Source organism: Sorex fumeus, unplaced genomic scaffold (assembly GCF_029834395.1).
Source record: "Sorex fumeus unplaced genomic scaffold, SorFum_2.1 ptg000003l, whole genome shotgun sequence".
NCBI classification, from domain to species: Eukaryota; Metazoa; Chordata; class Mammalia; order Eulipotyphla; family Soricidae; genus Sorex; species Sorex fumeus.
In genome coordinates this window covers 61,453,355-61,523,668 of record NW_026606060.1, presented here as the reverse complement: position 1 = coordinate 61,523,668, position 70,314 = coordinate 61,453,355, and the positions used below count along the sequence as shown (strand labels likewise).

The following is a 70,314-nucleotide window of genomic DNA, read 5'->3' as shown; positions in this document are numbered from 1 at the left end:
ATTGTAAAACACAAAACTTTAAAATGTGCCCATGCCAGGCTGGAGGGTGGGAGGGAATCTGGAACATTGGTAGGTGGGAATTCACACGGGTGCTGGATTGGTTTTGGAGCATTTTACGCCTGCAACTCAACTATAAAGAAGGATGTAAATCGTGGTACCTTGATTTTTTTTTAATTTTTAATAAAATTACGGTTTTTTTTAATTTTTAATAAAATTACGGTTTTCAAAGTAAAGGGAGAAAGATGTGGTTTTTATACACAAAAGGACACTACTCAGTTCTGAGAACAGATGAAGCGTTGCATTCTGTGGCAATATGGATGGTGCTGGTGGGAGTCAGGCTAAGTAAAACGGGCCATCGGAAATGTCACTCATACACGGAAGAGAGAGCGAGCAAAGGAGCAGGAAAACCTAACCAAACTGTCTTTGGACTCTGCCTGCAGAACTGGGTTACCAGGGAGGAGCAGAGGGAGGTAGACAGCAAAGGGGTCGAGTGGGAAAGGATGGCGGACGCAGTGTGCTGACATCCTGGAGGGAAGAGGCGGAGGCTACACTCCCAAACAGTGCTAAAAGCCAGTGCCCCCTCGAGTCCAGAAATAAGCTGTGAGGACTAAAGATACAACTCGGTATCAGAGCCCATGCTTTGCTTGTGTAAGGCCCTGAGTTTGATCCCTAGTACCGACCAGAGGCTCCAGGAATCACACATCCTTTCCCCCACTCACGACAGCTCTGGGGGCTGGAGAGAGAGCACAGCGGGTAGGGTGTTTGCCTTGCATGCGGCCGACCCGGGTCCGATTCCCAGCATCCCATATGGTATCCTGAGCACCGCCAGGAGTAACCCCTGTGCATCGCCGGGCGTGACCCAAAAATAAATAAATAAATAAATAAATAAATAAATAAATAAGAGAGCTCTGGTTCGGGTCTCAATTCCTGGTCAGAGGAAGAGCCAACACGGCCCCTCCACCTCAGATGACTCATGCCATTTCAAAACAGTTCCAAGCATGTAATTTCTGACTCTGCATCCGTCCGATCTTTGGAGACAGCCATCCTATAAATGATTTGTAACCACACGGTGGCCCCTGGTATCTGCTGTGCCATCGTTTCCACGGGGCCACTGAGCAGCTCCCAGCCCACGCGGGCTCCAGACCCTGCAGAGCGGGAAGGCGTGGGGGCGGCTGGCTCAGTGGCCGGGGCCGCAAAGCTCTGCTGGACTTGAAATCAGCTGGCTTGTGGCAGACGGGTGGGGAGGAGGAAGGGACTGAGCTCCCTGAACAGGGTGTTCTTCATGGCCCAGGGAACTGGGGGAAAGAATCCAAGTCCAAAATGGGAAGGGAAGGGCGGCTGGAACACGGAGGACAGTGGGGGAACCCAGTGTCCCTTTGTTCTGGGCGGGCAGAGATGCATAGCTGTCCTCATAGACTGGCTTGGTCGTCTTCTGCTGTGTGCTTTTTCTTTTTTTCTTTTTCTTTTTTTTTTTTTTAAGAAAATACAGCTCACTGGGGCTGGAGCAATAGCACAGCGGGTAGGGAGAGTTTGCCTTACATGCAGCCAACCCGGGTTCGAGCCCCAGCATCCCATATGGTCCCCCGAGCCCCGCCAGGAGTAATTCCTGAGTGCATGAGCCAGGAGTAACCCCTGTGTATCGCTGGTATGAGCCAAAAAGAGAAAAAGAAAAAAAGAAAAGAAAAGAAAATACAGCTCAAGCCTAGGGATAGCATAGTCGCTCTAACTCCAGTTTATAGTAAGGGGAAAAATTCCAAAGAAAAGGGGTAGTGGAAAGGAAAGGCTTGAGATTTGGGAGAAATCTGCCCTAGAGGAAGGTGAGATTAGCAGCTCTCACCAGACAGGCAAGACCGCTCTTTCCCTTCACTCCTCTGAGGCTCTGGTCACTGCAGGTTGGTCTAACTCTAACCCCCAGGCCCTGCGGTGAGAGCCGAGAGCTCCGGCTGGGAGCTGCCTCTCCCCACCTCAAATCTAGGAACCCCAAGCCTGCCTTTCCAACCATGTGCACTCCAGGATCACCCAGGGGAGGAGGTGGAAACTGTGTGGGAGGTTTAGCCAAGACTCAAGGGACAACCCATAGGACAGGGATGGGGTAGTGGGCGGGGGGGGGGGGGAGCACAGAAAGAAAACAAGGTCTGAAGGGGGTCTCTGTGGGAAAGGTTGACAAGCACGTGTCTGAGTGACCTCCCCTCACTGACCTGGAGTCCCCGAGTGTCCTCACACATCCTCATGAAACACCAGGGCAGATGTCTCCGAGGCCTGTTCTAACCCATACACTCCAGAGTCTGTGATAAGGAACCGCAGAGAGGGGTGGGGAGGGGGGGGCGGAGGATGCTGGGACTGTGGAGGCAAACACAGAATCCTATGCACAAAAAGGTGGGGAAGCTGAACCCCGGAAATCTAGCTGCACCCCGGAAAGTCTAGCATGCTGTGAGCTGAAGCAAAGTCAGTGAAAACAAACCTTATGTTCTATAGGAGCTTGCCTGAAAACCACTTCCTGCAGGAAAACGGATGGAGTCGAGAAGGACCGAAGGGGACTTGTCCAGGGGCTCTGAGCATTTGTCAAAAGCAACTGGACTTAAGAGATTACCCGAGCCTCCTCCAGGGTTCCAGGGCCCCCTGCCCCCTGCCCTCTGCCCTTGTCCTCTGCCTAATATTGTGGTTACTAGTGAGAGGGACGAGCAGGACTTCAAATGGGCCTTCCTCTTCAGGAAATCTTGGGAAAATGGGGTCATGAGTGTAACGGTGACAGGCTCTGTTTCTGCAGTCGATCTGCAGAGGCCCAGAGAGGAGACGGCTGTGGCATCCAGCCACTGGTCCTCTCTGGGCACAAAGCCACCTGAAGACCCAGGCCCCCGGAAGGGTGATGTCATAATGGCTCCTGTGAGGTCTGGAGCCAGTTGAACAGGCTCTGGGGCGCACCTGGCTTTTATGTGTGTCTCATGAGGTGCTTTGGTCACCTCTGGGGGTGCAGAAGGGTAAACAAACTGATAGCATCACCCCCTGATCAAAATAAGAAAACAGGTTCAATCCCCTCATGCTCTTGGGGCCCGGGAAGGAGTCAGGGGACAGGCTCAGGGGCCAAGTCAGTGAACGGCAGGACAGGTGACCCCAAGTGCTGCCCATGTGAAAAGCCCAGATCCCCCTAGAGGCAGGTTTGTTTCCAATAAATGCAGAGAAGTCCGCACCCAGCCCTGCACATTCACTGGCTCAACCATCCAAAGGAGGCTGGACCTGAGATGTGGGATGTTGGGGGCACTTGTGGTTCCTGAAGCCCATCCTCTGTTTGCCCTAAGAGGGAACTGTTACCTCCTTGCTGGAGAAGCAGCTTTTGGATTTGCCACAGGGTAAGGGTCCCAGGGAGAACGGGGCACCGGCCCACAGCAGAGGCTCCGGATCCAGTCAAACTAGGGGCCTCTCCCTGCCAGCTCGCCACCCTCCACCCAACCTCACAATCACTAGGTGGAAAAAGTTAATAACAATCCCCGCTGCCGCCCAGCCCCAATTAGTATTTAATAGACTCGACACCCACGCCGGCCTCCCCGGGCCCTTTTGGGACTTGATGGCCATAGCAAAAATGGCTCTTTATTCTCCAGGAATTTCCAGGCTTGAGAGGAAGTCAAAGGTGCCTGGCCAGAAGCTTGTGGCACAAAATGCTTCACTAAATCCCAGCATGGAGAAGGGAGTAGCGACCCCTATAGAAGACAGGGGACTAGATCTCCCGCAGAGAAGAATCATGAGGGTCTGGTCATACGCCCACGTGGACAGCTAAATTGCTTGAGCAAGTATATTGGCCACATTCGTGTCCATTAGCCAATTAAAATTCATTTGCATGTTTTCAAAGGCAAACTTGGGTTTTGGAGTTGGCCAGCCTTGCATGGACTCCTACACAAGGAACGGGCCGCACGAGGCCTTTGCAGTTATTAATAGTAGCAAGCATGAACTGTGTGCCCTGTGCTTCGACTTATTACATGAGTTCCCAAGGCTGTCTCTTTTCATTCCCTCTAATACCTAACTTATGCAGACGGTCTTACTGTCTCCACTCTTCAGTTATGGAAACACACTTAGATTGAACGAACCTGCTCAGAGGCACGGAGTTTGTCCAAGAGCGTCGGACAGTGGGGGTGGGGGGGAAGTGGTGTTGAAGCAAGCTCTGTCTGAACCCAAAGCTCTGAAGAGATTTATATTTCCTCAATTTAGTTTTATGACATATTCATGGAATAAGCAGGAGATGTTTTTATTAACTCCATTTGCAGGCGATGAGAGTCATCCAGAGTCTCAGGGACTTACCTAAGAATTTTGGCACAAACCCTTCAACTCCAATCCCCTTACAACCATCCCATTATCTTCCTATAGTACCCACAGCTCCGCACACACGGGCAGGAAACCGGACAAGTACAATTAACCTTTCAGTCTAATGTATGAACAAGAAAACAACACATGCCTTATAAAGTTGTTCTCTGTGTTATAAGCAGTATCACTTACAAATGCTCTTTTAAAAAGATGGAAATTACCAGTGCTGGAGAAAACTCCCACCCTTGACTTCTCAAAGCCAGGCGATGCCAGAATTCGCTGGAATAGGCACCTCTTACCAACAGTTGTGTTGGAATCACTCACTCTGCCAACTCCAAACTCCACTGAACTCATGTCTGTCAACTCTCATTCGTCCCCACAGAGAATCACCTTCTCTTAAATGCTGCCACACATACTAGATTAAGTCAACTGGACAAAATGTATGTCCAGACCATAGAACAGCTGTCTCAAGTGCCCTGCAAACACCTCACAGCTGACACTTACCCAACTGTCACACGTGGCCCCTGTAAAGTCATATGTTAATCCTATTTGACTAACTCGGGTCCTTCATCAGTCAAATAATATCCATAAGCCTATTTGTTTTGGGGGTGGAGAGATGAACAGAAACTTCCTCAAAGAAGACATGCAGATGGCCAAAAGATATGAAAAGTGCTCTACATCACTTATCAGGTAAATGCAAATCAAAACAACAATGAGATATCATCACACACCTGTGAGGCTGGGACACATCACAAAGAACAAAAACAAGCAATATGGGCATGGATGTGGTGGAAAGGGACCCTCATTCACTGCTGGTGGGAATGTCAAGTGGTTCCACCTTTTTGGAAAACGATATGGACACTTCTCAAAAAACTAAGATTCGAACTCCTATATAGACAGCCCAGCAATTCAACTTTTTGGCATCGACCCCAAATGCTCAAAATTCTATTTAGGAGAGACATTAGTACTCCTACACACATTACAGCACTGTTCAAAATAGTCCAAATCTGAAAACAACCCCAAAGTCCGAGAACAGACGACTGGATAAAGAAACCGTGGTACATCCACAGTATCATGTAGGATACAATGGACTACTACTTGGCTGTAAGAAAAGATGATCTCATTCAATTTGCTGCTACATGGAACGAATTTGGAGAGTATCATGCCGAGTGCAGTGAGTCAGAAGGAGAGGGAAAGACACAGAATGATCTCTCATGCTGGATAAAAAGAAGCATAGTAGGAGAATAACAAATGCCCAAAGGCAACAGAAACTGAAAACTGGTCTTCAGTAGGAAGCTTAGGTGGGGGAAGAAGGAGAGAGGCTAGCTAGCTGGTGGGGTCACCGGCACAATGATGAAGGGACGCAGACCATCTAATCTGGTGGAGGGTGTGGTGTTGGAATGATCTGTGCAAGAAACGTACTATTAACAGTGTTGTAGACCATGATGCCAAACTGTCACTGTCACTGTCACTGTCCTCCTTTTGTTCATCCATTTGCTCGAGCGGGCCCAGTAACATTGTGAGGCTTGTTACTGTGTTTGGCATATCGAATACGTCATGGGTAGCTTGCCAGGCTTTGCCATGCGGCCAAAAATCAAATTAAATTAAAAAAATAAACAAATAATCTTTTAAAAAAAAAACCTATGTGTCTGCACCATGGGGCTAAAATGTAGTGACCATAACTAAATTCACTAAATATGCTAAATGTAAATAGCCCTACTGGCACAAGCAGTAGGGATGGTGGCTGTTATTTTAATTCTGTAATTAAAAAATTAATCCTTCCTCAGCCTAAACAACTCAAAAAGAAAAAGACTCAGGTAGACTGTTCACAAAGACCATTGGGATCACGTTGTGCCTACAATGTCTTTGAAAGGCTCAGGGATGCAGGTAGGGTTGGAGGCACCTACCTTTCCGGAGGCCAGCGAGGAAAGTTTGTCCAGCTGGCCCTTATTTCTGATATTGGCTCCTTGTCCACTTGCTTCTCCCACTTTCTTCTGGGTGATTCTGGGTCATTTCCCCCAAGCTTTTGGCTGCCAGAATCTTTTGGCAGCAAACACTCTGCTGTAAAACCAACTGCCGTAAGGCAATTTTGCTGTAAAAGATAAAAACACTGGTGATGATTGGATTTCCTGTTGTGTTTTTTTTTGGGGGGGGGGCTTTTGGGGTCACACCCGGCGATGCACAGGGTCTACTCCCAGCTTTATACTCAGGAATCACTCCTGGCGGTGCTCAGGGGACCACATGGGATGCTGGGAACTGAACCTGGGTCGGCCACGTGCAAGGCAAACGCCCTACCCACTGTGCTGTCACTCCAGCCCCTCCTGTTGGTTTTAATGCAACAGTCCTCCCATTTCTATGCTCTATAAATTGTAGCCCTCTGATGGCCTGACAGTGGTGTAGCCATCTTAAAAGGGCAGGTGGCAACCATATATATCAACTTGATAGAAAACACAGCTATCAAACACACTGGAGTGTGAAGAGAGTAAAGTCAGGTGGCACACAGCACTCGAAAGTGAAAATGTATCGAATGCAAATCTTTCAGCCATTTCTCTCACACGCACATTTACCAAATTAAGGCCAATACAAAGAGGGCTGATTATTCACAAGCAAGGGCAACTGGTAGGGCGGTGCCAGGGATCTACACAATTCTGAAATGTATTCACATCTTCTGCATTTTACTTCTGGGCACAATCAAGTCTTTGTATGAACAAGGATACGTACTTACAGAGCCACGGGGCACCTCACTGGCTCTCATGAAACTCATGCTGACATACTTTTCTCTAACAAACCATTGCATCTCCCTTCTGCTCACGGAAATCAATAAAATCCTTTATTTGGGGGGATTTCTTTTAGTCAAGAATTGCAATAAGTTGTCATATGTCTTTAATATCCTTCATTTGGATTTTTTTCCCTGTCTTTCTTTGCCTTTTGGATATTGACATTGTTTAAAAAAAAAATAGTCCCACTTTTTTTTTTAACAGACTATTAGTTTGGACTTGTCTTATCGCTTCCCGTGTTTAGATTCAAGTTGCACAGTCTTCCCTAATACTCTCTCAGCCACAACACGTTCTTCCTAGGGTTCTACACTGAACAAATGGAATATCTACAAGCCCGCTGGGTCATGTCAACTCTAGTCCCCTGGCTGAATTTCTCTACTGCATACTTTTCCCTTGCAATTAATAAGCAATCTTTGAGAAGACACTCAAAAATCATGCATATAGACTGCACCCTATAAAAATTTTCTGTGCTTACATCCACTGACCATTAAACCTAAATCCTTCTTCACATATCTGCAAAATGATGCTTTTTCCTACTCTAGCAGGCACTCTGTACATACCATTTATATTGTAGAGAGAACATTGCTTTATACTGTATTTAAGCCAGAGTCTTGTCTTCTTAGTTTATTTGTTAATGTGCTTGCTTCTTTACTACCTATAAATATAAGCACGGACCCATTAATTCCTATTTCCCCCCCACACACACATGCACACAAGTTTTCAATCAGTGCTGATCTTCTTTTGATGTTTAAATTGTAGCAGATTTCCTGTATGAAGGCTCCTATGTTCTTGAAACTGGACCCAAATTTTCCTCCTTTTCTTTACTTTCTGGAAAAATGTTCCTAGTCTTTTCTGTACCTTTGTTGTCCCAGCTCTGGAACTAGACATTTCAATGAAAAATTCTTGGTGTGAGAAACCAAGCGTTGAGCTCAAGGTGTTTGTTTGCTACTTGGGAGACTGATTCTAGGCCCTTTTTGCAGACAAAGCTAGAAAAATAGACATTTAGCACAGTGGGTCAGGCGTTTGCCTTACACGAAGCCAACATGGCGGACCCGAGTTCGATTCCTCCGCCCCTCTCGGAGAGCCCAGCAAGCTACCAAGAGTATCTCGCCCGCACGGCAAAGCCTGGCAAGCTCCCCGTGACGTATACAATATGCCATACACAGTAACAAGTCTCACAATGTTACTGGGCCCGCTCGAGCAAATCGATGAACAACTGGAGGACCGTGACCATGAACACAGGTATATACAAATGTAATATGCATTTAGACATTACTCAGAGATAAAGTAAGTAAAGTAAAGTAAAGGCCCTCCCGTTGATCGTCGATTTGCTCGAGCGGACCCAGTAACGTCTCCATTGGAGACTTTGTTGTTACTGTGTCTGGCATATCGAATACTCTCGGTAGCTTGCCGGGCTCTCCGAGAGGGGCGGAGGAATCGAACTCGGGTCAGCCATGTTGGCTGCGTGCAAGGCGAACGCCCTACCCACTGTGCTATCGCTCATAAAGATATATATACACATATAAGACACACTAAAAAGTATACATATGCACAGAAATATGTTTCTATGCACATTTTATGTGTGTATATGTAATCATAAGTTCATCTTCATATCTCTAATTCCAAGCCACCGCCATAGGGTCCTTTTTTATCTTCCCCCACTTCAGACTTTGGGTCAGGGAGTTGAGCCACACCTGGGGGCTACCCCCATCTCCTTGCTCTGGAGTTGCTCCCTACAGTGCTGGCAGTACCATGAGGTGCCAGGGATCAAACCAGGGTTTGTCACATGCAAGGGAAGTGCGTTAACCCCTGTAGTGTCTTTCTGCCCTTCATCCCGTATTGTAAAGCCCTTTTGGATTCCAACTGCCAACAGCATTAACGTTTTCTCATTTTCCCAAAGCCACATACAGCTAAAATCCTTTCAAAGGAGTTTGACATGACTACCACAAGGTTGAAAGAGGCGTAAACACAAACAAGAGATCGGGGGCTGGCTGCAACTTTCTCTCCTCCGACTTTACTCCAGAAGGAAGTGAGAGAGCTGTGTCTGCGGGCTAGATGGAGCTGCTCTTCGTTTCCTCTTGCTTTCCTGCCCTTCAGTGTGCTCATTATATGGATGCAAAATACAGTTGAATTCCTTCCTTTCTGTTTATTTTCAGTCTTTGGCTTCCTCCGACTTCCCATCTTGCTTTAATTTCATTTTGAATGTGCAGAACATTAGCATTCTTCCAAAGACCAAATGAAACAAAAATATTATTCTCAGAAAAATGTCACTCCCTTCTGAGAGAATTCCCTCCAGTGAGTAATCAGCTTCATTGTTTTCTCGTTTATCTTTCCTGTGTTTCTTCTGGTATCAAAGGGCACAAATGTGTATGTTTCACTTCCGATTCTTACACAAAAGACAGAATTACTAGCTATCCTCTTTTGAACTTTCTATTTTGTCAGTTGCATTTCCTAGAAATCACTTCATATCGGTTCGTAGAAATTGGGGGGAAAAGGGGGCTTGTATTTTGTTTTTGTCTTTTCTAATTCAGCTACACAGTACTCTTGTGTGCACGCACCACATTTTATTGAATCAATTTCTTATGCTTGAAGCTTTAGGGTGTTTCCAATATTTTATCATTATGAATAATGCTGCTATAGGTAACTTTATGAACATATACTTTTACATTGTTGGAGACACATTTGCAGGACAAATTCCTAGAAACAGGATTTCTGCGGTCAAGAGATAAAGGTGAATGTAGTTTTGTTCAACCTTGCCAACTTCTTCTTTATATGGGCGGTACCATTCTGGATTGCCTCCAGTTCTTTGCTTCAAGTCTAATCCACAGAATATATTCTCAATTTTTAAAATGTTGCCAATGGATAGATGAGAAATGATACCTCATCATAGTTTTAAATGTTCTTAATCTAACATTTTTTCAGGTTTTTTTTTTTGCCATTTAAATCACTTTGGTAAACTGTTCGTGCCTCAATTTTACCTACTTTTCTATAAGAATTCTTAGTTTTTTTACCTTTAATTTTTAAAAGTCTTCATCTTTGGACAAAGAGACAGTACCGGAGTTAATATGCTTGTCTTGCAGGCAAAGGACCTGGATTTACTTCCTGGTCCCACAACTGGTGATCCCTGAGCAAAGAGCCAGCAGGAAGCCTTGAGCATCTCTGTGTGGGGCTCTTACACCCCCAAAACAGTCTTAGTCTCTGATCTGTCATGTGCATTACAAACATCTTCTCCCTGCTCGTGATTTTGTGTGAGTGTGATCGTTTTTACCATGCAGAATTATTTTTTTTTCTTTTTGGGTCACATCATCAATGCACAGGGGTTATTCCTGGCTCATGCACTCAGGAATTACTCCTGGTGGTGCTCAGGGGACCATGTGGGATGCTGGGAATTGAACCCGGGTCGGCCAAGTGCAAGGCAAACACCCTACCCACTGTGCCATCGCTCCAGCCCCATGCAGAACTAGTTTAATACTCAGATTATTCATCTTTCCTTACCCAATGTCCAGAGTTTTTCATAGTTAAGCGCTTTTATTTTATGTCCAGGTGGTAGAGAAATTTACCCATTTCTTCTATTACATAATTTTAATTTTTATATTTAGTTAGAGTCCATTGGAGTTCATTTTATAGTTGGTTCGGAAAGTGGATAGATTTTCCACTTTTCAGCTTAAACAGCTATCCAATTTGTCCCAAAACCATTAGTTATTAAAAGTCGTCTGTGCCTCCAGGACAAAGAGGCATGGATTTTATCATTTATAAAATGTCTGCATGCTTCTGTGTTTATTTCTAGACATTCTCCTCTATTTCATTGGTCAGTTTGTCTGGCCCCCAAACGGCTGTTTTAATTACAGGAAATTTGTAATTCCCCTTAATATCCCGTAGGGCTAGTCCCCTCCAAGCTCTTTCTTTCCAGTGCTTTCCTAGCTAATCTTAAGTCTTTATTTTCCCACATGAACTTTATCAGCATTTTGCCCATTAAAAATGTCCTTTAGTTTTTCATAACAAACAATACAAAATGTATTACTTCGGTACTGCTTTGGGATAGGGATTGGGGTTCAGGATGGAATCATCTGAAGTATGGTGGTGGGAAGGTGTAATGGTGGTGGGATTGGTGTTTGAATATTAAGTGCAATCAAATATTGTGAACTACTTTATAAAATTTTTAAAAAATTTAAAAATGCCCCTTAGTGGGGCCGGAGCAATAGGACAATGTGTTAGGGCATCTGCCTTGCCTATGGCCAACCTGGGTTGAATCCCTGGCACCATATATGATCCCCTGAGCCTGCTAGGAGAGATTTCTGAGCTCAGAGCTAGAAGTGAGTCCTAACCACCACCAGGCCTGTCCCCCAAACAGACAAATGCTCTTTAGTACTTGCATCAAGGTTACGTTACATTTACCACTCAGAGAAAGGGAGAGAACAGCAGTCCGTCCAGGTGACATGTGTAAGAACAAGCTGAGCTATTCCTTTCATTCGAGTTGTTTATCCTTTCAGATTTGATGTTCGCTTACACAGTTAGCTCCTTAAGTAAACTAACAAGGATTTATCCAGAAACAGGGATGCTCACAGTGCTATATTAGGCAGAATGGAAGGAAAGAAGTGGATTCTGCTCTCCAGCTCAGCATGGCCCTGGGCTGCTGGATACACTTCAGTCCCTGTGGCATTCAAAACCCAAGCAAGCAGCACCTTTGACACGCCGAGACCTGACATTCTCGGCAAGCCCCGAGGGAAGGGAGCGCTGTGGGGACCAGAACAACAAGATTCTGCCGAACTGAGACCAGGAGTCCATGCCCGGAAGGTGCAATGGGCTGCAGGTGGGTGGCAAGGGAAAGGAAGGAATTCTACTGAGAGCTCCCAGGTGAAACCTCAGAGGAGAGCTGCCACCTGCTCACAGCGCAGAGTCTGCAGCCAGATCCTGGAGAATGTGGGGGGAACTACCACCCCTCTCTTGACGGAAGCCGCAGAGCCTTGGGCCCCTCCACAGCTCCCCAATCCTCAGAGTCCTCACTCAAATGACATCCATCAGCCTCTCCTAGGTCTCCAGCCACTTTTCAAAATGATCACTTCCGTTTACCATTGCCTCTTCAAGGAATGTTCTAGAGCTGTGCTCTCTGGGTACAACCCATCTCTTCTAGCTTCCCGGGGTTACTGGACCCTTCAAGTGCAGTGAGTACATCTAGAAAAGCAAAATTCTGATTTTCTTTCATTTTAAACTTGATTTTCAAATCTGAAACTCTTCCAAACTCTTTCCATTGAACCCAACTTTGTGGCTTGAGGAGGACTCTTTTATTGCTTTGAGCTATGGGGCGAGAGGACACACCATCTGTTCTCAGGGATCACTGTTGGCCGTGCTCAGGGATGCTGTGCTGTGGATAGAAACCGGGTCAGCTGTGTGCAAGGCAGGAGGCCTCTCCCGTGTAGGAAGTCCTGGGTCCTTTGTAGGGACACACTTTTAACCACAGCTAGCACTGCATTAACATTCCCATTGGCGGAGGGAAGCGCATGGTGTTGGAACACTCTAACACTACAGGCCTGAAGCAACTCTTGTGAACAACTTTGTAAATAAGTGTTTTAATCAAAATTAATTTTTTAAAAAATTGTGGCCCCACAGGGCAAGTGTCCCTTTTCTTTACCAGTGGTTACTAGAACATTTCAAATTATGTCAGTGTCTCATATTAAATTTCTCTTTGTCAGTCCTGGGTTATATCCAGTCTCAAGTCTAGAGTCCATTTCCCGACACACACACACACACACACACACACACACACACACACTCCACACTCTGCAGGGTCCCCAAGATGCCCCGCTGATCCCTGGGCAAAGGAGCCTCAGGGTAATTCAGCAGACATCAGGCCTCTGGTTGTGCTCTAGGGTGATCCCTGTCCAAGTAGGGGTGCAGTGAGGGGCCCTGGGGAGGTCTCTGCCTCCACTGTGATGTCACAGAGCAAAGCCCCCATGTCACCCAACCCCGCCCGGCCAGTGGCCTTGGTAACAGGATATAGTGTGCAGACTCTCCAGCCCTCTGCCATACCACCTTAGCCCTCTGCTGGCAAGAGGGACACTGATTTCATCTTCTCCCCAGATCTTCGTTCCACGCAACCAATTAAGACAGCAGAAGAGCAACATCTTTGCCTGGGAAGTGAATGAGCAAAACCTCTCAACTGCCTCAAGATGTTTATCTCACCCCGAAGGTAAGATGCCAGGGTTTCTGAAATCCCCTGAGTATCTCACTCAGGAGAGAGGCCCCTTCGGCCCCTCCTTGGGGGTTTGTAACACCTGTGTCAGGGAAACGCACAGATTTAATCTCTCTTACATACCCATGGGTAGTGGAAGTAGGTAGGAAGCCTGAGAAAGCTCTGAGCTAATCCCCCAGAGTGTTTATAGGAAGGGATGGATTTACTGACATCCATTAGACGTGATTATAGGGAATGGAAAGACAACTCATTCCTTCCGCTAAGTCAGGGTTTGCTTGTTTTTGATAAACCAGGCAAATCCATTACCTGGGTCTCTTTTTCCGTTTTTCTACTAACCTCCATTTCATCATCCTTTTGGGTTTTCATCGTGTTTTTCCACTCTACTCTGTACCTAGAGTAGTTTTAGGACACTGTAGCTCTATTATTTTTCTTCGTCTGGAGGATTCTAGTCGCCAAAATCTAGCTCCTGGTAAAAGTTCCAGTGCTGGTGGGAAGTGATAGAAACGTGTATTAGTCTAGAGATGAGAAAAGCAGACAATCAGTCAGAATGGTGACCCCCACACCCACTCCACCGCCAGCTCTAATCCTGAACCTACTAGAACGAAAATGAGCAAGACTTGAGACTCTTCCTGCCTCAAGAAGATCTGGGAGAACCTGAACAGATCTTTCCAGGGCCCCAAAAGACCCGAACAGGCTGTAAAACTGATTCCACTTGTCTAGGATAACACGCATACCTTGGGTGATTTGTGTCCCATTCGAGAAAGTTGGGAACTGCCAACTTCCAGTTATATGAGTCACTGAAAAAGCAAACATGGCTCATTCCTCTGTATTTAAAAAAAAAAATTGAAAGTTACAATTAGCCAGAGAAATAACACACACACACACACACACACACACACACACACACACACACACACTCACTCCGTGGCTGGTTCGCTGGGAAGGGAGAGATCTCAGAAGGGAAGCCTGGGTCTGTGGTCACAAAGGAGGGCGAGTGACCAAGAGCCTCCACTATCTCCCCAACCCAGAAGCCCAAAGAGACTCATTAGGCTCCACAGAGGCCAATTCCACCTGGATCCCCAAAGTCACCCAGTGCTTAAATTGTATCTTTGCTACTGGTTTTTTAAAAAAACCCATAGATCTCTTAATATAGAGCTGTGATGTTTAAAATACGTTGGCTCAATTGTCTCCATCTTAGTCCTCAGGTCAGCCATGTACTTTTATAAGAAATTGGGGGGGGGGGGGGCAGTCCTAGGAGATTTGTTGGTTTGGGGATTGGGGTGCTGCGGGGGCATCAAACGCCCAGCAATGCTCAAGGATCACTCGGCTATGCTGTCACTACGACCCCAGTGCCAAGAGTTCTGAGCACAGACACCATTAACTTCTGGCCTGGAGCAAGTCACCTCTGGGTCAGACACCCACCACCCCTCTCTCCTCCAGGCTGGTTCTACGGTTTCAAAGGGACAAAGTCCAGCAAGGCTTGGGGGCCACTGGCCAGCTTCTCTCCTTCCCCTTTCCCCTGCCCTCCCGGGTTTTCACAACACAACTCCTACAATCCTTGTTTTTGTCCGGAGGCCACTGTGTGCAGGGAGATTATGTGACTTCTCTGAACAGACCATCAGTTGCAGCCATGGGAGGGCGGGAAGTGACCAGATCTCAGTCTTTTTCTTTCTTTTTTTTTTTCCTTGCTTTTTTGGGTCACACCCCGGGATACACAAGGATTACTCCTGGCTCCGCACTCAGGAGTTACTCCTGACGGTGCTCAGGGGACCATATGGGATGCTGGGAACCCGGTCGGCTGCGTGCAAGGCAAACGCCCTACCCGCTGTGCTATCTCTCCAACCCCTAGATCTCAGTATTTCGAGGACTCAGCAGCCCCCAATTTCGAACTAAGACCCCTCCCCCCAAAAGAGATGAAGCTAGAGCCGGGTGCCTTACTCCGGGGAACCGAAGCCCAGAACTAATCCCCGGCGGCGGCGGGGGGGGCAAGGGAGCGCGGAGATGCCGGGCTCTGGGGTCGGTCCCACCGCCACCTCGCCCCTCTCGGCCCTCTGGCCGCCCCTCCGGCCCCTCGTCACAGGGAGGGTCTCGGATTGTGGGTTCTGGGCGCCGGCAGGAAGGCTGGGGCGCCCCGCCCGCTGGGGAAGGCGGCGCCGCGGGCCGGGTCCCGGGAACAATGCGGCCCACGCCCGGCGCGTCGCCCTGGCAACGCGCGCCCGTTGCTAGGCGACCGCGCCGCGCGCCGTAAAGCCCAGGGCGGCCGCGTGACTCACCGGGAGAGGGGCGCGCGGGCGGAGGGAGGGGGCCACCGCGCCACGCCCCACGGCCCCCCAACCCCCCAGCCCCAAAAGCTCTGTCACCCGCGCGTGAGCGATTGCCCCACAGGATGTGCTGATGTGGCTGCCCCCTGATTCACTCCAGCTGGAGAAAGGCCGCTTCCTCTGCTGCCAAGGACTGCCAAAGCCCTGGTTCCATCCCCAAGCGGAAAGGGAAAGGCGCCCCCCAGGGAGCACCCCCTCCCAACATGTTCTGCTTAACAAAAGTGTTGCTAAAACTACCCTCCCAACGCATGTTAGGGAGAGTCATTCTGATACTGAGCATGGGGGCTGGGGGCCCGAGTTAAACATATTTCTGTTGGAGGTGGTGACCCAGAGCCACGCGCAGGGGCGACCTGGAGCGCCTTGGATGGACCTTGGAGGTGGTCCCCAACCCTGCAGGTTGGGAAACCCTGGTCCGGAGGGCGGCACACAGATGGCTCAAGCTTCCCGGCTCCAATCGGGTTGACCACGGTGCTGATGGGAGCCATCTGTGTGCCGCCCACCCTCTGGGAGATGAGCTAAGGGCCAAGACTCGTTCATGAGTTCTGAATTTGCTCATCAAAAAGCAGGACTGTTTCCACAGGTGGGAGTAAATGGAACTGGCAGGGGATGGTTTGATGACCCCATGGACAAGTCGCGGGGAGGCTCGGGCCACTGTTTGTTAGCATCTCTCTACTGAGGCTCCCGGGAGGCTTCCCCTCCCCATTTTTGCTCACAGGGTTGCCCAAAAGCCTTCAGAGCCACCTTTACCCCATAGCTCTGGTTCACCCCTACCAGGATGTCACACAGTGCTGGGCTCTGAGCATCCAGGATGACTCAAAACACGGTTGCTTCCTGTAACAGCTGCTATATCCAGCAGCTTCCAGTGAGCATGACCACAAGGCATGTGAGGAGTTTCAGGAGAGGCACAGAGAAAATACCAGAACAGAGAACAGGGCCCTCTGGGCCAGAGCCAGGGGCAGCTGAAACCTTTACACTCCTGCCTGAGTCACCGAAAGGAGGCTCAGTCCACGGGCTGTGTCTCAGAAATGTGGCTTCTGGAATATTCTGGCAGGGAGGGCAAATGAACCCTTCTTGGGAAAAGACAACCCAGCCATACTGGGGGCCTTGAGATCACTTAGTCCCACACTTTGGCCCTAAGGCCGTGTTTTGTCTGACTCAAACTTCTGGGCCATTGTTTTAATTGCCTGCAATCTCAGTGGACTCATAAAACAATAAATCGAAATCCTGTTCACAAAGTATGCGTAGGTGTCCAAGATCATTGCTTCCCTTTGTAACACCCAGTGGCAGTGCAGGGAAGAGTGACCAGGAAGAGTGACCAGCACACAGAGGCAGCTCCCAACACTGGGCATTGTGATGTCATAAATGCTGAATTGCACGGGGGAAGCGGGGAGAATCATCTTGCACGGTGACACTCCAATTGACCAAAGTTAAGTCCTCGTTCGAAATGTGGCCTCCTCTTGTGGACTCCTGAGCTTCTGTGCCTCAGAAGCTCAACGAGACTGGGGCTGCCGTGACTAGCAATTGCTTTATTCTCTCCTAGGAGAGGAAAGAGGGGGGTGGAAATATGAACAAGTCCAAAGCACAATCAAAGGAAGTGAGTGCGGTGCTGTGCCCTGATTTTTGAGGCCAGGCCAAAAACTTAAAAAAAAAAAAAAAAAGAAAGAAAGAAACAAAAAATAAAAGAAAAGAAATTTCAATGTCGGGGCTCCAGAAAGGGGCTGAGTCCGAACACTGGCCACAGTTAGCAAGCAACTCACAAAATCCAGAGCCAGAAGGGATCTATTTAGGCTTTGGGAAGGTTCTAAAAGGGTCTTTTCCACTGTAACAACAACAACAACAACAACAAAATCATATAAAATGCCAAATGCAAATTCAAGCATGGGCTCTTGGAAAGGGCCCCGGTAAATGGGGGAATTGAAGTTTCCTTCCCTTGGCTCTCAGTCGGCCCCTAGGACTCCCTCCTAACCCCCTGGCCAGGAATCTGCACATTTTCCAAAGTTTCAAGGCTAAGGAGGAGACCAGGCTAGAGGGAGGTGCGGTTTTATGAGTAGAAGCAATAAAAACCCAAGAGCGCGCGGCCACGCCAAAGGGTGACTCAAGCGGGATGTGAGAAGCACGCGGAGAGGGTGGACGCGGCGAGGAGAAAAGAATTGTTCACTGCTGGGGTGGAAAGGAGGCCACGGAGGGCACCATTGAGTGGAGAAAAATGCAGCAAAGGCATCCGGAAACGCCGGCTAACTGGCTTTTCCGATACCGGGGGAGCGGTAACTTCCGAAGTCGTGGACGGGCTCCTGAGTCACGGCAAAGGAACCCGCGGCAGAAAGGCAGGAACACAAAACGATGCTCGAGGAAACTGCACTGCCCGCTGTCCCCGGGGGCGCGGCTGCGTAGCCCCAGAGTGCACTCAGAGCCCCGAATTCCAGGACGGTGACATGCAGGGTTGGGAGCGAACAACCTACGAGGCGAGGGCCCAGGGCTGGGGGAAAAAAAAAGAAAAAAGAGAGAGAGAGAGAACCACCGGGAAAGGGAGGAACCGCCACCTCCACCCTCTGCAGCCGGGCCTGGGAAGCACGTGACCCCGAGGGACCCGTGAGCAGCGGGCGCCCCCCAGCGGCGAGGTGGAGAATAGCGAGAAAGGGCGCCAGCCCCCTCTCTGACTCTATTCGTCCTTTTGTTTTTTGTTTTGTTTTGTGCTCTTTGGGTCACACCCAGCGATGCACAGGGGTTACTCCTGGCTCTGCACTCAGGAATCGCCCCTGGCAGTGCTCAGGGACCATATGGGATGCTGAGAATCGAACCTGGGTTGGCCGCGTGCAAGGCAAACGCCCTACCCGCTGTGCTATTGATCCAGCCCCCTCTATTCGTCCTTTTGAAGGGAGATGCATCCATTAAAGGGGGTGACCCTGCAGAGACGCACGGCACGGGGCAGCAAGCTGGCTGCTCACCTCCAACGGGGATGGGTGGAGAGCTGCGGAGAGCAAGCCACGACTCAGGGGAGCTTGCCTTGGGATTAGCCACAATTGGCTGCACCCCTCGAAATGGGGAGAACGGGGGAGGTGGGGGGAGCATTGGGTGAGGCATCAAGGGGTTCCTGCTGCAATGAGCTAGGTGGACCGCAAAAGGGTCCCTCAGTTCCCTGCGTTGGTACCTTTCCGTCCGTTCAGCCTTCTCCTTCGCTTCCAAGCTCCTCAGTCCTAGAAACCCAAGCCCTCCCCTGAATATAGAGCTTTCTAAAATTAGTCCTGGGCCTCACCCCAGAGTCTCAGGGTGGTGCCCAGGAATCTGCACATTTTCCAAAGTTTCAAGGATAAGGAGGAGACCGGGCTAGAATTGAACACGGCCAGGGCACAAACAAGAGGACGTGTGAAGAACCGCTTGTACTTGGCAGCGATGGGCAACAAGATGGACAATCAGCCCCGGGTATTGATTGGTCAGGTGACTTTCTACAGTTTTTGAAACTCTTCTCAAAATTTTAATTAAAAAAAAACCACTTTTTAAAAAAGAGCACTATTACCTGACTCTGTGATATTCAGACCAGAGGGTTTGTGAAAGGGTAGAAGACCTCAAGGGAGTAGAGATTTTTGTAATAGTGGTGACTCTTGACATTTTGCCTTGCATGTGGCCAACCTGGCCGACTGGAGTTCGATTCCTCCGCTCCTCTCGGAGAGCCCGGCAAGCTACCAAGAGTATCTTGCTGGCACAGCAAAGCCTGGCAAGCTACCCGTGACATATTCGATATGCCAAACACAGTAACAAAAAGTCTCACAATGTTACTGGGCCCACTCGAGTAAATCGATGAACAACAGGAAGACAGTGACAGTGACAGTGGCAGATGGAGAATCAAATCCGGCGCATTCTGCACCAACTATCCAGAGGAAGGTATCAGAGGGCATAGGAATGCCCAACCACTCACTCACTAGGGAATGCCTTCCTAAGAATTCAGGTCCTGGCAAACTCCTGTGTCACCTAATGGAACCAGCCTGCCTCCACTGAACTGCAATGAGAATGCTCAAGGCAGCATTTAATGGGGAAAGAGCAAAGGCGGGGGGGGGGGGGGGGGGGTAGTTAATCTTGCCTGCAATATTAAACCAAAGGAATTTGGATCCCAGGGGCCGTGTTTCTTGAGATAAGCTGCAATATGCCACATGGCTGAGCTAAACAGCGGCCGGCCCATTTTCTTGTCAAGATAACCCATTCCATAGCTTTTTTGCACGCAGTTCTTTTAAGAGAGGTACCTATCTTCTCAATATCCTCATTGAGTAGGTTTTCTCTGAGTTTTCTGTTCATAACTTGATAGAAGCATTTGTGACATCTGGGCAACTGTGCCCATGCTAACTGTCTGGCTCCTGAGTATCAGGAAGCCTTTTTTTGTTCCTTTTCAATGAATAAGGTTGGCTTGGCATGGGCTTGTCACTAAAGGCAAACATACCACTGTTTTTGTGGCGACCACTTCTTCAATGATCACTAAGGCAACCATGGAAAAAATTGAGTTGATTCTTACAATTCAAGAGAGATCTATATGAGGAGAGAAAAAAAATGTGATGAAAAGGGTGTGATAAGGGCCTGGAACAATAGGGCAGGTAGGGAATTGGCCTTGCTTGTGACCAACCTGGGTTTTATCTCCAGTATCCCATATGGTGCCCCGAGCACTGCCAGGAGTAATTCCTGAGTGCAGAGTCAGGAGTAATCCCTGAGCAATGCCGGTGTGACCCAATAAAGCCAAAAAGAATTAAAGGGCCACAATAAGTGTGGAAGGTACTTATTATTTTGATATTTTCGTACTTGAATGTGGCCCTTGGGACCAGTCCCTGAGGGAGGCTCATGGATTCAGTCTGAGCTTCATTCCAAATTCTTTTTCACCCTTTCTTAAATCTCCTCTTCCTTAAATTAATTGACAACTTGGTGCCACAAATATTTTATACTAATGGTACTGGGTTTCTTGCCTTATCTAAATAACACATGTACACTACATAATTTGAAAATTATGAGCTGAAGATAGAGTTCAAATCTTAAGTGATATAGACAGATTTCCAAGTCCAACAGAGCATGAAATAAAATTGAGCTAAGCAGATTCAGACCCAGTTTAGAACTGCCTAAATTTTAGTTGTTTTTGCTTGTTAAGACTGATTGGAATATAGTATTATTAATGGAGATGATTTAGTTGAAATTCTAATTTCTATTCAAGCAATGTATTAAAAATAGAAAAGATAACTCACAGTAACAGAACAGTGACAAATATCAATAGGGTATTCATAGTTGAAAACGATGAAAACATTCTTTGTGGGAGACAGAGACAATATAGAAGCTCCTTAGCTGGCCAGCTAAGATTTTTCCTCCTTCCAGATGCTATGACTTTCAATCCTTACCAAGTCACACTCATAGGGACCCACATGTCTTAAATAATAGTTTTAGTCTACCTAGGATTCACCTGGGGAGGGGATGAATACATTCCACCTGGTTGGCCCTGATGTAGTCCCTAGAAATTCTAAACAAATTGTTATTTAAAATTTATAATGCTAAGATAAAGTTCTCTGTTAAGTGTAGAAAATGTAAGCTGGACAAGAGGGGCAGATTTATGGCCTGTTCCATTTCACATGGGCTAATTTTCTTATATTTCTCTGAGCTAAGCAGATTCAGACCCAGTACGCTCTGCTGTGTACATTCGCCCGGGAGGCGGTGGATGGTCCCACCCTAAGACACACAGCTCAGGGCCTCTGGCCCATTCTGTGGGTATTAAACATCACAGGGCCAACAGCTCCACCACACTGAGGCCCAGACCCCACAGGTTATTCTTCCTAAAACACATTGAACGGGGCTCCTGGGCACCACTGCTAAATTGAAAACATCTGAACAGTTGTCACTTCCACTTTTCCTCTTGGGCTAGAAATGACACAGAGCAGGGGACCACACCCCTCCAGCCCTCTGTGAGCCAGGCGTGGTCATAGGCTCTTATTGTCCTCCAGGGAGTGTGCCTTGGCCACCTCACAGAGATCAGGGGTGGTCGAGGCAAGCAGGGACGCATCACCCCCTCTCTCACACCGTGCTCTATCTCAGATATCCTCTTTTGCTCAAGGCCCCAGAGACTATTATCCGCTTGGCCTTGAGGAGACCCAGCTTAACCTTCAGGTAGTAAGAGGGATCCCCAATACAGAGAGGGACAAGGGCCTACCCCACTCCAAACTGACACTGCCACTTAACCAAGACTCCAGCAAGCCACTGCTCCTGGCCTTCTAGGAGGCAGAGCCAGAAACGATGCCCGGGTGCAGCACTTTGTGCTGGCCTCCACGGTTCGCTCTGCACCACTGTGCTCACCCTCAACCAACCACCCGCTGCTTGCACAAGCTTTTAGGGTTGCTTTTAGGGCACCTCCAGAGAGAGACTGGCTCCCCTCCCTCCCCGCAAATGGTTGTCCTGCAAGGAGGAAAGAACACAACCCAAGGGAGGCCCACTCTTGGGGAAGTGCAGAGAACAGAAACTTAGCCCAGAAGCTACCCAGGTGGGAGACCTTCTGCCCCACTTCCGGTGGGCGGGCCTTCCCAGCCACTTCCGGTGGGCGGGGCCGCTCGCGCCCTCCCTCAAAGCCTCTGGAGCAGGGATGCTGAGGATGTGCTCAGCCACACCCAGCTGCATCCCGAGTAACGGGCGAACCCCGCCCCTCCCCGCTTGTGTCTGTTACAGATGGAGCTCCCGAAGGCCCTCTCTGGCCGGCGAACATTCCTATCTGCCATCGTCCACCTGCTATCACGCCTCCCCGCAGCACCCCTGCTCCGCCAGCTCGGGCTTGTGGGCGCACCGCAGGTGCCCCAGCCCCTGTGCCGGGAAGGTGTGGCAGCCCAGCGCCATGGCCTGCAGATGCCCCTGGATGGCCGCCGCTGCTGCACATCATCCCAGGCGCTGGTGCAACGCAGGGAGGCTGGGGATGCCCAGCTCGCCCAGCACGCCCACCGGAGTTTCCTGCGGCTATCCAGTGAGGAAATCCTGGAAGAACCAGGTTGCCGCCTCACCCCCGCTGCCTGGTTCCCCCCTCCCTCCCCAAAGGGATCATATGCGGGTAAAGAGCTAACAGCTAGCTGGAACTGTATGCTCCCTTTGCCCACCCCACAACCACCCCAATAGCCCCCTCTCCCTGGGAGAGACTAGTACAAAGCCCTGAGACTTTTTCCTGGGCTTCCCAGCAGATTGGCTGATTTGGCTGTAAATGTTCTTAAAGGGCTGAGTTAGGTCCACAGCCCTGTGAGCTGTAGGAGCCAGTTGGGGCCCCTTGGAACTGCAGAAACACGAGAAGCCACTGTTTATTTCCAAAGCACTATCTGTACCGCTCTCACCTTCCATCACTTGCCTTCTCCTCCAGCGGCCCTGGTATGGCCTTTTGTGAGATCGAAGGATCAGACCATCTCTCATGAAGCCCTTTTCTAGGGCCTCTTGTGCAAAACAAGGGCATTTGAATTTAAGCATCAGGGTTAATGATGTAAAAGAAGGGGGGAGGAAGGTGTAAAAAATGGGGGAGGGCCGGGGAGATGGTGCACAGTGCTGGAGCCCCCGTGTGACATGCTCCGGTCCCTGAGTCTGGTGTGGCCCTGGTGGTTCCCACACAGCAATGGGGTGACCCTGGTGTAGCCTGGAGGTTCCCAGGCACTTTCAAGAGTGCTCTCGTGGGGTTCCCAAGCACAAGGGACAACAAGCCCTCAATAACACGACATCAATTGGCCCAACACTGAGTATCAGGCCCACACCCGGGTCCAAGCAATCCCCAGCACGGGCTCCCAGCCCCCTGCCCCCTGCACACAGCTGAGGACGTGGAAGTTCCCTGGGCAGAGCAGCCCTTACCAATCTCCCACCAACAAAACAACCATGTGCGGTGCAGTGGTCAGCATGTTTTGTGGTACACCCACCCAGCACCCCAGGACAAAGGAGAGAGACCCCCTTCCTGCTTGGAGTGCTGGTGCCCTAGGGAGACCCACCTGTACAAACAGGTGCTGAAGCCCAGGATAATGTATCATGTGCCATCCTGCGCTGGGCGGAGTTAGAAAGGAGATGGAAGGGAAAGATAAACATGTGTTTACATTTTACAATAAGTGGTTATGGTGCCACTTAGCAAGGCCCCAAGCCCAGGCAGGAAACCACTTACCAGACTGACGAACTGGGCAGTGCTGGCCTCTGCCAAGCTGCCATCCACATGTTCAGAGAGACACTGACTGGGAAGATGGCCCCTGGGGCTGAAGCACAGGCCTTGCATAAAGGAGCATCAGATTTGCTCCCTGGCAACCACCTGGTCCCCTGAGTACTGCCCGGAGTGGCAATAATACTAATACAAATAATAAGATTCATAATGGGAGTTGGTAAGTGCCTGTGGACAGGCCCTGGAGCAAGAAACTTGACAGTGAAAAGTTCTTAACTCCAACGGTAGACAAGAACAGAGCGACCTGGCCCCTTGTGTGCGTTTCAGGGCAGAGGTACCGACGTTCCAATGAACTCACACCACCAGCCAAGAGAGATGAGAAAGGACTACTGGAATTTGCCACGCTGCAAGGCCCACGTCACCCCACTCTCCGATTTGGAGGGCAGCGGTTAATGGAGAGAGCTTTCCTCCCCCACCCTCCCTCAGGACTCGTGGCAAGTATGTGGCAACTAACTCTATGCCATTGAGTTGGGTCTCTGGGTTCTAGGTTGCTGTGATCTGTCTCTTTCCTCCAACCCACCCCCACCCTCACCCCACCCAAGGATGGCCAATTCTTTCCAGGGTATCCTTGTCCCAAGGCAGAAAGTAAAGACAGCAGGAACTGGTAGAGTTCACCAATGGGAACACACACACACACACACACACACACACACACACCAGTTCAGATGAGAAGCCCTCTTGCTGTCCAGTTTTCCAGGGCTCTACGGGAAAAGCTTCAGTTTTTCCTCCATTTTTCTGTGTCAGAAGGAAGGGGAAGGAGGGTGGAGGAAGCGCAGCATCAGTGATCACTGCAAAGGTCAATGAAAGGCTTGTCCCGCCATGGGAGTTTGTGAAAATTCCCTGATTTCTTCGTAGATGATGCAGTGAACAGAGGACATGGGAAGAGCAGCCCCCCCCCCAACACACACACACACTTAGACCTCAGGTTCCCTGCCGGTTCCAGTGACAACCCCTCTCTGCTGCTCTGCCACCTCAGGCTTTCACCTCTAGCGGGGTCTGTGTGGGGTCTTCAGGGTCACTGACCTCTTGGGTTGAGGGTCCCTGCTCCTCCGATTTCTCCTCCTCAGACATCCTCTGCTTATCCCTGGGAGCCATCGGACTGGAATTCATCAGTTTCCTCATATTACTAATGGACATTCAGCTCACGGGGCGCCCAGGCTGCGGGCTCCAGCTGGGCACGCTAGTAACCGTCTCCTCCATCCAGTCGGGTGAGCCTGCAGGCGGCTGTGGAAGGCTGGGCAGGTGGGCAACGCGGGGCCCCGAGGTGCCAGGTGGTGGAGAAATGGCCACTGCAACTGGGACATCTGATGGGAGCTTTTGCAAATTGTCTCCTAGTATTTTGCATGATTTTGCAGATGCAAAGTCACTTGGGTTTCCTTTGCCCTGATGACACATGCACAGTCCAAAAGTGTGTTGGATGAGGTCACAAATGCACAGAGAGGACAAAGAGGGGTGGCCCAGGTACAGCGTGACATACCTCCCACCTACCCTCCCACCCCATCCTCCCCTCGCCCTAAACCCGGAGAGCAGATGAGCCTGCAAGGGCCTACGCAGAGCAGCTGCCCTGAGAATGAGCTGCCCAGACAGGAGGCCCCACGGGCACAGCGCCTGCCCGGCCACCTCCACTGGACCTCCCGCTCTCCCGCTCCCAGCCCCAAGTCCTGCCCCTTCTCCCCGTCCACTGGCTGCAGAGCCAAACTTTGGTCCCCGTGTGATCCGGTCCTGTTGCTCCTGCCACCGACCCGGCTGTGTACATGGTGCTGGGAACGGGATGGATGTCGGAGAGCTTATGGCACTTCCATCTCATCCATAGCTCAGGACTCAAATACGAAAGGGCAGAGACATGGAGAAGTACCCTCAAAACGTGGACTGCGACCCATTCCCTGGGCATTTTTTCATCCAACTAGAGTGGCCATCAAACTCCCCCTAGCCCCAACCCCCAAACTCCCCGAGCCATGAAGACCAAAAGCGGTTGGCGACCTAATGGGTCAGTCTTTCCCAGAAGAGAAGACCTGGCACCAGGCTCTGCTCCTGATCCAAATGAGGATGCAGCACGGAGCTGGGTCCTAGTCTACACCCCCCTACTCATAAGACGTGCCGTTTGACACCCTCTTTTTCCGTGCCCACATCACCTACTGGCTCGCTTTGGCAATCCATTGTCTTCCCCCTTTTGTGTGTCTCCAAGCAGGCACTGGCCTCCCCCGTGTCGCGTGCCCACCCCAGCCTGAGTGAGGCCGCGCTCAGGAACACACAGGACCAGCACTGGGTCTCAAGAGCATCCAACTAACCTCCCCCAACTTCCTGTTTCCGGGGCCTCCCAGAACACAGATGTAGGGCTCGCCAATTTGGGGGATGCCTTTTTGATGGGGTTCCCCTCAGTCCTTGTCACTTGATTGTATCCAGCTGGAACCCCTGCCTTCTGTGCCTGAGGACCACACTGAGATGCCTGGGGGGGGGGGGGGGGGGACTGAGAGGCCTCTGGACTTGTGGTCAGTGTTCCCAGAACGCTGCACCAAAGAGGCACAGGGGAACCCTGGAGAGGGCCGAGTACTCACAGGAAGATGAAGAGGATGGAGGGATAATACGGCTTGCCGGGTCCCAGCCAAGAAGCACTTCCATCTTGAAGGGGGCAGAAGGTTAAGAGGAGGCGCAGTCTTGGGGGGCGGGGGAGGGCCCTGGGCACTGAATCCTGCGGAGCTGGAGTGAGTCTAGGGAATTGGGCAGGGCTGACTCTGCGGCCGGAAACGCGGCACACGTCACTGCACTCCTGGTCTTTCTCTTACCCATTGACCTCCCCAACTCAAGCCCAGAGTCCCCAGCAGACCGGCCACCTGCCATCCCCAGCAGACAGCCCACCTGCTATGCCAGCACTTTCTGGCCCGCCCGGACCTCCCAGCACATTCTGACTGCCGTCTCTGGTCTGTCCATAGCTCGGCCCGGGCTGCCTTCACTCCCCGCGTGGCGGCGGCTCCCGCCACCTTCCATCCGTCCACCAAGATCAAGTGCCAGCTCAGTGAGCATTTTCAAGAAGCCCCCGGCTGCCCACCACACCAGCAGCATCAGCGTGTCTTCACAGCGCCGGCACGCGTAGCCGTCACCAGGCCTGCCATGGGCCGATGTGTCCACCGGAACTGACGGGGCCGTCCGGATGCTGAGCAGGGCAACGGCCGGGCTGCCTGGATGCCAGGGGGTGTTAGGAGTAAGAGGGTTTGGAGATTTGGCTGAGCCCGAATGTACCATGCCGTTAGCAACATGCTCATGCCAAACACGGCTGTCTCCGAGTGATTTTTCCGAGGCTGGGGGTGGGGTGTGGCGGGTGGCCCCGTTTCAGCTGCTGCCATTCCATCCCATGTCCCCCCAAATCACGCCTTCCCCTTGCCCATTTCTACCCATTCTGGTCATAAGCCGGTTCTGGAACTCACAGTGGAGACGGTCAAACCCAGTTCCTGCTTTGGGCGGGGGACCATATCCAGTGGCCTTGTCTCTGGAACTTGGGGGCAGAGGGACGGTTCCCTGCCTACTGAGGGGAGCTGGGGCTGCCCCAGGAGCCAGGCGTGGGGGGCACTGAGGGGATGAGGCGTGCAGGTGAGACTGAGCCCACCCGGCGGGAACTCAGGGGCCCTGGGTCAAGGCAGCACCCGGAGTGCCCGGGACTGGTCCACTTCCCGAAACCGTCCCCAGGGTCCCTTCAGATGGCGTTCGTCGGGGCACCTCTCCTCTGGGCAGCCCCCCATCCCACGCCGCATCAGATGGAGAAGAGCAGGAGCGAGCACTTGCAGGGCTCCTTTTCGGAGTCTTTTATTTGTTCTGGAACAATTCACATTTCCAATGGTGCTCTCCGCCCACACCCCAGCAGCAGGCTGGTCTTCCAAAGGGCCAGCGTTCACATTCATACCAGGGGTGGGGCACGGGGGCGGGGGGGGGGGGGACAGTCACCGCTGTTTCAGGGGGCCGGGGCTGGCGTGCAGCTTGGCTGGACCCACAGTGGGGCTGGGAGGGAGAGGTGGCGCTCCCAGCCGAGACGCAGGGTGATCCCCCTGCTCAGGGGTGTGCACGTCACACACGGAACCCCAGTGATTGCCGTCCTGGCCGCGCAAGGGGATGACAGAGCCCAAACTGGCTTGGGCGTCGTGAGGACAGAACACCAGGAAGGTGGGTTTGTGTGCACCGTGAGCTGTAAGGGGTCACGACACTTCCCTTCACATCTCTTTCAGACTTCTGGGACTCGTCCAGCACAAAAGTTTTCTGCCCCAAAACAGCTCTCCGAAACCCGGCCCTCACAAACCACCTTGCATGTAGCTCCAGCCAAGAGAGGCCAAAAGAGGCCGAGAGTGGGCAACAGTGGCCGACAGTGGATGCCTTCCTGGGGCACGGCTGGAGACCAGGTCTCAGCCCACCCTCCTCCCCAGGGCCCTGCGTCCCCCTGCCCTGTGGCATGGCCACAGACACGGGAGGGCCCAGTGTGCACCCACATTGCAGGGTTAGACACAAATCAGTCCCTGGAACTCTCTACCAGACCACGTTGGACCTGAGGCTTCTTAGCTACCCCATAAGGGAGCCTGACCTCAGCCCACCCTGGGGCCCCTCTAAAGTTACCACCGAAGCGGAACCCACCAAAGCCTCCAAAAGGCTGGAAATGAAGACAGGGGCAAGGGGGCAGCCCTGACAAGGTCAGACCTACAGGTCAGGCCTCGGGCCTCTCATGGTACCTCCTGCAGCCATTTCCTGTTACAGGTGACTGCTTGAGGGCACACACTCCCTTTCTATCTGGGACCCTTAGCTTTCTGGAATCTCTAGACTTCTCCAGAATCCCTTTATTAATGCAGAGAGAGAGAGAGAGAGAGAGAGAGAGAGAGAGAGAGAGAAAGAGAGACAGAGAGAGAAGAGGGGGGAAGAGGGGGGAGAGGGTGGGGAGAGAGGGAGAGAGGGAGGGAGGGAGAGAGGAGAGAGGGAGAGAGAGGGAGAGAGAGGAGAGGGAGAGAGAGGGAGAGAGAGGGAGAGAGAGGGAGAGAGACCCTGAGTGGCAGCGGGGATGACCTACAAACGAGAACAAAGCTGCCCTCCGCCGCGAGCCTTGGCTTCTGGCCACGTGAGCGCTGACCTAGAAGCGAAGCCGAGAACTCAGTCGAACATGGGTGCAGAAAGGGGAGGAGGAACCCCCGGGGGTGCTCAAGAACTTAACCCATTACAAAAGGGACAGTATTTACAGAGGAAGTTTTTTTTTAAAAAAAAATGCTTCGGAGGAAGGGTGGGGAGGGGATGTGGGGGCTCAGGAGGAGCCCGGACCCCACACCAGCACTCGGGCAGCAAAGCACAGGCCCCTCACGACACACACACAGCAGAGAGAAGGTGGCAGGGGTCCTCGGGGGGATGGCGCGGACTCAGGCCCGTCTGCACTGAGTGACCCAGGCAACGGGACCCCTGGGAGCAGGGGCTGGTCAAAGGTGGGCCATTGATGCCTGTCCCTTGTCCTTGTCCGTAGGGTCCTCCAGGACGAGGGGGGCACGTGGGACGTGGGGCTGGCGACACTCCAGCTCCCCATCTGCTCCCTGCTGCAAGGGTGGGAGGGAGGACCCTGCCCCAGGCTGGCGTCCCTTAGGAGGGCAGCATCCGGGGACCCCACTTCTGGGCCGTCCTCTCCAAAGCGGCTCACCCCACTGCGGCAAGACACTCGTCACTTCCCGGCGGCTTCCCAGAGAGCAGAGGGGAAGGGAGAATCCACCTCTGCAAACTCCCCCTGAAGGCCGAAGGGGTGGGCGCAGGGGTTGGGGGGAAGGTGCTGTCCACCCGGGAACGCTCGGGGTCACGCAGAGGAAGAAGCGAGGCCCCAGCTGCCACCATTGCTGGCGTGCCTCGGGGCAGACTGCACGACAGCAGGAGATACCGCAGCTCTGTCTTGTCACCGGATTAGACCTAGGGGGACAGGGCAGTGGTCAGAGATGGTTCAGGAAAGGCAGGAACTGAGAGGGAGGGCCCAGAAGCACAGGGACCGTCCCTGTCCACACACTGACCGGAGCGAGACCACACCGTGGACATCATCTTCCGGCAGTGCTGACACCCTCTCTCCCCGGTACCTTGTGGAAGCCCCTGCACCCCCGCCCCCCGGCACCCCACATTGGCAGAAGTTCCGGCCAGAGCTGTACCGGTTCCCGGAAATATCCCCTGCCTGGGGCCAGGGCGAGCCTGCCCACCTGGTAGGGAGAGTCCACGAACTTGATCCTGGACAGGAACCGCCGCAGCTCGCCCCGGCCCACCCTGGACCCGGCCTCCCGCAAGGCCACCGCCTGGGCCTCCATCAGCGCCCACCGCAGGCTGAGTTTGCTGACCAGCAGGGCCGCCGGGCGGGCTTCGGCGTTGGGCCCCGTGCTCCTGGTGACATAAAAGGCATCTTTCCAGAGGTCGTTAATGCCGACTGCAGAAGGACGGAAGGACGGAAACGAGATGTTAGTGGGGGTGGGGAGCGGCTTGGCAACGCGTTCCCTCGCTCTCCATCTGAGGGGGGCAGGGACCCACAGGGAGGGACCCGTGGGCAAGGGCCTCTCGAAGGAAGGCCCAGGTCCAGAAGTGAGTGGGGGGCCGGGGGCTGGAGCGATAGCACAGCGGGTAGGGCATTTGCCTTGCATGCGGCCGACCCAGGTTCGATTCTCAGCATCCCACAGGGTCCCCTGAGTACCGCCAGGAGTAATTCCTGAGTGCAAAGCCAGGAGTAACCCCTGAGCATCGCCGGGTGTGACCCAAAAAGCAGAAGTGAGTAGGTAAGTCTGATCTGGGGAGAATTCACCTGAAAAGTTAACAGACTCGGAAGTCTGAGAAGAGAAATATGAGACGGCCATCCATGCACACAGCAGCTCTTGTTTTGTTCTGTTCTGTTTGTTTGGGGGCCACAGCTGACAATGCTCCTGACTCTGAACTCAGGAATTCCTCCCGGTGGGGTTCAGGAAACCATATGGGATGCTAGGGATCGAACCTGGGTTGGCTTTACTATCACTCTGGGTCCCCCCCCCCCCCCACACACACACAAAAGCTCTTTACCTACTTGGTGTTTGCTCTGCCTTTTTTTGAAATCAGAATTGCAATACAGTCTTAATTACTATTGCTCAATGCAAGCTAATTTTATGCAAAAATTCAGATCCACTCACAGGATTCTGAGCACTGATAACCTGCCCCTCTGGTTCTCTCTCTCTCTCTCTCTATCTATCTATCTATCTATCTCTATCTCTCTCTCCTCTCTCTCTCCCTCCCGCAGTCCCTCCTTGTCCCTCTCTTTCTCTATCTCTCTCTCTCCCCCTCTCTCTGTCTCTGTCTCTCTCTTCCTCTGTGTGTGTCTCTGTCCCTGTCTCTCTCTCTCCCCTTCTCTCTCTGTGTGTCTCTGTCTCTCTGTCTCTGTCTCTGTCTCTCTCTGACTGTCTTTCTCTGTCTCTCCCTTTGTGCGTGTGTGTTTCTGTCCCTGTCTTTGTCTCTGTCTGTGTCTCTCTCTCTCCTCCCCTCTCTCTCTGTCTGTCTCTCTGTCTCTGTCCCTGTCTCTGTCTCTGTCTCTCTCTCTCTTCTCAGTGTACCCAATCATTGGCAAGCCTTTTCCCTTCAGCCTCTAGACAAACACCCTGGCAGGAAAGACAGGGTGAGTGGTGAAAGAAGGGGAGGTTTGCCCTGGCAGCGCCCACAGGAAGCAGGCAGCCCCTGGGACTCCAGGGGAGTGATTATCAGACTGCCAGAACCACGGACTCCGGATGTGACCCCCAACTCTGCTGCATGGTGCTGCCTGGGCTACCAGCCCTGAGACGGGCCACCAGCCCTGAGACACTGGGCACACACTTGCTCTCCCTTCAGACCATGGCCCCGTTTTCCCGGGTAGTGGAAGGAAAGGGCCCCGAGAGCATGCTCAATCCAGGAGGGGACCCCCGGCTTCTACCTGAAAGAACGGGCTGCAGGTGCCCTGGACGTGGTCGCACACTCCTTGGCGGGAGCCCTGGCCGCAGGGAGAGGCCCGCAGGCCCCGCCCTCACCACACAGCCTCTGCCCTGCAGCACTCCCGCACCTGGCACTCACCCTTCGACGCTGTCACGGTGCCTGTGGCGTTGGCCAGATCCAGGAGGATCGAGGGGAACGTGGGGTGCAGGAGGTAGAGGTGGTAAAGGCCGGGTGGCTCGGCCGTTGGGGGGGTGCCCTGAGCAGGAGAAGCGGAGCAGAGCAGAGACTCAGATTCCCGGCAGAACACGCTTTCCTTCCTCACTGTACCCCCCAGAGCCAAGGATGCCGCTCCCTGGCGGCCAGGAAATGCTTTCTGCTCTCAACAGAACACAGAAAGGCCAGGAGATAGCACAGGGATCAGGTGCTGGCCTTGCACGCGGCCCATCCCAGTTGGATCCCCAGCACCCTGGATGGTCCCCAAGCACTGCCAGCAGCGATCCCTGAGTGCGGGGCCAGGAGTAAGCCCTGAGCACCGCCGGGTAGTCCCAAATCCAGGGAACAATAAAGAGGAGGAACACGCAAAGGAAGAGGAGAAAGGCCCAGGGAGAGGTGCCCCACTCACCGCAGCCGGGAGCGCCTGCGCCCAGAAGAGGAAGACGGACTTCCGGTCTGACGTGACGGCCGACGTGGTGGGGCACTCCCTCAGGTGGCACGGGACGCTGGCGTTCCACACCTCGGAGCCCGAGTCCCCATCCACCACCAGCATCTGCGGGGAGGAGACAGTGAGCGGGGCCAGGCCCCTGACGCGGCCCCCACGGAGACACCAGGCCCACAGCACCACTGAGAACGCAAGTCCCAGGTGCTCCGTGAGCAGAGGCACCTGGGGCCGAGACAGCGCAGTCATTCCTCCACCAGCTCAACCTTTTCCATGGAGGACTCTCCTTGCTTCCTCCCGGTGCGCCTGCCCCATCCCGCAGCTCAGCCTCCAGGCTCCTGACACGGCCCCTTGCCCTGACTCGAACCTCTGGCCCCCCAGAAATACCATAGGGGATTCCTAGGAATACGTTGATTGGGAAGCAATAATCTAGTCCCCCTTTCACATGACACAGGAGGCAGAGATGCTGTTTTGATGATGGTTCCCCAAAGAGAACATTCCAGAGCAACAGTCTGGGCAGAGTCAGACACCTGACCTTGCTTCATTCCCCAGAAGGCAGCATCCAGGGGAAACAGGACTGAGTGTGTGAGCACCCCCTGGCTGTGGATGGAGGGCTCCTTCCCAGGATTGCTGTGCTGTGCTCTCTGCCCAGGGCTCTCTCTGCATGCAGTGCTCCTGCCCAGGATTCTCCTACATGCAATGCTCCTACCTGGCGTTCTCTCCACATGCAACTCTCCTGCCCCAGGCTCTCTCTGCATGCAATGCCCCTGCCCGGGAATTATCCTGCATGCAGCTCTCCTGCCCAGGGCTTTCTCTGCATACAGTGCTCCTGCCCCGGGCTCTTTCTGTGCTGCACTCTCTGCCTGAGGCTCTCTGTGCCCGAGGCTCTCTCGACACTCCTGCTCGGGGCTCTCTGCGTGAAACCCTCCTGCATGGTACTCTCTGCACAGAGCTCTCTGCACAAGACTCTTTGCATGAATGCTCTGTCCACGGTGCTCTCTGCAGAGACGCTCTCTGCACAATACTCTCTCTGCACACATGCTTCTGCACTCAGGCAGCAGCAGCTCGGCTGCAGGACGCAGGGCATCTCAGATCCACCAGAGCACTGACCCACAGGCCCCCAAAGCAGTTAGTTCAGAGGAAATGCACCCCGTGGCATCTCTCAGAGGATGAGTGTGTGTCTAAGTGCTCCTGTGTGGGTATATGCAAATGGGTGGGAGTGTGTCTGTGTGTCTGAGTGTGAGAGAGACCGTGTGTGTGTGCAGACGTATGTGTGCGTGTGTGTGTGTATGTGTGTGTGTGTGTGTGTGTGTGTGCAAGGAGGAGCCAGGGCTGAAACCCTGAGGCCCCTGCTCCTAACCAAGCCCCCCACCACGCCCCCTCAACCAGCTAAGGAGCACCCCCAACTCCAACCCCCGCCCAAAACTCCTCCTATGCCCTATCAGATGTCCCTTCCCCACCTTCACCTGCTGGATCCCCACCCCGCCCGTGGCTCGCCTGGGGTGAATGTGCCCCTTAGCGGCCCTGGCCAGCTGTCTCCCGTGACACTGCATTCCATCAGCGCTACACAATTACAGCTCACATGAACCCAAAAACCTAAATGACTGATCTGAAAATTCCACTCCTGCAAACTGCTGGTCACAAGAGTGGAAACTGGATCCTGTCCCTGGACTGGGACCCACGACACGCCCCCTCACGGAAACCACAGCAGCCCTCGGGGACAGAGCTGCTGCCCTCCAGGACTTTCCACACGCTCTGCCATCATACTACTCAAAGCCAACCGCTCCTCTCTCCCATTTCAGAGAAACCTCCAGAATCACCGGGGCCGCTTCTCAGGGCCCCAAGCCATGGACAGGCCGCGAGGAGCCACATTTACTCACACCCGCCTCCCCCCTCGCCCTCACCACAGTGACCCCCAGAGGTGCCGAGGCCCATCTCCACCGGCACAGGGAGGAGAGAGGCTCGCAGCAGGCCCTGCGCTCCGAGCTGCAGGGAGTTCTTCCTCTCTTGGGGTTCTTCGAAGGAAAGGGCCCGCGTTTAGTTCTTCCTTCTCAGTGCTCCAGGGCCACCAGCAAGTGCTCTTGCTGTGTGGGCCCGAAGCTTTGGTGCTCAGGAGTTACCACGGCCATACCCAGCAGCGCTTAGGAACCAGCAGGATGTCAGAGCTGCGGGCACTGGGCTCAGGGCCTTGTGCAGGCCAGGGGTGTGTCCCTGCTCCCAGAGCTTAGGGACTTCACCCTGCACTGCTCAAGGTTGGACACGGAGCACCTCCCCGACCGACAGACATTCCGGCTACTCAGAGACATCTTTTACCTTTTTCATCCCCGGTCCATCCTGGACCTGCAGAAGGAAGTCCAGCGTCTGGTCATCGGTGAAATACCCGGGTGTGGGCTGGCTGCGGGAAGCAAGGGAAGCCCCGGAGAAGTCGTCAGAGACCCCGGGTGCCCCCAGAATCCCTCCCCCAGCCCCCATTTCTGCATCCATCTGGGAACCCAAGCCGCGGATCACAGCGGCCGATCTTGAATCCCCAGCGGGGTTTGGATCCCGGCCTGGCTCTGCTGGGCCCCGTCCTCTCTGGGGCATTATCCCTTACAGGACAGTGGGTCCTCACAGCCCGCAGGAGGGGGTCCTGCCCACCTGAACAGGCCTTGGAGTTGCAGCGTCCAGTGGGGCGTGAGGTTCTGCCCGTGCAGCAGGGTGAGGCCCTGTCTGGTGGTGATGAGCAGGTCGCTGCCGTTGGAATCCGGGGCCTTCACCATCTGCAGCAGCTCCACGCCGTCACTGGGGAGAGACCACGGTCAGCTCAGCACGTGACATGCCTGCACGCCTCACCCCCCAGCCACGGGGAGCACCATTGCCCAACCCCCAGAACCTTCTCTCCCAGGGCTCTAAAGCCCAGCTCCCTAGAGAAGGAAGGGGGGGGGGGCGGGAGCACTCGGAAACGATTTACACGCCTTTCAGGGACGGAGCCCCAGGGGGAAACATGAGAATAGGCAGGGAATAAGGGTTTAAGGGGTGGGTTGGGACGCTGGGGTGGGGGGAGGGCATGTCTTGACCTGCATCTCTCTAAACTGAACATCCGCTAGTTTACTGAGACTCTCTGAGGTTGCCCAAAAGCCAGCCCCACACTGGGGCTCTGACGGGCAAACCCCACTGTTCAGGACAACACATTTCAAGGGATGGGAAGGAAGGGTCACGGTCACGGTCCTCCCGTTGTTCATCGATTTGCTCGAGCGGGCCCAGTAACGTCTCCATCATGAGATTTGTTGTTACTGTGTTTGGCATATCGAATACGCCACGGGGAGCTTGCCAGACTCCGCCGTGTGGGCGAGATACTCTCAGTAGCTTGCCGGGCTCTCCGAGAGGGGCGGAGGACTCGAACTCGGGTCGGCCATGTTGGCCGCTTGTAAGGAACAACATAAAGATTTCGTGGCGGGGTGGGAGTGATAATACAGCGGGTAGGGCGTTTGCCTTGCACGTGGCCAACCAGGGTTCAATCTCTAGCATCCCATAGGGTCCCCCAAGCACTGCCACGAGTAATTCCTGAGTGCAGAGCCAGGAGTAGCCCCTGTGCATCGCCGGGTGTGACCCCCCAAAAAAGCAAATAAATAAATAAATAAAGATTTTGTGGCTCCCAGCCTTTGTTCCTCTCCAAAGCTTCAACTAAGAGAAAAGTTCAGAAGAGGAGGGTGAATCACTTGGGCCTCGATACCTGGGAGACACCTTCCACCCACCCACCCCTGACCTCCTGTGGAACCAAAACACGCCTTCCTGGCACCCAGCACATGGCCAAAAGGCAGGGCTCAGCTCACTCTGCTCGCCCGTGTCTACCGGATGGGAAAATGGTCCCTGGAAGCTGAGACACCCCCCCACACACACACACACACACCGGGCCCACAGAGCCTGCAGCCTGTCCTGTGAGAGCCCCCGCCCCCCCGCCCCCGGTGCCTGGGCCCACTCAGTCAGCCGCGCCCACCTGCAGACATCAATGAGATCAGACAGGTTGACGGATCTCCGCTTCTTCTCCCACTCTGGCTCCTCCACCAGCAGCGAGGCCGGCGCGCTGTCCCGATTCTGGGCCTGAACAAAAATGTCCCGCAGGGCGACAGCTTGGATACTTCCTAGCGCCACAGGGAAGAACCAACACTGAGAAGCTGGAAGTGTCAGGGGACCTGGGCCAGACGCTCAGAGGCGGCCCTGGGCTCCAGGGAGTCCACCCGCCCGGCCATACAGTCAGGAGGAGGAGCCAAGTGGACGCTGGACAAGGGCCCTTCTTTTGTGATGTGTGTATGTGTGTGTGTTATGTGTGAGGGGAGTGTGTGTGAGAAGTGTGGCGAGTTTGAGGGGGAGAATATGTGTGGGGGTTGTGAGGGGTGTGTGTAGTGTGTGTGTGTGAGGGGTTTATGTGTGTATATGAGGTATTGTGAGGGGTGTTTCTGATAAGTGTGTGTAAAGGGTCTGGGGAGAGTGTGCATGTGAGGGTGTGTGTGTGTGTGTGAAGGTTGTGTGTGGCATGTGTGTGAGGGGGTTGTATGTGTGAGAGGGGTTTGTGTGTGTATGTGAGGTATTGTGAGGGGTGTGTCTGAGAAGTGGTGTGTAAGGGGTGTGTAAGGGATCTGGGGAGAGTGTGCATGTGAGGGTGTATGTGTGTGAAGGTTGTATGTGACGTGTGTGTGAGGGGTTTGTGTGTGTGTGTGTGTGTGTGAGGGCTATATGTGGTTGTATGTGGGTGAGGGGTATGGAGGGGGGAGTGTGTGAGGGTGTGTGAGAGGTATGTGTGAGGGGTGCGAGAGGTGTGCATGAGGTGTGTGAGAGGTGTGGGGGGAGTGTGTGAGGGTATGTTTGTAAGAGGGGTGTAATATGCATATGAGTGGTGTATGTGAGGGGTATGTGTGAGGGGTGTGGGGTGGAGTGTGCATGTGTGAATGGTGTAATGTGTGAGGTCTGTGTGAGGGATGTGTGGGTTGTGGGGAGAGAGTGAGGGCTATGTGTGGTAAGTGTGGTATGTGTGTGTGTGAGGTCTGTGTGAGGTATGTATGGTATATGTGTTGGTGTGTGGTGTGTATGGTATGTGCATAGGGGTATATGGTGTGTGTAGAATATGTGGGGTGTGGGTATCCAGGGTTTGTTTGTGTGGCATGTGGGGTTGTATGTGGAGCATGTGGATACGAATGTGTGGTATGTGAGCGGGTGTGTGTGGGGGGGTGGAGGATGTATTTCTGTGGTGTAGAAAGAGTGTGTGTGGTAATGTGGTGTGTGGGTGGGTGTGTGGTGTATGGTATATGTGTGGTGTTTGTATGTGTGGTTTGTAACATATGTGTAGTGTGTGGGGGTATGTGGGGGCTGTATGTGTGGTCAGGTGTATGTGGTCAGTCATGTGGTGTGGGAGCTGCACGTGGAGTATGTGCATGTAGGGTTATAAGTATAGAGGCTGTATGTGGGGGGCATACCAGGGTGTATGTGTGATGTATGCGTGGTGTATGGTGGTGTGTATGTGTGTGTGTGTATGCGACATGTGTATGATGTGGGGGGTGGCAGGTGCTTTTTCAGGGGCTCGCTCCCAAGCAGTACTCAGAGGGCCCTGGGTCTGTTCCCGGTGACTCTCAGTCCTATGGATTTGGGACCCCCAAGGTCACACCTGGGGGTACTGAGGGCCACCAAGCACTGAGGATACAGAAAGCATGTGAGGCCGGGCCTGCAGACAGAGCCTCCGGGGGTGCCCGAGGTGGTCCTTGATTCTTACCGAAGCCAAACAGGACATAGACGGCCCCATTGCCGGTGATGTAGACCTGAGGGCCGATCAGGTTGCCCACGCCCATGATGTTGTAGTTCACGGGGCGGCCCACGGGAGTCCCGGTGCGGCCGGACACCAGCAGAAAGCAGAGATCCGGCTGGGGCGGGGAGAGAAGGAAAAGAGTGAGGCCACAGCCCAAGGACCCACCCAGCCCTTCCAGCCTCACTTGACTTCCCTGGAAGAAAGAATGTGAGGGGCCGTCCCATTTGCCCGAGACAGGCACAAAGGCCCGTTAGCGTCACTTGTCACTCAGCAGTTTCTTTCAAGCTCATGAGCATTCTCCTAGGCACAGACTCCCCCACCCCAACAAGTAACCCCTGGTCCTAACTGATCGACCATCTCCCCATAGGCCCTGCAGGCCCAGCTTGGCTGCCAGGAACTTTACTCTTGAACAGAGACGGGCAAACGTTTTCCAAGAATAAACACATGGCAGATAATTTAGGTTTTATGAACCCAGTGGTCTCAGTAGCAACAACTCAACCTGTCACAATGGTGTGAATGCAGCCACAGAAAACACGGGCACAAACAGGTATGTCTGGGTCCTAACACTGTCTACTGCTGTTACATAGAGTTTTCTTTGGCAGACAGCAACGTCCATGGGGAACCAATAAAGTGTGAAAAATTGCAGTGATATGCTGTAATAAAGATGCTTAACAAAGTTCATCATCATGACTTCTTATGGGCAAGGTCAAAAGATAAAGATTTTCATTGTACCCAGATACGAATCAATGCCGGTTCAGGGGAAGATTTTTGGTGGCAGGCCACGCACTGGAGAGGATCCATTCTTGTAAGCTGCCCTGACAAGGCTTAAGTAAACAGACTTCAAACTTATTGCAAAGCTGACAGGGATAAACGTGTATGCTGCCTACAAACTCAGAATTCAAAAACGCCTTATGCTGAAAGAGGGCCCAAAATCTTGGCAAATAAACTGGACCAGATTCGCTGAAAGACGCAGGTGCCTTGATTATTATAAACAAGAACTGAAATTTGGGGGCTGGAGTGATAGTATAGTGGGTAGGGCATTTGCCTTGCACGCGACCAACCCGGGTTCGATTTCCAGCATCCCATATGGTCCCATGAGCACTGCCATGAATAATTCCTGAGTGCAGAGCCAGGAGTAACCCCTGAGCATCACCGGATATGACCCCCCCCAAAAAAAGAACTGAAATTCAGATAAGGCTATCAACATCCTGGGCCGCGGTCACAGCAATGGGAGTCCACATCAAAATCAGCAGCCTGTCCCTTCCACGACAGCCCTCGGAACAGACAGGTGCTGCAGAGACGGGCCCCTCAAGAGATGAGAAAAGGGGGGCAGGGCAATAGGACAGAGAGGAGGCTGCTTGCCTTCCCCGCAGCTGATGCAGCTTTGATCCCCAACACCCCATAAGGTCCCCCAAACACCACCCTGAGTGATACCTGAGCACAGAGCCTGGAGTAAGCCCTGAGTCCCACCAAGTGTGGCACTCTCCCCGCCTCGAAATAAATAAATAAAACCTGAACTGAGTTCAGAAATGAACGTCAAAATCTCTCTTCCTTCTTTTCTCACAAATACCAGGCACTGCCTAGTAGCGTAAAGCAGAACTTCTCTGATCTTGGGGTTCACAGGGTACTCTGGGATCTGCGGAGCTGGTCTCCTGGCAGGGAACTGTAACACGCTGATGGGTGTAAGGTCCTAATTCTCCCCCACATACACTTCACGGGCTGGAGTGATAGCACAGCGGGTAGGGCATTTGTCTTGCACGCGGCTGACTGGTTTGATTCTTCCGCCCCTCTCAGAGAGCCCGGCAAGCTACCGAGAGCATCCCACCTGCACGGCAGAACCTGGCAAGCTCCCTGTGGCGTATTTGATATGCCAAAACAGTAACAACAAGTCTCACTATGGAGACGTTACTGGTGCCTGCTCGAGCAAATCGATGAAGAACGGGAGGACGATGCTACAGTGCTATAAACTTCACAAAAATCCCACCCACTTGGGGACCAGAATGATACTGCAGTGGGTAGGGCACTTGCCTTACATGTGGCTGTCCTGGGTTCGATCCCCAACACCCCACATGGTCCCCTGAGCCTGCAGTGACACCTGAGCTCAGAGCCAGGAGTTAAGCCCTGAGCACTGCCAGGTGTGGGTCCCTCTCTCCCTGCCACCCCCAGGAGGAACAAAAAATCACAACCACAAACAGGAAAACAATTGAAAGTGAAATAAGCTAACAGATGAGGCAACAGGATTGGAACCCACATCCTCCAACAAATATTCATGGCCGAAGGTTGGAGTTTTAGATCCAAGAGTGTTTCCAGGCAGACTCGGCCCAGTGGGAGGGAAAAGTCTCAGAGAAACCTCGAGGGGCTCAGAGAGAAGCTTCGGGAATAGCCACTTAAACCCAAGGTCCTGCTGCACGGGCAGGTATTTTGCTCAGGGGAAGGACTCTGGCTCGGTGTGTGCCAAGGAAGCACCCCTGGCACTGGGTAGCAACATGGGCATAGTGTGGAGAAGCCCAGCAAGACCCCGGCCATGGAGCAGCCACATCCCAAGGGCCGGACCCCAACGGCCACGCTCCTGTCTGGGCTGGCTACTCTGACTGCTTGGCCCTCCCCATGCCGCCTCTGTCTGTCTGACCAGCCCCGCCTGTGTCTCAGAGGAAGCCAGGTGTGGAAAGGACCCTGTGCCCACGTGAGGCCACAAGTCCAAGCCACCACTCAGGGCTCCAGGCGAGCACCTGCCCCTAACCCCCCCCCCGTGTCCCCTCCTCTGAGCCCGGGCCCGGCCCAAGGGCTCTGGAGCAGCAGCTCTGGCAAGGCCAGGGGCTTCGTACCTGCGAGTCCCCAGTGGCCACAAGCAGCAGGTCTCGGACACCATCTTCATCCACGTCCGGCAACACCGCAGCCGGCGCCGCCAGCGTGCCGTTGGCCAAGTGTTTGGGGTTTAAGGTCCAGATGGGTTTCCCTAGGGACAGACACGCGGTGCTGGTCTCAGTGATAGCTCTGGATCTAGAAAGAGGTGTGGGTGGAAGAGTGGAAGGGAGGAGGGAGGGAGGGAGGGAGGGAGGGAGGGAGGAAGGAAGGAAGGAAGGAAGGGAGGAAGGGAGGGAGGGAGTGGGGGGGGAGGAAGGGAGAAAGAAGGGAGGATGGGAGCCTTGTGGACAGCAGGTATGAGCCGGGGGTGTGGGGGCGACTAAAACCTCATGGGAAGGGGGGCGTTCCGGTCCGTCCTTCACGCCCTACCGAGGTCACCAGTTGCCCCCCGCGAGTGGCTCTCCAGCACAGCCACGGCCCCAGAAGCACAAGGACTTAATGCAGAACCCGGCAGCTTGGAGCAGAAAAGTGAAAGGACTATGCGTTAATCCAGGCCATCATGTCTGTCCGGAGGGGAAAGGGTGTTGTCCCATTCGCCCTCTCCTCTCTGGAAAGAAAGATGGCGGCCGCATGGGAGCCTTGTGGACAGCAGGTTTGAGCCGGGGTCGGGGGCGGTAGGGACCTCATGGGAAGGGGGGCATTTCGGTCCGCCCTTCACGCCCTACCGAGGCCAACAGTTGCCCCCCACGAGCGGCTCTCCAGCACGGCCACGACTCCAGAACACAGAAACCAATTTCTTAACTATCTGACTTTCAGTAGAAATACTTCCAGGGTCAATAGGTAAAATAGCCTAAATCCAAAACCAACATTTAATTCTTGAACCCAGCTGTAGAAAGCAAATCACTTCACAATGCTTTTTCAGCATGTCTGATTTGGGGGGGGGGGGGGGTAAACTCTAAATAATAGTGATGAATCTTTTATTGAAACAATGAATCTAATCAAAGCAGATAGAGTGTTAACTAGAATTCATCTGCCTCACAGGGACTGGGAGGGGTGGGGGTGGGGTTCTATTGGGGTTCTTCATGGTAAAAAATAAGTATTGGTAAAGGGAAATGTGTTTGATATTTGCATGACTGAGACCTAAACCTGAAAGCTTTGTAACCTTTCCCACAGTGATTCAATAAATAAATAAATTAATTTTAAAAAAAAGAAGGGAGGAAGGAAGGGAGAAGGAAGGAAGGAAGGAAGGAAGGAAGGAAGGAAGGGAGGGAGGAAGGGAGGGAGGGAGGGAGGGAGGGAGGGAGGGAGGGAGGGAGGGAGGAAGAAGTAGGAAGGGAGGAGGGAAGGAAGGAAAGGAGGAAGGAAGGAGGGAAAAGGAAGAAAGGAAGGAAGGAGGAACAAGGGAGAAAGGAGGGAGGGAGGGAGGGAGGGAGGGAGGGAGGGAGGAAGGAGGGAGGAAGGAAGGATGGAGGGAAAAGAAAGAAAAGAAGAAAGGAGGGAGGAGGGAGAAAGGAGGGGAGGGAGGAGGAGAGGAAGAAGGGAAGGGAAAGGGAAGGAGGGGGGAGGGAGAGGGAGAAGAGGGAGAGCTCCCAGGAGAGAGGCAGAGATGCCCTGGGACCCAGCAGGATGCTAGGCTGATCCTGCCTAAGGCCTGGCCCAGCCTTGCTCCCACCATCCCCGCCCCAGTCTCCACCCACAGTCCCCCCTCCTCCGCTCAGGGGCGCCCACACCCCCAGGTTCTACAGCAGAGGCCCAGTGCCACTCCTCGGGGGACACCGATGGGGGGCAGAGACGGTTGCCTTGCTCACAGCTGCCACGCTAGTCCCCTAGCAAGGCCGGGAACAACCACCCACCCCCACTCATTCAGAGCCCCCTGGAAACCAGCCTCCTTTAAGAGAACAAGCAGAAGGCCCAAATTGCACCAACCGCCATCCTCTGGATGGTTCCAGCACCCCAGGGGGTGGTGTCACCCTTGCTGGGCAGCCCTGAGTCTCAGGCTAGGACACACTATTCTTCCTTTTTCTGTTCTGTTTGGGTCTTATTGTCTGGGCCACCCCCAGAGGAGCTCAGGGACCAGTCCTGGTGGTGCTTGGGGGACCATCCGGGGTGCTGGAGACAGAATTATGGCGTGCAAGTCCAGCGCCCTCCCCCTGCACTCCGGCTGGGCCCAGGAAACCCTGTTCTGAACGGAAGACCGTGCCCACCCGGCAGCACTCCGACCCGCAGCAGGGCATGGCCAGCAGTGCTGGGGACAAGCCCTGGGCCACACCTGACCCAGCCCCGGATGCGGGGTCTACTTGGCATCGCCGGAGCCCCGGTCCACAGGGGCCGACTCACGATTCCCGAGGAAGCCTCATCAGGTCGGCCAACAGCCAGCCTCGCCTGACACGGGTTCCACAGACAGCGGCCACACTCACACGGGGACCCCAGAGACCCAGCACAGGAGGAGACGGGCCTCGCGCCTCTGCACCAGGAACAGAGACGACCTGGGCTGGTTCCCACCTGGGACACTCTTAGAGCCCCAGCAGGTCACTCCGTCCCCACCACCTCCTCTCCCCTGGAGGGCTGCATCAGAGGGTGCTGGGGGGTGGTCCCCGAGGAGGGGGGCAGAGAGGGGGCGTCACCTGACGTCGCGTTGAACACACTGAGCAGCTTGTGCGTCCCGGTCACCAGGCAGGTGGCTGCAGTCGAGCTTCCCGGCCCCGGGTCCGAGCACGTGATGTCGCGGGCCTCCTCCGGCAGGAGACTGGACCACAGGGTGCTGCCGTTCACCCCCGACAGGCACACGAGCACCGCGGGGGGCCTCGGGATGCCTAGGGGCACTGTGGGTACAGGGGCCAGCGACAGGGGTCACCGGCGGCCCCGCAGGCCGTGCTGGACACTCCCCGCACGCGGCCACCCTCGCCGGCCACATCTGCCCCACGGTTCCTGCAGGTGACCGGCTCCAGACACGGCCCCACCCCACGCTCCCTGCACCTGTCCCCGCACCTGTCCCTGCAATTGTCCCCAGACCTGTCCCTGCACTTGTCCCACAACTATCCCCACACCTGTCCCGAAATCTGTCACCGCACCTGTCCCCATATCTATCCCCGCACTCATCTCCTCATCTGTCCTCACAACTCTCTCCACACCTATCCCCACGCCTGTACCCACATCGGTCCCCACAGCTTTCCCCGCACCTATCCCACTATCTGCCCCTGAACCTGTTCCCACACCTGTCCCCGCATCTGCCTTTTCGGCACCCAGAGATGCCCGGCACATCCTGCATGTGGGACACTCACCGCCAGCGCTGCCGTTCCTGGCCGTGACGAAAGAGAGAAGCACGTCTCTCAGGCCATCCCCGTTCACGTCGGCCAGTTCCAGCGGAGACAGGTCCCCTCCTGAGGGACAGACAGGGCCAGTGAGCCCCGAGACTGAGGGAGGGCATCGGCCCCACCCTCCTGCCCGGGGCCCAAACATCCAGAGCAAAGCTGAAAGGGTCTGGAGGTGCAGGGGGGAGAGTGGACCAGTCAGGGGCTCAGGCCCAGCAAGGACCGTGGTGGAAACGCAATAAAGCCCTGAACGGGGTGGGGGTGGGGTGGGAGGATCGATTCATCTTCTCCCTTTCTTTCGAATATCAGATCATAATCTCTTTCCGGGTTAGAGTGATAGCACAGCAGGTAGGGCATTTATTTGCCTTGCACGCAGCCGACCTGGCCGACCCAGGTTCGATTCCTCCGCCCCTCTCGGAGAGCCGGGCAAGCTACCGAGAGTATCTCGCCTGCACGGCAAAGCATGGCAAGCTCCCCATGGCGTATTCAATATGCCAAACACAGTAACAACAAGTCTCACAAGGAGACATTACTGAGCCCACTCGAGCAAATCGATGAACAGGAGGGCAGGGACAGTGACAGTCTCTTTCCAACACACACACACACACACACACACACACACACACACACTCTCGTGGGAGGAAGTTTTAGCCCAACAAGTACCTGCACTGAGCATCCCAGAACCCAGAACTGGGCCTGCATGCCCCACCCCCCACCCCCACCCCCACCCCCACCCTGACTCACCCCGCTGGGCACCCAGCCGGCGACTCCAGGTGCTGTGCAGGTCCCGGGGCGGGCAGGGGATGAGGAAGGCGCAGACCAGCACCAGGACCATGGACACCAGCACGGTCAGCAGGAAGACGGACGTGCGCACATAGGCCACGAAGGACGAGGCAGCCTTCTGCTCCAGCTCGCCCAGGTTCTCGGCGGGGAAGCCCTCTGGGGGGGGCTCGGCGGGGTGGGGCTTGGCGGGGCCCGCGGCCTCGGCGTCCGAGTCGGGCTCGGGGGCATCTCCCAGCGGGCTCTTCCCGTTCTTGAGCCCCCCGTTCTTCTGAGGCACGTTCAGCACCAGGTCATCCTCGCTCTCATCACTGTCGGCCTGCGTCAGAGGGTCGTACTCCCCGAGGTCCGGGCTCTTCTTCCCTGGGGAGCGGATGACAGGGTTAGGGTTGGGGTCAGGGGGAGAGACGCCACATGACAGCCTTCCAAGTCCAGGCGGGCCCTGGGTGTGGAGGCCAAGACCACAGGGGTAGGGCTGGAGCAATAGCACAGTGGGTAGGGTGTTTGCCTTGCAAGCGGCTGACCCGGGTTCGATTCCCAGCATCCCATATGGTCCCCCGAGCACCGCCAGGAATAATTCCTGAGTGCAGAGCCAGGAGTAATCCCTGTGCATTGCTGGGTGTGATCCAAAAAGCCAAAATGAATAAATAAATAAAGACCACAGGGGTGCTGCACTGCGCATGCTCACCCCAGGCCAGGAAACCTGAGAAGGAACAGAAACTTCGGGTGCCTTTTATAGCTGAAAACATCCACTGCCGGGTTGAACACTCCCTGAAAGGGGCCCTGGCTTGGGGTCTCTGCACACCTGCCAGGTGCAGAGGGCCTGGGACCTTGGGTGCAGGGGCACCCCCCACTCCCGGGACCTCCACTGACCTCCCCGGCTGCTCCCAGCTTCCCGGGGCTGGTAGGGCAAAAGTCCCAGGGCTGAGGGCTGGATCACACACACACGGGCCTCCTGGGCAGGCAGCATGAAGCAGGGACAGAGCCATGCAGAGCACAGAAACGGGAGGAAATGGAGCGCCACGCGCACCCCTCTCCCGAGCCACCCTGGGGTTCTCTGCCAACAGCCACGAGAGCGGCTGACATTATTTTGGGCAAATGCCTGATACTAAGAAAACAATTCTGGTTTTGGAAATGACCTCGTATATTGTCAGTAATATAAACACTATCTATTTCAAAGGTATGCATTTTGTCCACTGAAAATTGGATTTTTTAAAAAAATCCTTTCAAGTTAGAAGAAGAAAAAAATGAATAGGGTGAGAGAGATAGTACAGTGGGTAAGGTGCTCGCCTAGTACACAGCCAATCCTGGTTTGACCCCTGGAACCCCGTAAGGGTCCTCCAAGTCCAGCCAGGAGTGACCCCAGAGCACAGAGCCAGGAGTAAGCCCACGTGTGACCCAATCGCCTTGTCCCTTAAACACACACACACACATACACACACACACACGCACTCACACACGCACTCACACATGCACGCACACACTAACATGCAGCCAGCTGAAGAATTCCTGCTGCCCACCTCTGCCTCTGGTCCCCACATGATAGAGGGAATCATTTCATATATGTCTCTGATCATGTGACATGTGAATAACGACACAGCCTATGGGCAGTAACATCTTACAGTGCCAAGTTTAGCGCACAGTACATAAAAAGGCCTCAATGCTTGATTAAAATATAAACATCCCAGGGAATGATGTGATAACCCAAGTACTTCACAAAATACACAAAAGATGCCAACTGGCATCCTACTGATTACAAATTTCAATGTCTTTTCACTTTCAAAGGTATTTATTTTGTCCAATAAAAATTGGATTTGAGGCTGGAGAAATAATAGTAGAGCAGGTAAGGCACCTTACACCCGGTCAACCCAATTTTGAATCCCAGCACCCATATGGTCCCCTGGGCACTGCCAAGAGTGAGGAGAAACTTCTGAGCATTGTCAGGAGGGGCCCAAAAACAAACAAATAAAAAATAAAAACCCCAAACAAAAAAATTGGATTTGATTTGGGGCGGACGGATTTGATTTTTTAAAGACAAAAATTATAAGATGATTCAAAATTTAAAAAAAAAATAACCTGTTAAGATTTTTTTTCTTGCTTTTTTGGGTCACACCCGGTGATGCTCAAGGGTTACTCCTGGCTCATGCACTCAGGAATTGCTCCTGGCGGTGCTCAGGGGACCATATGGGGTGCTGGGAATCGAACCTGTGTCGGTCATATTGGCTGCGTGCAAGGCAAACTCCCTACCCGCTGTGCTATCGCTCCAGCCCCAAGATTTTAATAGTCTTTTCAAATGAGTGCTTAACAGGATAGGTCACAGGGTTACTACAGGTTCAGGGGTCCATCCTGTCCACTTAGATTCACAAGAGATGAAACCATTTTATTCATTAGTGTGCATCATTCCCTACCCATCCCAGATGATTCCTTTATAACTCGCCAACAGAACCAAAGTTGTACAAATATCACTACGTTGGGGGGTACATTGTGCAGTGGCTGGGGGATACCCCATCAGTGTCCGGGCAGCCACGCAATTCTGGGGGCCAAACTGGGGTGCTTGCAGGCAAAGCCCAAGCTCCAACCCTTTGCACTATCACTCTGGCCCCTCGATGCGAATGTCTCTTAAAAGTTCCATTGTTGTTGTCTTTTTTTTTTTTTTTGCTTTTTGGGTCGCACCCGGCAATGCTCAGGGGTTACTCCTGGCTCATGCACTCAGGAATTGCTCCTGGCGGTTCTCGGGGGACCATATGGGATGCTGGGAATCGAACCTGTGTCAGCCATGTTGGCTGCGTGCAAGACAAACGCCCTACCCACTGTGTTATCGCTCCAGCACCTTTTTGAAATTTTTTTTTAATTTTTAAAAATTTTTTTAATGAAACACTGTGAGATACACTTCAGCTGCTGCTTAAGCTCCTTAACAGTCACGACCCAGAAACACACAAAAGAATCTCCGAGCCAAGCAGCTCGCTGCAGAGATTTCTTCAGACCCTGTAGCACTGTAACTGTCATCCCTGTTGTTCATCGATTTGCTCGAGTGGGCACCAGTAACGTCTCTATTGTGAGACTTGTTGTTACTGTTTTTGGTATATCGAATACGTCACAGGGAGCTTGCCAGGCTCTGCTGTGCAGGTGGGATACTCTCGGTAGCTTGCTGGGCTCTCCGAGAGGGACGGAGGAATCAAACCCGGGTTGGCCACGTGCAAGGCAAATGCCCGACCCACTGTACTATCACTCCAGCCCCTCCAGCCCCTAATCATCTAAAATTTTAGAATTCCAGGAGCATCTTATGCTGTTCATAACAAGCAATACGAAAGAGAGTATGGGGGAGGTTGTCTGCCATAGAGGCAGGGGGAGGGCTGGGATGGGGGTGGATACTGGGGACCTTGGTGGTGGATGATGTGCACTGGTGGAAAGTTGGGTGATCAATCACTGTATGACTGAAACTCAAACAGAAAAGCTTTATAACTATATCTCATGGTGATTTAAAAAATAAAATTTAAAAATAATATAAAATTAACATACTGAATTAAAAAAAGAAAGTAATGTGGAGTTCATGCCCAATTCAATCAGCTTGATCAATGGCAGTACTCCTACATTAAAAAAAAAGAAACAAAAAAACCCTAAAGGACATACCTGACCAGCAAGCACACAGACAATGGCGTATTATTCAGCCATAGTGCGGAAGGAAACTTCCCCGTGTACTACAGCACAGACAGGCTGAAAGAATCCAGTTGTCACTAAGGGTATTCACTGTGTGGAGGGAAGCTGACCGATTCCCGGACACAGAGACTGAACGCTTCTTTCCAGGTATGTGTGTTGGGGTTGGGGAGGAGGGTGCGGGGGACGCGGGGGGGGGGGGGGGGGCGGGGAGCACATGCACAATGAGGGCAGAGTCCCAGCCCCGCCAGATGGGAGGGTTCCGGAGAATGGCATGTGTCTTTCCGCTAGTGACCTGCACGCGGAAGTGCAGGTTAGACAGGAGACCTGGGGCTCACCCAGTACAACACACGCCTCTCGCCTCTCCTCATATGGTGAGGCCCTGGGCTCAGGTCTGGCTGGGCATGTAATTTACAAAACAGAAAAAAAAAAGTACATTCTATTGTATTTCTTTTTAGAAAAGGAAATGACCCTGAAACAGAGAAAGCTGTAAAGAGCAACCCTGAGTCTTCAGGGCTGAAAGGGAATGAGGACTCCGCCCCCCTCTTTCAAGTCAAACCTGCAGCACTTAGCAATGCCCACAAGCAACCAGCTGGCGTGCACCTGAACAGCACGGTGTGGGAAGGGCGGCCGGCATCCCTCTGGCACCAGACACTTCCCCCGTCCGTGCCAGACGCTTACACTGGTCCATGCATCTATCCGTGTGTATCTAGCAATGATCTGCCCATGTTTCAGTTCCTGGGAGTCCCTCTTCCACATGCAAGTCCTACAGATACTAGATGACACCATGCCTAAGAAACATACGGTACGGGGCTTTGTAAACCAACACACGCCGATCTAGGCTCTGTTTCATGACGGTTTATTAATCTCCTGCTGTGTGACCACAAGCAAACATTGCCTGGGGCTGTGAGAGAGACCAGCGGGGCAGGGTGCTTGCCTTGCACGTGGCTGACCGGAGGTTTTTTTTCTTTTTTTCACTTTTTGGGTCACAGCTGGTAATGCACAGGGGTTCCTCCTGGCTCTGCACTCAGGAGTTACTCCTAGCGGTGCTCAGGGGACTATATGGGATTCTGGGAATCGAACCTGGGTCGGCCACGTGCAAGGCAATCGTCCTACCCGCTGTGCTATCTCTCCAGCCCCAGCTGACCAGAGTTTAACCCCCATCACTCCAGATGGTCCCCCAAGCCCCGCCAGGAGTGACCCTGAGCACAGAGCCAGGAGTAAGCCCTGAGTGCCACTGGATGCATGCCTGAAACAAACAAACCCACGGAGAGCCTACATTTCCGGCACGAACCATTGTTAGCGCCCCTGCCTCCCTTGGCTGTTGGAATCAGCCGAGTCCACGGAGCTGGAGTTCCCGTGGCCTCGCTCCAGGTCACGCTTGATCAATGTTGGCTTCCATTATCATTGCTGGCATGTTTGCTCCCAACCACCCTCCCCAGTGCCTTCTCTTCTCTTCCATGACTCGAAGAGGTGCTGGCCCAGCTGCCCTCCACATCCTGCCCACTGGCAACAGGATACAATGTGGCACGTCAGAGGTTTTTTTTGTTATTTGTATTTTAGGGATGGTTCCCGGGAACCGGATATGATCCGGAGGTGCAGAGGGAACCGGATATGATCCGGAGGTGCAGAGGGAACTGGATATGATCCTGAGGTGCAGAGGGCAGAACCTCGCCCTCCAGATCCAGGGGGCCCACAACAACTTCCACTCTTGCTCGATGCCTTGGCGGTCAACTCACAAGGCTGACTCACCTCCAGCACAGTCAACACACACCTGGGTCATCCCCTGACTGTTTGGATGGACGGTGAGCGCCAAGCACAGAATCAGCAACCCCATTCATGGCACTCGGTCTCACGGGCACAGATCAGCCAAAAGTGGCACCTCTGTCACCGTGAATCCGTGACAGAAACCCTGGCTGGCCAAGCAGATTCCAGGAGGCCTGTTTTCCTTATAGCATGCAGTGTCCCAGGCAGGATGGGACAGAATGGTGTGCTCCTACAGACATTGGAAAGGCCCCTCATCCAGAAAAATACCGTGCAGACATTCTTTGCGAAATCAAGCGGCTGTGGGATGCATCCCTTCCCAAAGATTTTCCAAAATGAAGTCACGGCCGACTCCTAGACTCTTAAACTATGAGCCGTGATGTCCCATAAGAGGTCACACAACTTCCTCTAAGCTTGCTCAAAAATCAATTTATTTATGATCATCAGGAAACGTTGGGGTTCTATACCTATTTTACATACACACATACGGAGATTGTGCAAAAGTCACCCAAGTGGAAAGGGGTCACGCGTGGGAAACATTTCAGCAGCCCCATTCCAGATTACACTGGCAAAGGAAGGCATGTCTGCCCATGTCTTCCCCAGAAAGAAAGGAAATACAAGACAGGAGAATCAGGGACCTGCCATACTCCCAAACTGTGCTTCGACTGTAGAAAAAGCGGTGAGGACTTGCCCAGTGAGCCAGGCTCCAGCCTGGAGCTGGGTTCACAGAATCGATGGGGATGAAGAGACACTATGGAGCAGCGTGAGATGCCTCTGACACCTGGCTCCGGGCCCCGCACCTGCGTGTTGGAATTCACGTGCCCTCTGAGCAGCCCTGGGAGGCAGGTAGTTCACTCACCATCCCAATTTGACAGAGAATACAGAGACAACACAAAACACAGAGAGTCACGATGCAGACTGGGGCGGAGGGTGGGCGGGGGGTGGGGGGGTGGGGGGGGCTGAGCGGGGGATGCTCTGTTGACAGGTCCCCTGTGGACTAAGCAGCACTGGCCGGGAACGACTGAGTCTGGGTTCCCAGAAGCACCAGTAAAGCCCCACTTGACACCAGAGTCCATGGTAAGGGGAGACTGAGCGAGCAAAGGTTTGTCCGTGTGCACGACTGTCCCCATGGCAGGTGACAAAGGAGCCGTGAGTACAGCCCATCCTGGAAAGCTGCTACTTCTGACAGCGGGGGTCCAATCGGGACACAGAAAGTTGACAATAATTCAAAGAGGACAGGTTTGGGGCTGGAGCAATAGCACAGCGGGTTGGGCGTTTGCCTTGCACGCGGCCGACCTGGGTTCGATTTCCAGCATCCCATATGGTCCCCTGAGCACCGCCAGGAGTAACTCCTGAGTGCAGAGCCAGGAGTAACCCCTGAGCATCGCCGGGTGTGACCCAAAAAGAAAAAAAAAAACACACAAAGAAGACAGGTTTATAGGCAGGGGGGTATAGCCCAAGCTGAACATTTGCCTTGCAGGCATAAAACCCAGGGTTCAATACTTTGTATACACATGTGCTCACACACACACACACACACACACACACAAACACACACACATGCCCCAGTTCACTCTCAAGACGAAGGTGGGGGCTGGGGAGCCAGGACTTAGGGACCAGAGAGAGAGTACAGTAGGTCAGCAGGTAAGGCACTTGCCCTGCACGCAGCTGACCTGGGTCCAATTCCTGCCACCACATATATCCCCGGAGCACTGCCAGGAGTGAGCCCTGAGCATAGTCAAACTACTCACTACTCCTGGCCAAAAAAAACGGGGGAAAGAGGGGAGAGCCAGGATTAAAGAGGACATGTTTAACACAAGAGATATTTAAAAAATAATTTTCTGAAATCAAAGGTCACAGGAAAACAATTAATGTTCCTACATAAAAAATAGTCATTTATAGAAACGATAAAAAATAAATAAATACGCTGGTGGCTCAGGAAAATGGTGGAAGAAAAACTGCAGACCTAGAAGTTGAGAATACAGGCCACAGGGAGCCCCAAGAAAATCAAGGACAGAATAATCAATACCGAAACCTATCCCGGCAGGACTGAGCTCCAAGGGCAAGTAATCCCAGGAGCAGCAAGTGACCGTCACAGGTGAAAGAATCAAGACACCAGGGGCTGGAGCGATAACACAGCAGGTAGGGCGTTTGGCTTGCACGCGGCCGACCCGGGTTCAATTCCCAGCATCCCATATGGTGCTCTGAGCACCACCAGGAGTAATTTCTGAGTGCATGAGTCAGGAGTAACCCCTGTGCATCGCCGGGTGTGACCCAAAAAGCAACAACAACAAAAAAATAATAATAATCAAGACACCAGTGAGAGAAACAGAAATCAGGGGCCTGCTTCCCGAAAACAGGCATTTTTAAAAACATGAAGGTTAGCAAAGCAATAAGGAAAACGTTCCCAGAGAAAGTAAGGGGGAAGGCCAAGAACTGTGAGCCCTCCAGCCACCCCTCAAGCTGGAGGCAACCAGACACCCAGTGTCCCCTCAGGAGACCAGAAGGACGAAAAGCGGCTCTTGACAAAATTCCTGAGAAGAATAATTCAGAGCTACGTTTTTTTTTCTATAACAGATCACAAACCTGCTTTTTTTTTTTTTTTTTTTTACTTTTTGGATCACACCCGGCGATGCTCAGGGGTTACTCTTGGCTCAGCACTCAGAAACCACTCCTAGCAGTGTTGGGGGACCATATGGGATGCTGGGAATCGAACCCAGATCGGCCGCGTGCAAGGCAAACGCCCTACCCGCTGTGCTATCGCTCCAGTCCCAAACCTGCTTGTTTTTGTTTGTTTTATTTTGTTTTGTTTGGGCGCCATACCTGTGCTGCTTGGGGTAGGAGGGTACTCGGGGACCTCGCCTGGACACACTTGGGGGTTCATATGCAGTACCAGGGGTGGCATCAGCATTGCAGTCCAAGTGTCCGTGTGCAAGGCAACTACCTCCTCTCTCTGGCCCAAGTCTCATACTATTTTTTTTTTATATCCCACAAATGAGTGCAGTCCTTCTATGTCTGCCCCTCTCCTTCTGACTCATTTCACTCCGCATGACACTCTCCATGTCCCTCGACTGATAGCAAAGTTCATGACTTCACTTTTCCTAACAGCTGTGCAGTATTCCACTGTGTAGATGTCCCATAGTTTCTTTAACCAGTCATCTGTTCCTGGGCTCTCAGGTTGTTTCCCCGATTCTCACTATTGCGCCACCAGGTTTTTAATCAATAAAATAAATCTCCAAAGACAAGCGAGCCGACATGGATTGCATAAGGCCTCAAGATAAACCAGCTCTTGCCACGGCCATCCCGGTCCCTTCAGAAACAACTGAGGATTCTGGCAAAAGATAAACACAGAGGAATGCAGCTGTGCCCTCCCCAGGTGTAGGGGAAATGGCGTTGTGACACAAACGATTCGCTGAGCTCTATGGGGACAATGCACCAGGCTTAACTGCAACTGAGAGGAATCTCACACACTGGGGGCCGGGTTCTGCAGGGGCATCTGAGAATAAACACACCAGGGTCACAGCTTAAGACTGGCCACTCCCTGTGCTTGACCTTCAAACTAAAAAAGAACTAAAGGGGAAAAAACACATGTACGTGTATGTATACACACACATATGTATGTATATATACATTTGTGTCTATGTGTCTATGTATAGAGTGAGACATTTTATGTGTATAGATAAATATATACACCGAGAGATAAAGTGTCTCACAGGCTGCCGGGTGAATGACACTGTCTCTCTGTTACTGATTAACCTCAGTCCCTGTAGGGTGACCAAGCTATCCCTGCTGTGCTAGAGGTGGAAGGTCATGCACATGGAAGTACACTTTCCTTTCCTCACGAAGTAGGTGGCATCTGTCACCGGCTCCCTACTACACTGTCCCTTCCTCCAGGTTTCCCAGGGAGATCAAGGATTCCGGTGAGAATGCTGACAACAATAAGAGAAATACACATTGAACAAGCAACAGAGAGCAAAAAGATAACATGATACTATGCCCAGCACCCAGGCCAGTGTAAGAGATGCCACATGGTGTTACCTAAGCAGACAAATTCGCACCCGGGCCTGCTGGATTCTCTTTGGCCCATGTCTAACTGCATCCTGAGGGAGGATGTGAACGCAGGAACAGGACACGGCTGCCCAAAGAGAGCTGCGGCCACACAGCCAAATTACAGGGTGTCCAAAACAAGCAACAGGAAAGCAACTTCCACTGAGTAAGAAACACTGAAAACTGTATTTTGCTTGGCGGGGAGGGAGAGAGGCCAAGCAAGGAAGACAGGAAAAGTGAGCAGGGGAGGGACCCACCCCACACCAAACCACATCAAAGGACGCAAGGCTGTTTCTGGGCTGACAGGGGATAAAACAGCCCTGATGGAGGGCTGGGCCCAAGACAGACAGCTGGCCAAGGGACGACACCCATCATCACTCCAGGGACTAATGCCACCGTTGCAGGTTGCAAAGGGACCCAAGTGTTTCAAAAGCATGAGTTTCTCCAACTCTCCTGTGCTGGGGAGGCCAAGGAGAGGAAGGGGGTGGGGCTCTCAAAGCAAAAAGAACTGCAGCTCAATCGGATGCCATTTCTGCATGTCCAGGGAGGCGGGGGACTGGGGGTGAGGGGGCAACCCTGAGCCATTAAGAATAACAAAGCTACTTTCTTCAAAGTTAATTAATCCCGCAGGCAAAGTCCCCTCTTTAATTCTATTGTTATATAACCAGGACCTGATAAGATACTATCAGTGTTCCCGCCAATGTTCTAATGAGCCCATGTGGAAAAAACAAAATCTGAAGTCATAAAGTCTTCAGGTTGGAAGACACATTCATCCCCAGTTCTCCTCCATGGCCCCAGGTCCAGCCAGGTCCAGGGAGGGCAGCAGCTCCGGCCCTGAGGACAGACACCAGCCTGGCCCCCTGGTCCTGGCTGACAGCTGCCAGCCCTTTCTCCAACGCCCGTGAAACCATCTGCTGGGCCCAGAACACCCAGACTTCTCTGCACACAAACCTCTCCAGCCCACTTATAACGTATTTAAGATGAACCCTGAAAGGAGGAGGGGACAGGAGCGGTGAAAGTGGAGCCCGTTTAAAATTTACTCGGGCAGAAGAGTTATGCTGTTGTTAAAAAAAAAAAAAATACAAGTTTTCTAGCAGTACAGATTCATTCGGGAAGCTTAAGGGGGTAAAAATAAACAAATAAATAAATAAATAAAGGTTTTGGTTTCATTTAAAACCCAGAGAACTCAAGAGCTGCTGCCCAAAGTACTGAATCCTCTGCAGAGGATGCGGTGGTGCCCAGCGGCCTGCCCCCTTGCAGAACGGCCCCCCAACTCCGGTGCCGCCTCCAGGGGTCGGGTCACTGCCTTCTCAAGTGTGTGGTTTTGGACACGGGGGAACTCGGGAGCCCGCCAGCGAGAACCCCAAGCCCATGAGCTAGAACCCAAAGCCACCACCACCACCACCACCACCAGCAGCACCAGGTATTTCAGCGCCCGCCGTTCCCAGGCGCGCGTGTGCGCCCTTGCACCCGTCACCAGGCGGGGAAGCCAGGTCGGGCTCCCCCGCAACCCACCCCCACGCACCCCACCCCGCCTAGAGCCAGGTCTAGGCCGTGATCGTGGCAGAGGCGCTGCCCGGGGGTCACCGTCCCTGTCCCCCCACTCTCCTCCCCCCCCACATACCCGCAGCCCCAGCCGGAGACGGCGGCGGCAACTGCACGCGGCGAGGATGCTCCGGGCGCGGACAGACCCCGGCCCGCCCCGCGCGCCTCCCCGCGCTGCCCCCGCTGGCCCCTGGGCGGCCACTCCTTACCCGGCAGCTTGAGCGCCCTGGACAGCACGGTCGCCATGGCGGAGGCCCCCGGCGCGCCTGCGCCGCCGTGCAGTGTAGACGGGCTGCGCGCGGGGCCGGGACCCGGCGCTGGTGGGATGGGCCCCGGTGGGTGCGCGTGCGCCGGCCGTGCAGTGTAGACGGGCCGCGCGTGGAGTGGGCGGAGGGGGGGTGGGCCGAGACCCGGTGCGCGTGCGCCGCCGTGCAGTGTAGACGGGCGGTGGCGTGGGCCCCGGTGGGTGCGCGTGCGCCGCCGCCGTGCAGTGTAGACGGGCCGCGCGTGGGGGGTGGGGGGACAGAGACCCGGTGCGCGTGCGCCGGCCGTGCAGTGTAGACGCGCCGCGCGGCGCACCCGGCCCGGAGCCTACGCGGCGGCAGGTAGTGACCGCGGCGGCCCCCGCTGGCCAGTGCCCGGCGGGGCTGGGGGCGCGTGGCTACTCAGCCTGGGCCCGCGCGACCCTCCCGGGCACGGCGCTCGGCAGGAGGGAGCCCGGCCGGGGATGCGACCTGTGTCTTCTAGGGAAGGACGGTGTCGCCGCCTTCGCCCGCTGCCGTTTCAGTGACGTCAGCGGCTGGAGGCGCGCGGGGGCCCCCGACCTGGCCGCCTCCAGCTCTGAGGGTCTCAGGGAGCCAAGCGCGTCATTGCACCTTGCTGGAAAGGTGCGTTTTTGGGGGGTGGGGGAGTGGGGGGTGGTCTGTCCTTCCAGGGGCAGCTCGTGCTACCCGCCTGTTTATGGGACGGAATATGCACCTTAGAACATATGGTGGCTCTCTACCAGATATATATATATATATATATATATATATATTTATATATATTTTTTTAAGGTTACATTCACTCTTGGGGTGAAGGGAGGAAGGGGGAAAAAAGTATGTTCACTCCTAACTTGCTCTGGGATTTTGTCCATTTTCAAAACTTGAATGACTGTCTTCTCTGATTTGGGTTAAAAATCACTTGGCAGTCAATCATCACCAATGAACCTTGGCCCCACTTTGATTGATTTCTGTTCTGATCATTCCATTGGCCATTCCTTTGCGTTTTATTTGGACCAAGCGATAAGAATTAAATTTGCTCTATGCCTGCCAAGGGCTGGGGGGAACTGGTGGAAGGTGGTTGACACGGATGGTGGGATTGGTGTTGGGACCTTGGATGCCAGAAACAGTTATTATGAACAACGTTGTCAGTCCCAGGGTCTTAAAACGAAGAAAAAGAAAATTCACCTTAGATGTTGTGACTTTTTAGTGCCATGTAAGAGTGCAGAGTTTGGGGCCAGAGAGATAATACAGCAGGGAGGGCACTTACCTAGCAGCTGCCAACCCAGGCTCCGTCCCAACATCCCATATGGTCCCCCGAGCACCACCAGGAGTAATTCCTGAGCACAGGACCAGGGATTTACCCCTGAGCACTGCCGGGTGTGGCCCAAAAGTCTAAATAAATTTAAAGTGCCGATATGTCTCTGCCTGGGCCCCCATGTCACTCCCATGATACACGGCCAGGCCATGCTCTCCTGTGGGTGACACTTGAGAAACTCTAGCCGAGGTCCCCACAGCCCGTATCCAAGAGACCATGCTTCTGGCTCGGATCCAGGTCACTCAGCTCTGCTGCCAGGGCGATGGCCCGGTATTTGATCTCTCTCTCTCTCTCTCTCTGCCTCACTTTCCCCATCTGTAAAATGGAAGTGAACTCATTGCTGTTCTGTGGAGTTGTCCCGAGAACTCCACAGATAGGAGAATTAACTTAGAACTGTGCCTGCCACGTCGTATACGGTTTATAAGTGTTAGTTGACTCTTTTATTAATAATTTATTCACATATCCAATTTTGCAATTCCACATAATAAAAAATGCAGCACTGTAGCACTGTCCTCCGTTGTTCATCGATTTGCTCGAGCAGGCCCAGTAACGTCTCCATTGTGAGACTTGTTGTTACTGTGTTTGGCAAATCGAATCCGTCACAGGTAGCTTGCCAAGCTCTGCCGTGCAGGCGAGATACTCTCGGTAGCTTGCTGGGCTCTCCGAGAGGGGCGGAGGAATCGAACCCGGCTCAGCCGGGCTGGCTGTGCGCAAGGCAAACACCCTACCATTGTGCTATCGCTCCAGCCCATAATAAAGAATAAAGTCAATGATCCGATGCGTTTGTTTTGCCCTCCATCCTTGACAGTTCTCTCTGCCACTGCTCAGGCAGTAAGAGCAGGAAGCAGGCGGTGTAGCCGGGTGGATTGCTCAGCGCTCAGGGTTGCATAAGCTGAGACCTAAATTCAAACCTTGGCACCACATGCTCCCCCCAGCACTGCTGGATGTGGCCCAGTGATCCCCAAAACTGTAGGGCCTGAGAAACCCCATCTCCGCCTGTCCTCCCCTGGAAACACCCCTCCGGACTGGTGAGGGATCGCTGGGAGAAACCCTCAGGGCAGCTGAGCACTGCTGGGAGCACACACACACCCCTCCTGTTTTTTAAATAAGAAGGAAACATGTTATATCTGTATAGGTCATCAGGAACAAGGCCACACATGGTAGAGACATGCCTGATAGCAGATGGGCCGATTGCAACACCCTCTTGAGATGAGGAAACAAAGGGGAGAAGTGGCTTTATTTTTGAGTTTGTTCTTTATCTTGTTGGTTTTGGGGGTTGCACACAGTGGTGCCGGGGACTGCTGAAGCTGCCTTTGGGTCAGGGGTTGCTCCCAGCAGCGTCCAAGAGGCCCTGCAGTGCCAGGGATCCAACCCAGGCCTCCCGTGGGACCTGGGGGCTGTGTCTGGCACCTAGGATACATTTTATAGGTGCTAATTAACTCTTTCATTAATAATTTATTCTCGTATTTAATTTCGTCATATCACTTAATAAGTCATAAAGTTAATTCCAAGCAGTCACAAAGGCATTGGGGTCCTGTCCGTTCACACAGATGTAACCTGCCGGTCCTCTCAAGTGACCTGGTGGCAGGTGAGTGTCTTCGATGCCCTGAACACTGCTGAGGTCACTGGGGCTTCTTAGCTTGAACTTGGCTCACTGCCCAATGCCCACTCAGAAGTACAATGGGTTGGGGGGAGGTTACTGTGGGCAGCTGACCTGGCTGGTGCCAGGCTTGCTCACGATCACGATCACCACCATCCTATTGTTCGTCGATTGCCTCGAGCAGGCCCCAGTAATGTCTCCTTCGTCCTAGCCCTGAGATTTTAAAAAGTGCCATATTCAAGGCTCTTTCAGGGTTAGAAGAATGACACCCATCATTGTTACTGGTATTTGGCATATTGGGTACGCCACGGGGAGTTTGCCAGGCTCTGCCGTGTGGGCAGGTTACATTCGGTGGCCTGCCAGGTAGTCCAAAGTAAGAATGAGATAATAAGATCCGAGGAGGCTTGGAGATCTCAGCCCCGGGACCCGCATGCCTTTGTTCCTCTGCCAGTACCTTCATGTGTGTGGTGCCAGGCTTGCTCAGAGGGGAAGAAACTTCCTTTCTGAAGAGCCCCGTTGCCCCCAACACAATGATCTGCAGTGAGGTCCCTTCCCTCCCTCCCCGTGCCCAACAGCGGGCAGAAGGAACCCATACTTCCTGCTTCTTACAGCCTTGACCATATTCCAGACACCGACCAAAATCTCTGAGCATCTCTGTGTGCCCGCAGTCACATCTGGCCGGCCAGCATTCGCTGGACCCCGCGGCCTCTTCCCCTGAGCCATTCCCTGCCCTCAGCTCTCCTGCTTCCTCCTACTACACTTGCTTTCCTGGGCCTCTGTCCCTGTGGCTACGTTTGCTGCTTCCCCCAACCCCCCACACCTCCCAGCACCAGGCCTTGAACACAGGGGCCTCATATAGGCAAGAAGACAAACTCTCTGTCTCTGAACCACATCCCCAACACCCCCCAAAAAACAGGTCTCTCTTCCCTACATGGTAGACACCCCCTGTGGAATGCCACTCTGCTGGGGTCTCTCCTCCGTCAAACATAGATGGAATTGCAGAGAATCACAGTAAGTGACATCAATCAGAAGGGGAAGTGCCACCTGATCTCATTCACATGTGGCCTATAAAGAAAGCAGGGGACAGAGGAACCAAAACAAATCCCCTAGACTCTGCAGCACCGAGATCCTGGGGGGTGGGAAGTTGGCATCATATTGGGGAAGGGACCCCGGTGGACTGTTGGGAGTAACATACACCTGATGAGATGTGAAACTGTCATTCAACACACCATCTTGGGGCTGGAGCGATAGCACAGCAGGTAGGGCATTTGCCTTGCATGCGGCCAACCCGGGTTCGATTCTCAGCATCCCATATGATCCCCCAAGCACCGCCAGGAGTAATTCCTGAGTGCAGAGCCAGGAGTAACCCCTGTGCATCGCCGGGTGTGACCCAAAAAGCAAAAACAAAACAACACAACACACCATCTTGTAAGCATTGCTACCTCACTTTTTAAAAACTCACTCCTCGGTTTGCTCCATGGCTTGGAAGCGGCCCCACATGCTGGGGGAAAAGGCAGCTCAGATAGAGAAGGGAACACCAAGTAAATTGTGGTTAGAGGACCCCCTCGGGATGGGGGATGTGAGCTAAAAGTAGACTATAGATGGAACCCGATGGCCACTCAATACCTCTATCCAAACCACAACACCCAAAAGGAGAGAGAGAACAAAAGGGAATGCCCTGCCACAGAGGCAGGGGGAGGGGTGGTGGGTGGTGGGAGGGATACTGGGATCATGGGTGGTGGAGAATGGGCACTGGTGGAGGAAGTACTTGAGCATTGTATGACTGAAATGCAAGCACAGAAGTTTGTAAGTCTGTAACTGTACCTCACAGTGATTCGCTAATAAAAAAAATTTAAATTGGCTGGAGCGATAGCACAGCGGTAGGGTGTTTGCCTTGCACGCAGCCAACATGGCCGACCCGAGTTCGATTCCTCCGCCCCTCTCGGAGAGCCCGGCAAGCTACCGAGAGTATCTCGCCCGCACGGCAGGGCCTGGCAAGCTCCCCGTGACGTATTCGATATGCCAAACACAGTAACAACAAAGTCTCCAATGGAGATGTTACTGGGCCCACTTGAGCAAATCGATGAACAACGGGAGGACAGTGATACAGTGATACAGTGATACAAATAATAAATAGAAAAATAATTAAAAAAAAAAAACAAAGACTGTCCTCCCATTGTTCATTGATTTGCTCGAGCGGGCCCAGTAATGTCTCCATTTTGAGACTTGTTGTTACTGTGTTTGGCATATCGAATACGTCACGGGGAGCTTGCCAGGCTTTGCCATGTGGGCGAGATACTCTCAGCAGCTTGCCGGGCTCTCCGAGAGGGGCGGAGGAATCGAACTCAGGTCGGCCTTGTTGACTGCGTGCAAGGCAAATGCCCTACCACTGTGCTATCATGGAAAAATAATAATAATAAAAATAAAAAACTCCTTTGTCTCCTGCCAGCCAATCCTACTTCATGTTTTACTGCTGGTAAATTGGAAAGCAAGGTTTCCAGATGTGGTTTAAGTGGCAGAGCACATACCTCGCACATACAGGAGGCCCTGGGGTGGATTCTTGGCACCCCAATCCTGGGTGTGATCCCCATCCAATCAAAAAAAAAAACGAGGACCAGAGAGCGAGCACAGGGGTTACAGCACAGGCCCCGCACACCGCTGACCCTGATTCAATCCCTGGCACTGCACGTGGTCCCCAAGCACCACCCCCCTGAGCACAAAGCCTAAAACCGAAAGAAAAGTAAAACAAAACAAACAGAAAACTTAGAATGTCAGAGCTGCTGGGGGCACAGTGACAGCCGGGAAGGCCATTGTGGTGTCCTTTGATCTGTCAGGTTGTTAGAAAAATGCCAGCATGATTCTATTCTTCAAGGCCAAACGCAGTGTCGCCAGCAAACAGAACTTTCTATGTTCACTAATGTGTCATTCAGGGCCAGGTTAATGCCAGAACCAGCAACCTTGAACTTTCTGTGGCTCTGGAGCATGAGTGCATTCACTGTTGCTCACGGCCCGGTCTAGGAGAGAGCAGAAGCAGAGAGCCAGGCTCCTCCCAGGCATCAGGGCCCAGCCTCCTTCTAGCTGGTGCATCTCTGCCCCTGGGGTCCCCCTCCCCTGCCCCTCATCCTCTTCCAGGTACCTGGAGTCTGTGATATGAGGAAGTCTGGAAGTTTATGGGAGAGTTGATCTCTGTACAATGGGTGGAGGTGGTATTGTAACTTCTGCCCACATTTCTTGGGTCAGTGCCTAGACTCAGCTTAGGAGTGCCCAAAGGGGAAAAAAAGAGAGAGAGAGATCTGGAAGCACCAGGTTCTGCTACGTGAGTCACAACCATGTCTTGGTAGGATGGAAAAGGGCATTCTCTGTGATGGGGAGGGGTTCAGGAATTGCTTGACTCAGGACCAACCCTTCTCTAAGCTTGGTTCCTGCTGTCCTGTGCATGATCTGATTCTGGGCCTCCTGCTGTGTATAATGCACAAAGCCCAAAACTGAAAGAAAAGGAAAAAAAAACAAACAGAAAACTTAGTATGTCAGAGCCGTTGGGGGTGCAGTGGCAGCTGGGAAGGCCGCCATGGCATCCTTTGATCTATCAGGTTGGTTAAAAAAAAAAACACAGCTATATTCAGCTATATTCTGTATATTCTGTCTATTCTTTGGGGCCAAACACAGCGTCACAAGCAAACAGAACTTTCTATGTTCACGAACGGGGCCAGGAGACTGCCAGAACCAGTATGACCCCAGGTTACTACACCACAGCAATGTTGAAGGGAAAGAGAAAATATAAAATCTGTTTTTTAAAAGTTATCTTAAGCCAGTTCCGCATGAGAACGGCATAGAGATACTGAAGGGTGCTCCTTCATCCTCTGCAGGGCCCAGGCCAGTCTGAACTCGCTGCAGGCCTGTCTCTGGCTCATCCTCTGCCCCATGTACCCCTGGTATCCAATCAGGAAGCTAGGATAACAGAGAAAAAAAAAAAAGAAAATACTGGAGCAATCAGTACTGAGCACAGTAGGATTGTGAAAAGCAGATGAAGTGATCAGCAAAGAGCCAACAGTGGATCAAATGCGAATGTCCGAGCTGCAAGGCTGGGGCTACACACGGGGGTCAGGCTGGTCTCCATGCCCTGCCCCCTCCAGCCTGGAGAAAGTGTCCTGGGCCTCACCCAGCTCAGAGTCACACAGACTTCTAGTCTGTTGAACTTTCTAGGAGCTCAGGTCTCACATGTTTTCTGGGCCTTGAAAGTTGAGTGAGGTTGTGGCTGGAAAAGAAGTCTAAGAACAGTCGTAGAATTAAACGACAGACCCGCCCATGACAGCCTCGCTGTCCTTCTTCACAGTTCCTATCATGACTGGCCCATGTGTGCACCGTGTTCTGTGAAGGGAGTGGACACCGATAGCGGGCTCCAGGCCTTATCACCTGCAGGAGACACTGTCTGGGACCAGCCTGATCCCAAACTCAGTCTTTCCCCGGCAACAAACCAGCCACAGAAGCCCAGCATGTGATGCTGTGGGAGAGTCTCATCCCCAACACGGCCCAGGCTGGTCCCCTATGGTGGCCCCAGGTACCCCCACAAAGCACCTCTGATTGCTCTCCAGTGTACCCGGGCCAAGTTTATGACCCCAGGTCACCACCACCATGGCAGTGTCAAAGGGACACGGTCCTCCCGTTGTTCATTGATTTGCTCGAGCAGGTCCAGTAACGTCTCCATCCACACCACATTTGATAGGGTATGAAGTAGAATGCAACCTACTTCAATCAATCAATCTATCTATCTATCTATCTATCTATCTATCTATCTATCTACATTAGCACACAAGGGTCAACCTGTAACCACATGTTAGTAATCTCTTAACATCTCCATCTTGAGACTTGTTACTGCGTTTGGCATATTGACTACGTCACAGGTAACTTGCCAGGCTTTGCCACGCGGGTGAGATACTCTCGGTAGCTTGCCGAGCTCTCCGAGAGGGTTGGAGGAACCAAACCCGACTCTGCTGGGCTGGCTGCGTGCAAGGCAAATGCCCTTCCGCTGTGCTATTGCTTCAGCCCTCGCTGTGCTATCGCTCCAGCCCTGTCAAAGGGACCGAGAAAATATAAAATCCTTTTTTTTTTCTCTTTTTGGGCCACACCCAGAGATGCTCAGGGGTTACTCCTGGCTCTGCACTCAGGAATTACTCCTGGCTGTGCTTGGGGGACCATATGGGATGCCGAGGATCGAACTTGTGTAGGCCGTGTGCAAGGCCTTACCTTACCTGCTGTACTATCGCTACAGCTCCCTAAAATCCATTTTTTAAAAAGCTATCTTAAAAAATGGTCAAACTGTGAAATCTCCAACCTCTCACAGAGTTAGGAATAGATGCCTGCCTCCCTGTGCTTCCAGGAGCCTGCAGTCACACCCATGAACTGCCTCTGGCGCCATATAAGCTCACTAATGGCCACGATCCAGAGACTCACAAATAAAAATCAGAAGAGAGAAACATGCCGCAGAGATAACCCCAGACCCCAGAGTCACCATTCAGTTAAAAGTTTAACTCCAGATGTATCACCGTATTTAAAATTTTAGAATTTCTGGAGCACGTGGCTGCAAATTTCTTACTCTACCCCACTGATGTACCAAGAATAAATAGCACACCACATTTGATGGGGTATGAAGGCAACCTATTTCAATCAATCTATATATATGTATAGATAGATAGATAGATAGATGATAGATAGATAGATAGATAGATAGATAGATAAAAGTAAAGTAAAGTAAAGGCCCTCCCGTTGATCATCGATTTGCTCGAGCGGGCCCAGTAACGTCTCCATTGGAGACTTTGTTGTTACTGTGTCTGGCATATCGAATACGTCACGGGGAGCTTGCCAGGCTCTGCTGTGCAGGCGAGATACTCTCGGTAGCTTGCTGGGCTCTCCGAGAGGGGCGGAGGAATCGAACTCGGGTCAGACATGTTGGCTGTGTGCAAGGCAAACGCCCTACCGCTGTGCTATCGCGACGATCAGAATGGGAAGGAATGGGAGTGAAGGTAGATGGTTGGCAACTACATCACCTCCGCTTTGCTGATGACATCATTCTAATAACACCAAACATCAGCCAAATGGCACAAATGCTGACCGACTTCAACCGTGAGTGTGGAAAGGTCGGATTACAGCTGAATCTCACAAAGACAATATTCATGAGAAAGAGTCTTGTTTCTGACGTTCCATTCACTCTCAATGGAATGACCATCTCTGAATGCAACAGTATGTGTACCTAAGTCGAAAAGTCAACATAACGAATGACCTGCCACCTGAGTTGCGCAGAAGGAAGAGAACGGCTTGAAACGCCTTCAAGAGCGTTGAAAAATAACTAAGAGGACAAAGAACCTCCAGCTCCAAGCACATCTCTTCTATTCCACTGTTCTTCCTGCATTAACATATACCTCAGAGACCTAGGCCTTACGAAAACAGGATGAGAATGCTATTCGGGTCTCTCAAAGAGGAATCGAAAGAGCTATGCTTGGAGTATCACACTGCACTCAAATGAGATAAAGAATGTGGAGTTCCGATTTCCATCAACGCTCAAGAATCAGGGACGCGGGGCTGGAGCAATAGCACAGCGGGTAGGGCATTTGCCTTGCACACAGCCAATCTGGGTTCAATTCCCAGCATCCCATATGGTCCCTGAGCACTGCCAGGGGCGATTCCTGAGTGCAGAGCCAGGAGTAACTTCTGTGCATCACTGGGTGTGACCCAAAAAGAAAAAAAAAAAGAATCAGGGACGCTGTCTCATTTGCCAAGGCATCAAAAATCAGATGGTCTGGACACGTAATGAGATTTAGAGATGAACGCTGGACTAGAGCCATTACCGACTGGATTCCACAGGATATCAAAAGATCACGTGGACGCCCACCTACGAGATGGTCAGACTTCTTTGTCAAGACCCTGGACGATCAGTTTGAGGCTCTTCGTGTTCCTAGAATGAGCAGATGCCATTGGGCTATGCTAGCACGCAACAGGGATGAATGGAGACGTTACTGGCACCCGCTCGAGCAAATCGATGAGTAACGGGATATCAAGTGATCAAGTGATATATATATATATACATATATATATATATATATATATAAGCACACAAGGGTCAACCTGTAACAACATGTTAGTAATCGCTTAAAGGCTCCAGATTGAGATATAGCAATCTTCACATACTTTCCTCTAAGGAAACTTTCTGAATCATTTTTAGCATATTATTCATAGCACTGCACTGCACTGCACTGTCCTCCCATTGTTCACAGATTTGTTCGAGCGGGCCCAATAACGTCTCCATCGTGAGACTTGTTGTTACTGTGTTTGGCATATTGAATACGTCACGGGGAGCTTGTCAGACTTTGCTGTGCAGGCGAGATATTCTCGGTAGCTTGCCGAGCTCTCTGAGAGGGGCAAAGGAATCAAACTCGGGTTGTCCAGGTTGGCCGCATGCAAGGCAAACACCCTACCCACTGTGCTATTGCTCCAGCCCTATTATTCATAGCAAGCAATATAAAATAACTTATTTAGGACCTGCTTTGGGAGCAGGTTTGGGTGGTGGTGGGAAAATTCAAAATAAGGGTGGGATGGTGTTATCGTGTTGGGTGGTGCTGGAATATTGAATGGAATAAATTATTGTGGACATCTTTTAAAAAATGGTCAAACCTTGGAGCCCAGCCATACTAGATTTGGGGTAGCTTCCTGAAGATTCCAGAGGTCAAAGGCGCGGGACCACGGGACACAGAGAATTTTGCAAAACTATCCACCAGACACATCCCTGCTTGCAGTTCTCTGCTCTGCCACTGTCGCCTTCCTCCTTGAAAAAAAAGAGAACGCGTGTTTACTGGATCTGCGGTGCAGGAAGTCAAACACAGGGCCCCATACGTGCGAGGGAAGGACCTGTGTCTTCCCCTTCCAGAGAGCTCTTGAGCCTGACTTGCGTGGATGCTCTCTCCCCCCAACCTCCTGCGCTGCCTCTTGGCAGCTCCTCCCCCAACCCACTGTCAGGCCCTCATAGGTTCCTCCCTTAAGCTTGTTCAGTCCCTAGACAGCCTCCAAAGGGGGTACGGCAAGTCCTTGGCCTGCTCCTACAAAGACTAGGTTAAGGCACGACCAGACCCATCCAAATCTCAGCCTTCCTACGTGCTTCCAGGAGGGGTTCCATTGTTGTCGTCTAATCACAAACAAAAGAGGCAAATACCCAACCAAGGCTAGAGTTTCTCCCCTCCTTGTTCATCCAGGCTTAGAGTGAGCCCGCCCACGCCAGGAGAGGGCCTCTGTGCAGGAGGCCACGTGCTCCCTAGTCCACATAACCGCCAGCTGGGACACCGTTTGGAATCCCTGCCTCACCTGCTCAACAACCAGACGAAACACCCCTTTCAGTTGGGACTTGATTTGCTGCCAATATGAGGAACATGGGTTTTCCCACTGCACTGGGCCATTGACAGCCACTACCTGGTGGCCTTCCCATCACCCAGGCCTAACCTGGGGTCATCAGACCACAGGGCTCAGTCTCACCAACTGCCCTTCCTTCCTCTTGCTCTCAGATACATCTGGGGCCACCATTCTCCCCAACCCCTTCCTGTTCACCAGCCCCAAAGCTCTCAAACCTTGTGCTTTGGGGGGGAGGCCTTGATATAAGCATAATTTTGTAGCATAACTGATGAAATTCTGGGCCTGCGGGGACTGAACCCAATAGTCAATCTGTCCCCTGTCCTGGCAAGAAAGAAAATAGAGGTGCTATTTCTTTTTCTTTTATCATACATACTAGTAAACCAGCAAAGCTTATGCAACTTGTCTTTGTTGTTGTCTTGTGTTTTGGGCCATACTCAGTGGGGACAGGTGCTCAGGGGGCCATATGGGATGCCAGGGATTGAACCCGAGTCAGTTGCATGCAGAGCAGACACCTTACTTCCTGTCCTATCTCTCAGGCCCCAACTTCAGGGAACTTTCTTCTTTGGGGAACATGACTCATACCCAGCCCTCTGATGGCCCATCTCCTGTACCCAGGAGGGGGTGGGTCAGGGACTGAGTCTCACACATGAAGGTTCAGGGCTCTCCCCCACCCCGAACAATGCAACTAAGTGACAGCAAGAGATGATGGATGAGGAAGTTGTGTTCTACCTTCCCTGCCAGTCCAAAGAAAATCATGCTCTTGAGGATGCACTTGAAGAAATGGTACACAGTGAAATAAGTCCAGAAGCAAGAGACAATTATTGGGCGGTTTCACTCATGGAGACAATGAATAACTAAAATGAGAAAGCTCGCAAATAGTCACACGATTGACCTTCACATTCATTCCATAAACACTATGGTGGTAACTGCACGGACAGTGGGGTAGGCAGGAAGAAGGGAGAGTGCGGCCTCCTTGGTGGTGGGAAGGCGATGGAGCTTAAGTGGAGAATCCCTGAAAGGGAATCTCAGAACACTCCAGGCCAGCGCTGGGAAGAACGATGATGAGTGTGACCGTCACTCACTCCTCTTGCCTGTGGAACTTCTGTTCCGCTCACTCCCTTCCGCCTACAACCTTTCCTGCCACACAGCAGCTCAGAACTCTTCCTCTGTGCGGGGCAGGAGGATGCTGGGGTGGGAATCAGGAGTTGTTGAACAAAGTCAAGAAGCTGTCTCAGACATACTCTTTTGAGTCTTTTGTGTTTTCTTTCTTTCTTTCTTTTTTTTTTTTGAGGGGAGGGGGATCACACCTGGCAATGCACAGGGATTACTCCTGGCGGTGTTCAGGGGACCATATGGGATGCAGGAATCGAACCTGTGTTGGTTGCTTGCAAGGCAAACGCCCTACCCGCTGGGCTATCGCTCCAGTCCCTTTTGTGTTTTCTTTAACAATGAAAGTGGTCTTTGAAATGAAAAAACTCTGCAGAGTTTGGGAGTTGTTGGTCGCCTTTCCCTGCCTACTGTAGGGACGGGGGTGATTTCTCCAGGAGACCCAGGCCAGCGTTGCTGGAATAGAGTTTGGGAATGAGAACACTTCTTCACACAAAATGTCGTATGTTTTCTAAAAGGGGGCAATTCTTGATTTCTCACGCAGGAGTCTGTTCCCAGCTGTGTTAAATCTCTCTTCTCTTGCACTTGCCTCTAAACTGGTTCGTTCTCTTTGGGATGTTCCCGTAGGGTATTTGAAAGACACGATAAACCAGTTTCTCTATCCAATCTTTTCTTCTTCTTAAATTAATACTCCTTTCCAAGCTCAGATAGAGAAGAGAGCACCAAATAAAGGGTGTTGGGAGGATCCTCCCAGGGTGGGAGAAGCATGCTGGAAGTAGACTATAGGCCAAACATGATTGCCACTCAATGCCTCTCTTGCAAAACACAGGACCCAAAAGGAGAGAGAGAGAGAACAAAAGGGAATGCCCTGCCACAGAGGCAGGGTGGGATGAGGGGGAGGGGAGGTGGGAGGGATGCTGGGACCCGTGGTGGTGGAGGATGGGTGCTGGTGGAGGAATGGGTACTTGCTCATTGTATAACTGAAACCCAAGCACAAAAATTTGTAAGTCTACAACTGTACCTCATGGTGTTTCGCTAATAAAAAAAAATTAATACTCCTTTCCCTTGGTTAATTTCCCAGGTTTAAAGCCCAAACAGAAGCTCAGGGGAGACAGTACAGCAGGTTGGACGCTTGCCTTGCACGCAGCTGGCCCAGGTTCAATCTCCAGCATCCCATATGGTCCCACAAGCTCCACCAGGAGCTTCCTGAGTGCAGAGCCAGGAGTAATCCCTGAGCGTCACCAGGTGTGTCCCCAAAACAAAACAAAGAAAACAAAACAAATAAAATCCTCAGATAGAAGTTCTGGTTCCTGCATTCATGAAAAGCCTGGCACCCTTCCTCCCAAATCAAACAAGGAAAACGCTTAAAGGGAACCAAGAGTTCTGGGAACCAGCTCTGGGGAGGAGGGAGAGCACCTGGAGGGTGGAGGTGGGTGACTGCATTGGCTATGGCCTGGGGCACAAAACTGGCACAAAGAAGGTTAGAAAAACAAAATTCAGTTTCCTCATGCCTCCTCCCTGCTCTGACTTTCCTTTGCGTGGAAATCAGGGAATCAGCAATATGAAAGGGTCAAATCAAACAAAATGTCGTATGTTTTCAAATGTAAGCCAAGAGGGAAAAACTGGCCAA

The 70,314-nt window shown here is 52.7% G+C and overlaps 2 protein-coding genes across 2 annotated transcripts; one reads left to right on the top strand and one right to left on the bottom strand.

The window, feature by feature from the left end:
* Positions 1 to 13,209: 13,209 nt before the first annotated feature.
* Positions 13,210 to 26,851, top strand: GSG1 (germ cell associated 1). The gene is made up of 5 exons (XM_056115230.1): positions 13,210 to 13,257; positions 22,260 to 22,572; positions 24,028 to 24,198; positions 24,828 to 24,968; positions 26,691 to 26,851. Exons 1-5 carry the CDS (start codon positions 13,210 to 13,212, stop codon positions 26,849 to 26,851), a joined length of 834 nt encoding a protein of 277 aa, XP_055971205.1.
* Positions 26,852 to 29,509: 2,658 nt separating this feature from the next.
* On the bottom strand, positions 29,510 to 56,362 carry FAM234B (family with sequence similarity 234 member B). The gene is made up of 13 exons (XM_056115719.1): positions 56,215 to 56,362; positions 44,960 to 45,358; positions 44,186 to 44,284; positions 43,529 to 43,726; positions 40,925 to 41,055; positions 38,067 to 38,214; positions 36,300 to 36,444; positions 34,961 to 35,104; positions 34,637 to 34,718; positions 32,291 to 32,434; positions 31,807 to 31,924; positions 29,952 to 30,172; positions 29,510 to 29,673 (listed from the first exon to the last, which is right to left on the bottom strand). Exons 1-13 carry the CDS (start codon positions 56,249 to 56,251, stop codon positions 29,668 to 29,670), a joined length of 1,872 nt encoding a protein of 623 aa, XP_055971694.1. The 5' UTR covers positions 56,252 to 56,362; the 3' UTR covers positions 29,510 to 29,667.
* Between the last annotated feature and the right edge of the window lie 13,952 nt (positions 56,363 to 70,314).

What these genes read in the sequence shown, in the direction of transcription:
- GSG1 (XM_056115230.1), top strand. Translation starts at nt 13,210, where the DNA reads ATGAGCAAAACCTCTCAACTGCCTCAAGATGTTTATCTCACCCCGAAG. An exon ending in GGAAATCCTGGAAGAACCAG is followed by an intron (nt 22,573 to 24,027) that starts GTTGCCGCCTCA and finishes TGTGCGTTTCAG; the next exon opens with GGCAGAGGTACCGACGTTCC. An exon ending in TCCCTCAGGACTCGTGGCAA is followed by an intron (nt 24,199 to 24,827) that starts GTATGTGGCAAC and finishes TCTCCTCCTCAG; the next exon opens with ACATCCTCTGCTTATCCCTG.
- FAM234B (XM_056115719.1), bottom strand. Translation starts at nt 56,251, where the DNA reads ATGGCGACCGTGCTGTCCAGGGCGCTCAAGCTGCCGG. An exon ending in CCGGCTGGGTGCCCAGCGGG is followed by an intron (nt 44,285 to 44,959) that starts GTGAGTCAGGGT and finishes TCTGTCCCTCAG; the next exon opens with GAGGGGACCTGTCTCCGCTG. An exon ending in CGCAGGCGCTCCCGGCTGCG is followed by an intron (nt 31,925 to 32,290) that starts GTGAGTGGGGCA and finishes TCTCCTGCTCAG; the next exon opens with GGCACCCCCCCAACGGCCGA.